This window comes from Pipistrellus hanaki (assembly GCF_964339955.1).
Source record: "Pipistrellus hanaki genome assembly, chromosome: 14".
NCBI lineage: Eukaryota > Metazoa > Chordata > Mammalia > Chiroptera > Vespertilionidae > Pipistrellus > Pipistrellus hanaki.
The window spans coordinates 54,275,595-54,347,683 of NC_140516.1; the positions used below are offsets into that span (position 1 = coordinate 54,275,595).

At 43.0% G+C, this 72,089-nt stretch overlaps 1 protein-coding gene across 3 annotated transcripts; it reads right to left on the reverse strand.

Annotated features, from left to right (window-relative positions):
• Positions 1-20,071: 20,071 nt before the first annotated feature.
• Positions 20,072-55,545, reverse strand: SEC23IP (SEC23 interacting protein). 3 transcript variants are annotated; one of them, XM_084904828.1, is made up of 19 exons: positions 55,292-55,545; positions 49,453-49,985; positions 48,470-48,692; positions 47,159-47,352; positions 45,465-45,554; positions 43,469-43,589; positions 42,259-42,348; positions 40,970-41,111; positions 38,303-38,511; positions 37,835-37,953; positions 37,372-37,524; positions 36,195-36,290; positions 32,457-32,654; positions 29,302-29,457; positions 28,278-28,380; positions 26,875-27,060; positions 26,041-26,203; positions 25,468-25,569; positions 20,072-20,580 (listed from the first exon to the last, which is right to left on the reverse strand). In XM_084904828.1, the coding sequence occupies exons 1-18, from the start codon at positions 55,452-55,454 to the stop codon at positions 25,488-25,490; spliced, it is 3,021 nt and encodes a 1,006-aa protein (XP_084760954.1). In that variant the 5' UTR covers positions 55,455-55,545; the 3' UTR covers positions 20,072-20,580; positions 25,468-25,487. The 3 variants fall into 3 exon arrangements, with proteins under 3 accessions (XP_084760954.1, XP_084760952.1, XP_084760953.1); XM_084904826.1 differs by having other exon boundaries at positions 26,041-26,200; positions 55,292-55,543; XM_084904827.1 differs by lacking the exon at positions 55,292-55,545 and adding an exon at positions 54,130-54,280.
• Between the last annotated feature and the right edge of the window lie 16,544 nt (positions 55,546-72,089).

Consider the following 72,089-nt stretch of genomic DNA (forward strand, 5'->3'; position numbering starts at 1 on the left):
CACGGGTGCCCTGGCACATGGGCACACACTTTATATGACGTCTTTAGAATGCTTTTGCACACCTCATTTGTTTATTTGTTCTCAAGTACAGGGAGCACAGAATCACTCCTGCAACCGACTTTCAGGTCTATTTCTCCATTGCACTGTCCTTCAACCTTGTCAGGGACTGGGATCATTTCCATCTCCATGACATCTTTAAATCCATTCAGATTGTTTCTGGATTATGTATCATCTCATAGATATGTTGGCTTTTTGCTGTTTTATCCTGTCATTTTTTTCTGGTTTGGCTTGTTTTATTTAAACAAAAACCTTACCACTAAAGAAATGAAGCTGCCCTAGACTTTAGGACTTCCATATTAAATTCAGAAAGTGTCAGTAATCACCCAAGTGATTCAAGTTGTACTGAAGATGCTTCCGAGGTCATCTGTCCCCTGCCTGGGGTTCTGGGAGGAAAGTGAACTGGGATGGAGCTGTGACTCCCACGCAGTCAGAGATGCGAGAGGAGAGGGGCTCTGCTGGTTTGCCCGCCACGCGCCAGATGAAGCCTTGCAGATGAGTGATGACCAACGTGCACTGACCCTGCGTGAGCGCCAAGTCTGGGCCATATGCTTTTACAACTCAGTTCCAGCCAAAAATCAAAATGAGAACTGAATCCCAGTCTGCTGAGCCCCAAGGCCATGAGTCACCCCACTTAATCCTCCTGCAGAGGGAAGTCAGAGGACACCATGAAGTCCTTCCAGCCTCGAGGGGACCACACTGTCTGACCACTGAACTGATTCCAGGTCTATTAGGATCATTTCTGCTCTTGAGAAAGAACCTGTCAGAGGCGCAAACTGCTCTTCAAGTTAGACTGAGCTGTAGAGATCCTGAGTGCTGGGAGCAGAGACCCGCCCAGGGAATGGAGAACAGCTCCTCACCAGCCTCATCCCTGCCCACCACTAATTGTGAATGCTGAACTGGCAGCGAGTATCTCAGGGCCGCTGCAGGCAAGAACCAGGGTATCCACCAGGCCTGGAAGCAAGTGGCTTGTCATTAGTCTGATGTACGATTTATGTGGGCAGAAGCGTTCAGTTTTTCCTCTGGCATAACTGGCACACACTGCTGTTTATTACACACATAGCTCCGTCTCCCCTTCTCGAGACCAGTTTCCTGACTTCCCAGGACAGCCCCGGAGATGAAGGACAGTTCCTTCTCCTTGAGCATCATTTTACTGCCTGCATTTCAACTTTCCCACTCCAACCAGGCAAGACTGATGACAATGTGGCAAAACCCACTCAACTCTTTCTGGAAAACAATCTGACAACAGACGTCAGAGACCCTTCTAAATGCCAATTCCGGCAATTTCTCCCAAGGAAGTCATTCTAAAAGCACTGGAACTATCTAAATGCCCTATGTAGGCAAATAGTAAGATAATGATCCCTAACCACTATTTGAAATGGTCACAAAAATAACAACATGAGGAACTCATAATACATATATTATATAATTATAATAAAAATGGGGCGAGATAAAATTGTGTGCACAGCATGTCTAAACTAGACTTGCTTTTAACCCTGTGTATAAAGAAGAAGAAAAAAAGGGTAAGGAAAGGAACCAAAATGCTTAACAGATTATATCAGAATTGGCATATGTAAAGTTTTCTTATCTTATATAATTTCATAATGAAAATAAGGTTGCTTCATAATCCTGTGGACTCCCTGTCTCAACTCAGAGAACTCATGCTTCTAAATGATGGGAAAGCAGCTGGCTCCTTAGGGAGGGGCTCTATGAGTATAAACATAAAATATCACAGTGAGTTTCTTTTGGAAGCTCTTTTAGCAAAATCATCTGTTTACAAATAGCAATATTCCAGGGGGGAGAGAGGGAGACATCAATCCAGTTAAACATTTTCATCTCCAAAATCACACTGCACATTCTATCTAGCTTTGCTCTGTGACTGGCCTCCATTCAGTGATTCCTGATCACACAATCACAGAGTCAGCACCCTCCTGGCCATCTGCTGCCTGCTCTCCCAGAGTTGGGAATCAAAATGACTCAACAAGATGAACACAAAGCTGCCAGGAATTGCCAGGGGTGCACACTACTGTAATAACAATCTGGCAGCAGCCATTGAGCCAAGGAACCAGGAGTTTTTCCTAGTCAGGGTGTACCAGCTACCGGACCAGAACTGGTAGGTCAAGGACAAAGGAGAGGATGAAAGTGTAATTAACAGTCGGTGGTGGGCACCTTACAACTTGGTAAGTATTTACAGTTGAGGTGGTCCAGTCATAGGCTAAATGCCTAAAGGTCACTGTTGAGAAAGAATTCTGTGTAAGTCCAGTTCCTGTTGGACTTTACACCAGGGGCTTTAGCGGAACAGCTGTATGATTTAAGGGAGGAGCCACGTGCAGTAAGGTAATTCCACAAGCTCCTGCTAGCAGTCCTACATCGAATGCACGAGACCAGAAACAGAGCTAACCTTGGGGTGCTGAGCACAAAAAGCCCCAGCTTTAGAAAGATTTGAGTTTAAACCCATACTCAGCAAATCCTGTCTCACTGGCAAGATGCTTAGCCTCTTAGACTCAGTTTTACCACCACTAAAATGGAAATAATAATCCCTGCTTTACAGGATTCTTAGGAGGATCAAGAATAGCTGAGTAAGGATAAGAGTTACCACACAACCCAGCAATCCACTTCTAGGCATCTGCCCAACAGAAATCAAAACATAGGTCCACACAGAGGCCTATGTGAATGTTTGCAGCAGCATTAGTTGCAATAGATAAAAAGTAGAAACAACCCAAATGCCCATCAACTGATGAACAGATAAACAAAATGTGGTATTTAAGTACCATTAAATATTATTTGGCAATAAAAAGGAATAAAATACAGATACAAGCTACAACATGGACAGACCTTGAAAACATTCGCTGAGTGAAGACACAAAAGGCCATATATATAATGTTTCCATTTATATGAAAAGCCCAGAATAGGCAGTTCTATAGAGATAGAATGGAGATGTGGTTGCTTAGGGTGGAAAGAATGAGAGTTGGGGAGATGGTAGCTTCAGGGTATGAGATGATGGGAATATTCTAAAGCTGGCCATGGTGATGGCTGTATATATGTGTGAATCTACTGAAAACTGTGGACTCATACAATCTAAGTGGATGAATTGTGCGCCGTATCAGCATTGAGACTTCCCACCGGAGAGCTCTGGGAGGGGCGAGGCTCGTCCCTAGAGAACTCCAGCACAGCAGGAGAGAAAAGCCAAGAGCAGGAGCTGGTCAGGGGCCAGGACCAGGGTGGTTTATTAAAATGCTGCATCAGATCACAGCTAGTCAGCACTTGCCTGGAGCTGCAGAGGGAGGTAGGGATTGATTTGAGAGAGGCTCAGGGGAACTTCTGAGATACTTAAATATTCCATGTCTTGATTGGAATGGTAGTTACAGGCTAAATAGACTTAAAATGGGTGCTTTTTAATTATATGCAAACTATACCTTGTGTGTAAAGAAACAAAAAACATCCAACTGAAAAAAACAAGGGCTATTTATTCAGGGCTTGCTATAGTAAAGGAGTCAGCCACCATCACTTGCATTTGGCAATCTCAAAGATGGGCAAATGCATGAGAGCGTCTTATAATAGGGAAATAAAAAGAGAAGGATTTTGTGCAATAACTGGAGGCTGCTGTCAGGAAAATAAGACAGTGTCTTATATTAATTTTTGCTCCCTAAGATGCGCTAGGTCTTATTTTCAGGGGATGTCTTATTTTTCTATGCGCTAGGTTTTATTTTCAGAGGATGTCTTGTTTTCGGGAAAACACAGTAGAATCAGGGCACCTATGAGACTGGCTAGGGGAGCATATTTGGCTTTCTCTGGTTGGTCCTAAGTTAGAAGCAGGGGCAAAATTAAGGAAGCTGTACGTTATGGATCTAGTCCTGGCCATTTGGAGCCAATTATTGTAGAAATTATTGTCTGGCTTCCTGGATTGTCACTAGCGAAAACAACCTGGATTCCTGCAAGTCCGATGGAGAGCAGGTTACTTCCTGGGCTGGTTATTGTAGGCAAGGGGTTGGTTTCCTGGGCAGATGGCTGCAGATTGTGGGTCAAAGTTCTACTCTCATCTATATGGTCTGCTACTGTCTATTTTTATATTCATTCTCTCACTTAGTAAAGTTGAATTTTTTAAAGAGATCTATTAAGTATTTGAAAGGTGTGGATCTTTTTGGGTCCAATTCAAACAGTTTAGGGGGAAAATGGAACTTATAGGACAAGTTGGAAAATATGAACATTATCTGGGTATTTTATGCTGTAAGTCATTCTTCCTAATTTGGGGTGCTGGTGATGAAGGTATTGTACATTTATAAGGGGGGGGGTCCTCATCTCTTAGATTTTGACTAAAATGTTTAAAACTGAAATTATATAATGTCTAGGGATTCAAAATAATTTAGGCGATAGGTATATTGAAAGGGGATATGAAGGAAATAAGATTGGCCACAACAACTGGGCAGAGATATAGGGGTTCATGAAGGACTAACTCCACCCTCTCTCCTCCAGGAACCTCCCTGACTCTTCCCACCAAAGGTTTGCTTCCCCAACTCAGCACCTGTGAGAGTACCACTTTTTCTCATTAGCCGTTGGCACATGTTATCTTTGGTGATTTGTTTTATATATATTTATTGCATTTGGGAGGTGCCCCAAGACTATACTTAGGTTTAATTTTTCACTTGAAGGATAGAATTCAGAAAAGTCATTACAGTTACAGTGTATTACCGTGAAAGGGTTCGGATTAAAATCAGCCAGTGAAAAAGCCTCAGGAGAATCCAGGACAGACAGCATGAGCCTCCAGTTCTCCTCCCCCAGGGGACCCACGTTGGACAGAGCTTCCCTCTCCCAGCAGCACACACTGGGGAAGCTCTCTCCAGCCTCAGTGCCCAGGGTGTTTACTGGGACCTGGTCAGGTCAGCATGACTGACCACCTGTGTGCCTAACCTCAGTCTCCAGTCTCAGCCGCTCCAGGTGTCAAGGCCCCCACCACGAATCACACTATGAGAATCACACTACCTGGCGTGACCCCAACTAAACAAGACCCTCTTACCTGGCAAGAATTTCCAAGCCGGAGAGGTTACCTCCCAGCTGCCCGTGAGAGCAGAGCCTTTCTTTGGGCAAGGTTAACCCTTTCCTGGAAAATTTTATTCCTGTCTAGAGCTTCAAGTGTCTGAGAGCAGAAATACAACAAACTTCCCAATATTTCTCTTTTTGGGCATATGCCTTGCACAGGAAAGAAAATGCTTGCCATTGAGGCCCCTACCCAGACACCTGCTGGGAGAGGACCGATTAAGAGTGCAGTGGAATTAAAGGGCCCGCTGAGAGAGCTTCCTCAGGGAGAAACGTTTTGGTGATGACAGAACCTGTGAGATGAGGAGGGAAAAGCTCAGGGCACTGAATGAACGGGATTTGGGATAAGAATTCAAAGGGCAGGTGAGTAGTACTATTCAGTGTGAGGTCCTGGGAGGGGGCAGAGGCAGGGTGGTGGGGTCAAGGGGGGAAGGGGCATCTATAGTACTTTCAATAATAAAGATAAATTTAAAAAAGGAAGAAAGAGGCCGAAGCCGGTTTGGCTCAGTGGTAGAGCGTCGGTCTGTGGACTGAAAGGTCCCGGGTTCGATTCCGGTCAAGGGCATATACATTGGTTGCGGGCACATCCCCGTTGGGGGGTGTGCAGGAGGCAGCTGGTCGATGTTTCTCTCTCATCGACGTTTCTAGCTCTCTATCTCTCTCCCTTCCTCTCTGTAAAAAATCAATAAAATATTTTTTTTTTTTTTTTTAAAGGAAAAAAGAAAAGTAAAAAGTATTGTGTGTCCTGGTTTGTGTCCTGTAGCTGGTTTTTGAGATAAGAACCAGCATCACCTGGGAGCTCATTAAAAACACAAATTCTAGGGCTCCGGCCTAGACCTACTGACCAGAGCCTGTGGGTAAGGCCAGGTATGTGTGATTTAGCATGCTCTGGTGTTTCTTATTCACTGAAACTTGAGAAGTTCTGGTGCAGAGAACAGTCAGGTTTGCCTCACATACTCCATGGGAGGGAGCAGGACACGCTTATGGAACAGGACTGAGGAAGGTCCAAGAGGAGCCCATTAGGAGACAGATGATCGTGTGGTTGGACACTTGGACACTGAAGCAAAGAGAAGTCCATGAAGTCATGGCTCCAATGGCTCATCGTCACTGAGGTCCTTGGATCCTGTATAGTCAACCAAGCTGATGATAATCAGGAACCTGATAGCAGAGCCTCATCTCACAGGTTCTGTCATTCCATGAAAGACCAGGGTGTCGAGACTTATTAGTAAGAAGAAAGGATGTATGAAGGTCGTTTAGCTTCCAGAATGCTCTCTGATCTCATAAACCAGCTACCGATACAAACCAAGAACCTAGGTCGGTGGTTGGCAAATTGCAGCTTGCGGGCCAAATGCGGCTCTTTGGCCCCTTGAGTGTGGCTCTTCCACAAAATACCACAGCCTGGGCAAGTCTATTTTGAAGAAGTGGTGTTAGAAGAAGTTTAAGTTTAGAAAATGTGGCTCTCAGAGGAAATTTCAATTGTTGTACTGTTGATATTTGGCTCTGTTGAAAAATGAGTTTGCCAACCACCGGTCCTAGGTGACACATCAACGTAACAGTATTTACAAAATATTAAAATACAATGTTTTATAAATGCTAAACCACTATTTAACAGCTCACTTTTCTCTCTCAAGCTCAAGTTCTGATTTCTGCCCAGATTATTAGGAAAAAGAGAGATAGTAGCATGGAAATTTGCATAACAATGATCTCTCCAGCTGAAGACATTTAATGAATGAACTGACAGCTTAATGGACTGCTCAGTAGATTCCTTGGAGAATAATAAGTCCCAGCCAACTGATGGGCTCTGCCTGAGCCTGAAATCAGAAACCACAAGTGAAGATGTGAACAAGCACAGGCTGCAGCGGACCTGTGTATAAAGGAATTGTCTGGGTGATGTACTTGGCATTTTGCAGATTACCATCAATTTTACAAGCATAATCAGCTTCCTTTAGGATTCTTTTACACAAAGAAAAATGAATAATGACTTTGGTATTTTAATTTGGTAGCCTAAAAACACATAAATTCAAATCATATAAATGATTTTTGTTTTAAAGAGGCATCAGTATATTATTGCTGGGTAAACAAACCATCCCAAACTTCTGTGGCTTAAATAGCAATCAGTTTCTGTCTGCGTCTGGGGGTTAGGAGGGGATGGTCCTAGTCTGCACTGGTTCTCATGTTCTGGACTAGTGTGCTGCCCAGCCATGTTTTCTCAGGGTGGTAGCCAAGGCATAATAGAGCAAGGGGAAACTCATAAGGTCACTTGGCCTAGGCTCAGACCTGGCTCTTCCACCTCATTCTATTGGTCAAACCAACATGTACAGCTAATTCCAAACTCAAGGGACAGGGAAATGTGTTCTGCCTCTACCAAAGAAATCCAAGGTCACATGACAGAGAGGGTGGGTACAAGGTGGAGCAAACGTTGGGGTCAATGCAATCTGATCCTATAATCCCATAATGCAATATTCCTAGGGGCAAACACATTTTTCCCATAATGCATATTAACAGAAATTTCCCATTATGATTGGACAAGGTACTTTTTTTTTTCAATTATGAAACTTTATTTCAAGGTGACAGGAATGCATGTGGCTCTAAACAACCCTTTCAGCCTCAGCTCCACAAATGCCCCAATTTACACAAATATTCCACTGGAACCCAAATGGCCAAATTACTGGTTTCCCAATATAGCCCAAGTTTATACTTCCTGCCTTTGCTGAGAGCAGTGATTCATCAGCATCACCTGGAAAGAGTAAGAACTGCAGTTTCCAAGTTCTTATACAAGCCATACTGGATGAGAATGTCTGGGGTTGGGGCCCAGTAACCTGTGCTCCAATGAACCCTCCAGGTGACTCTGACACATGATAAATATGAGAGAACACTGGCTTAGAGTATCCCTCCCGACCTCCAGCCCCTGAAGAGGATACTCAGCTCTGCTCCGTGATTACGACGAGTGCAGATACCCCCTGTAGAATGCTCTCTGCACCCCCACCTCCGGTCAAGACTATCCATCCACTTCTGAATTCTCATGACATTTATCAAATATTCTGCAAATTGTCACTTTTCCATATGACTGTGTCTTAACTCCCCAGCTCACTTAGATACTGATGAGCAAACCATTTACCATGGAAATTAGACTCAGATGGACCTGGGTTCCAATCCCAGTTATGCCCCTTAATCACTACATGGCCTTCAACATGTGACTCAGGTTGAGTCTTGTCATAACAGTGCCCATAAATCTGACCCCGTAGTCCTACGTGTAATGCCTTCCCGTGACTTCCCTTCACCTGTGGATGGAGTCCACACCCTGCACAGCAGCCCCTCTCACTTTGCCCATTTCCTCCGTCGCCTCCCCAGCCTCCTCTTTACGCACCAGCAATACCAAATGCTCGAGGTTCTCCAACTCAAACAATGGACCCCACATGTTCCTGCAGTCAGCGTCCAGTCCATCTCCCTCCTCCATGATGAGGGTTTGGTTTTCCTTTTTTTTTTTAATCACTTTGTTGTTTTCCTTCATGTTCCTCTATCAATCAACCTTGCCTCCTTAGACCTTGCTTTTATTAATGCTCTTTTGGCTGCAACTAACAAAAATTGCCGGAGCTCTCTTCAGCAGAGAATTCACTGGAAGGATACCACCCCCACTCGTTCACGAGCTTCATTCCTTCAACATTCAGCTCGTGGATACCCCACCCCAGGAAGCCTTTGGGGCCCTGTTGAGTACTCTGTGCTCCCACTGTATTCTGCGGAGTTAGATCACCAGCTTCTGGAAGTCAGGGATCTGTCCTGGAATTAGTACTGTGTGTGGCTGGTCCTGGAAATTCTATGAATGTCTGTTGTACACATATAAGAATTATCAAGATAAATTCTTGCTCTTGACCTATGTGATGGATATTAATCATTGTCAACCCCAATGTTCTTGCCTATGGAATCCCATTTCTCAGCAGCCAATTTCAGTCCATTTCACACACATTTATCCTGCGCTGGAGTCTCTGGCACATTTTCCTCCAGCAAAGCAAATTTTCCATTTGAACTTGATATTGCTTCATTTACCAATATTATGGTGTTCTGGAATATAAGGCACTCTCATTTTTGTGGACTCAATATTATCTGGTGTGATGAACACTAAATTAGAAACCATTTCATGTGCTTCAGATCTCAGGATGTTTTTCTCAAATGACCGAAGCTGAATGACATGCCTGGCATTTACTTAAAAAACAAGCACCTTTTAGTGCACCCTTCCTTAAGGAGCTGGGCCTGGGCTAAGAATTTCACGAGTATGATCTTAGTTAATCCTCACATTAACCCAAGGGATTAGAGAAGATTGAGATTTACAGATGTAAAGCAACTTGCTCAGTATGATGCCGATGGTAAACGGCAGAGCCCAGAACCAAGGATCAGCTTCTAAACCACCTGTAGCTCCTATTTCTGGGGCTTAAGAAAAAGATGAACTGAGAATCAGTGTGAGGGGAACCCAAAGGGGTCGTGAGAAGACAACTGAACACAAGTGACCCCATTTCACTATGTTCCCCTGTGATGTTTTTATTGCTCCAAGAACCTTTGTTCCCTTCGTTATTCTCTTGTTACCTGTCACAAACCAGAAACTGGCACGTTTCGGTCAACGACGAGCTGCGCGGTCCACGGTGGTTCCATAGACTGTCCTGGAGCTGAGACGTTTCTTATCGCTAAGGCGTAGCCTCCGGCGTGACGACTAGCCGCCAGAATGTCCACATAGCTGCCGGCCTGACGACGTAGAGAAGCCGCCAGCGTGAGGACGTAGCCGCCAGCGTGAGGACGTAGCCTCTGGCGTGACGACGTAGCCGCCAGAATGCCCACATAGCTGCCGGCCTGACGTCGTAGAGAAGCCGCCAGCGTGAGGACGTAGCGGCCAGCGTGAGGACGTAGCCTCTGGCGTGACGACGTAGCCGCCAGAATGCCCACATAGCTGCCGGCCTGACGTCGTAGAGAAGCCGCCAACGTGAGGACGTAGCCGTCAGCGTGACGACGTAGCTCACGTTATGTCGTCGCCAAGGTAACATCATAGATCAAGGCGTTACTCCCGTGTTTGTGGTGATGCTGGTGTAAACCTCCTGCGCTGCCAGTCGTATAAAAGCTGAGTCCTACAATTAGGCACAGTACATAACTACTTGATAATGATAATGAAAAGCATGTTGCCGGTCTGTGTGTTTACTGTACTAGTTATTGTTTTAGAGTGTACTCTTTTTATAAAACATGTTTGCTGGCGGCAGCCTCATCCATCTTACGTTCACAGCGACTGATGATTGCATCCCTTTCTCTCGTGCTTGACTGCATCTCGTGTTTGCCTATACAACTAACAAGCTGCACAGGCTTGTGGCCTAGAAGCAATGGCCTCCACCACATAGCCTCCGTCCGCAAAGGCGACACCGTCTGCTGGTGGACGTGCACCTCGTGATGCTCACTCGACAAAATCACCTCGGAATGTATTTCTCAGAACGAACCCACACAGGTCAATGTGACTTTGTCTGTTCTCTTAATAGCTCTTGGAGACCTGCTGTTAGGACACTTAGATCAGACTTTCCTTCATAACAGCAGGAGGTGCTCATAAGCAACCTTGGCTTTTAGAAGGAAACTAGTTTCCTACTAAAGACCCTCGGAATGTGGTATTTACTGAGATTTCTAATTAGTTTCAGCTTCTGAGGTTCACAGACAATTAGCCACCAGGTGAAAGGCTGCCAAGGCAGAAGCTTCCCTGAGTGAAAACCCTAATTCCTTTTTTCCTCCCTAGGCAGCACTAAGGACAAGAGTCCCACCAGGTGAGTTCGGCACGACTTTCCTTAAATATATAGGAAAGAGCAGAGATTATAAACTCCCCCGACCTGGACTAAATCTCTGAAGAGCCTGAGTTCACCTTGCCTCCTCCCCTCCCAGCACCCAGCAAGCCTCCCTTGCCTTCTGAATTGACAAAAGCACCCCCATGCGCCATAATTCCTTCCTCTCCGAGACCTCCACTCCTTCTTCACCTGTAAATAGATAAATTTCTCTTTCTTAATGTAGATATCAGCTTGTTGTTGGGAGAAAAATGAGCTAAGCATTTCCTTTGAATAAATGAGTGGCTGATACTTCCACTTTTAGAAATGTTCCAACGGGTGGCTGGTTTTAATCCAAAGTCTCTATTTGGTGAACGTGGGGGGTGGGGGGGACGACACGCGAGAATGCTGGGACATAGATGACACCCAAATACTTAATCTTCCTTATCATTATTAGGAGACAGATTAGCTCATCAGTTTTTATGTTGCACCTGACAAGTTGGAACCAGGATGGTGCAGCATGGGGCAGAACATAAATTACTGGCTCAGCATCTCGACTACTTTCCAACCAGTAAGAAGGTGAAGCAGTTAAGAGAGGGCAAGTCCCTGGCTACTGGGCTGTGGGAAGGGAGGCAGTCACTATTCACCAGAAAATAGTGTCTGGTATATAGTAAATAGTTAACAAAAATCACCTATTATTGTTTTTATTACTAAAGAAAAGGAGAACATATAGTGAAAGAAGATTAGCCATCCCAAGTGATGACATCTTAGAAAATCCATTCGAAATGATGTTCTGTGCATACAGACAGTTTTTCATCCAATACATGTGCATGAAATGCCACTATATGTCACTGAGCTAATCATTGGGAAGCCGATGCAACGCCTTTACACACAATGGGTGAATGTTTGAGTGTGCCCTTTTATGGAATATCAATCTGGGTAAGGTCATGAAAATTTCATGAGAGCAAATAATTTAAAAAATGATACAAGTAATTCTTTCCATAGAAGGTCTTAGATAAAACACAGACATGTTTAAAGCAGAATTTTTTGTAGCTTGCTGAAAAATATGAAAAATAAGTTATAAAGAAAGTAACCCACCTTATTTATTGGGTTACATAGTCACTAGCAAAATGTTATAGTCCCAATGCTGAATTGTTACTTTAATGACTTTTTCTGCATTTTACTCTGAAACACGTTTTTATTTTTTCTATATACAAAAAAAAAAAAAAATTGTCACTGCATTTAGATAAATATACAGGTCTAAAATTGAATTCTTTCTGACTCTTGTGTCAGATAAACATTCAAGGGATTTGATCTGGGAGAGGAGCCAAGAGTCCAACTTCAGTTTATTATTATTTCTAAATTACATATAAAGCACCCCATAAAGCCTGTAATAACAAGCCAGCTCAGCTGCCACTGGAACGCATTATTGTGGCAGCCATGGATGTCACCAGCTCAGCTTTCCTCATGCCCCAAATTCCATTAGCATGGGACTTCCCAAATGGTGCCATCACCACTGCTTCAAACTTTCCCACCATAACAGGTGAAACAAATGATTTGCACTTACCATCTCAACTAAAATACCAATAATTATCCATAATAAAAATTTCATATTATAAACATAAATTTAAAATACCAACATTTATATGACACAAACTGTAATATTAAAGAGTGACTATTTTAAAATCAAATGTAAGAGATTTATGAGAGCTTTGCCCTGAATTAAAATGAAATTGCATCCAATTAGGGCATTTTTCTGAACTTAGGCTTCAGATTTCTGAGAGCAGATGAGCCCTAGTAATCCACATCCCGCCCCACGTGCTGTTAGCCTGTGGAGCTTCTCTGTGAGGCCTGCTCCTGAGGATCTGGCAGTTCTCTCGTCCGGCCCACACCCGGTGCCTGCCTCTGGGATGGCAGCACCATGCCCATCACCGCTTCCCCCCACCCACTGTTCCAGGCACCAAACAAGACTTCCTAACTAAGGGAGGCAGAGCACTGACTGTGGAATTTTGCAATTCCTGTTTTATGTAACTGAATCGCACGCTCATTTTCCCAGCTGCTGTAGTAAAGTACTGCAGTGTGTCTGGCAAATAGTCGTGATTTGTTTGGGACTTGCTATACTTTAGATACAATTCTCAGTCCTCGGAGGAATACTGAGGCTCCTTTATTCATTAAAACTACTATGGATCATTAACTACAGGCGTGCGCCTATCCAGTAGGTGTGAATGAACGTATTTACTCAGCATACACTGATGGAGAAACTACGTGGGCCTAGCATGACGTTGCAGACATCATGCTAGGCCCACAAAAGCAGACACAGTCCCTACCTTCATGGACTTTAGAGGCTAGTAGGGATGGCAGACAACCATGTAATTGTACAAGTAAACACAAAACCAATTATCGAATGGGTAAGTGTTGCAACCATTGTAAAGCTTGGGTACTAGTGGTTCCGTTTCCTAGCATTGTCACAAAGACAACCCAACAAACAGGAGTAAATTTGGCATAGCCCAGACTGCTGTTTGGGGGATGAAAGACAAAGACAGACTGAGCCACCAGAGATCTGATAACTAAATGCAGTGTGGTTCCCCCCAGCAACAGAAAGAGGCTCATCATGGAAAATCGGAGTTTGGTTAACACGATGCATCATCAGTTTCGTAGTTTTGACAAACATACAATGTTGATGTAAGATGTAACAATTGTGGAAAGTGCGTGAGAGCTGCTTAGAAACCCTCTCCACTGCCTTTGCAACTTGCATGTAAATCTAAAATGATTCAAAAATAAAAAGCTTATAAAAAAAATAGCTTATATCTGTACTTGAATTCTCAAAAACTTGTGATATCTAAATACAGTGATTGCTAACAGTTATGAAAGTCTCAATTTGTGCTTTTTCCTCTTATATTAATTATCTGTTGCTGCATAGAAAGTCAACCCCAAACTAAGCAGCTTTAAACAACAAACAGTATGATCTGACACAGAGCTGCGGATCTCAGCAAATCTGTCTCTGGGTCTCTGACAAGGTTGCCATCAAGCTTTAGGCTGAGGCTATAGTCATCACAAGGCTTGATCAGGACTGGAGAATCCAATCAAAGCTCACAAAGCAATTGTTCTTTTTTTTGTGTGTGTGTGTTTTTAAATATATTTTTATTGATTTCAAAGAGGAAGGGAGAGGAAGAGAACGATAGAAACATCAATGATGAGAGGAATCATTGACTGGCTGCCTCCTGCTCATTGGATGGAGCCCACAACCCAGGCATATGCCCTAGAAGGGAATCGAACCTGGGACCCTTCAGTCCACAAGCTGATGCTCTAACCACTGAGCAAAACCGGCTAGGGCTAAGTGGTTGCTTTTAAGCATCAGTTTCTTGCTGACTGTTGGCTGAAGAGTCAATTCTGGTCTAGCCACTTTCTGGAGAGTGCCAGCAACCACCTGGGTCACCCAGGGCAATGTGAGGGAGAGGAAAACCCCAAGGAAAACCCAGCCCTGGTCCATCCTGGCTCTGGTTTCCTGCACTGCCCAACTGTAGTCCTCAGACCTTGGACCCAAAGCTCTCCTTTCTACAAAGAGTTCAGGACCAGTTGCAGAGGGAGGCTCTGAGCACCATTCCTCCCCTCCCCTCTTCTCAGGCATTTCCAAAATTGGAATCAGAACAAGTTGTTGGTTTCCTAGACCACAGATAAATTCTAAGTAGCCTGTAACCGATTTTTCTTACAAATTGTACAACTGTTTATTGCCTATAAATCAACCTAATTTAGATGTCAAGCCTCTCTGCTGGTCTAGCTGGTGGGAAAATATAAGCCCTTTCATTTTAGTATAGTAGATGATATAGTCTCATGGCTCAAAAAAAAAAATCTACACCAATAAAAGAGAAACATGCAAAATGACCCTCACTCCACTATACCCACCAGCCAATCAGAGCGAGTATGCAAAATAGTTCAACAAAGATGGTGGTTAATTTGCATACACAGATGTGGAGTAAGGACTGAAGACAGCATAGAAGGAAGAAGGAGGGGAAGTGGAAAGCAGGGTGGTGATAGCAGGGGGAGGTAAAGCATGGGGCAGCAGCAGCTGCAGGAGGGAAACAGCAGCGATGGAAGGGAAGCCCTGTTCTTGCAGGAATCTTCTTGCAATGGGCCTCTAGTGCATATATAAAGTCATACTGTGACAATCCTTGTCATACTGTGACAATCCTCTTTCCACGCCTATATATAACCACTGATACTGGTTTCTTATGCATCTTTCCAGTTTCATTATATTTACACAAGTAAGCTTAAGAGTGTATTATATGTATGTTCTCCCTTCTCTCTCTCTCCCTATCTCCTCTCTTTCATTTCTCTCTCTCTTTCTCTCTCTCTCTCTCTCTCTCTCTCTCTCTCTCTCTCTTTCTCTCTCTCTCTCCTTTTTTCTCTCTCCCTCTCTCCCTCTCTCTCTCTCGTTTGCTCCACTGTCCCACAAAGGACAGCATACTCTCCAATCTATGCAGCAATTTGCCTTTGCTATTTCTCTTTAAATGTCTGGTAGCTCCTTCTCTGCAGAGGTTGATTGCTCCTTTTCACAGTGTCCCATGGTGTGGAAGAGTGTGATTTATCGAACCACCTCCCTCTGGCAGACCAGTTTGTCAGCAGTCTCCCACCACCAACAATGCATTGAACACACAGAGTTTAAACAGTCAGGGGAAACGTAAAAAACAGCCATGGCATTTCCTTCTGAGTGTTTCCCAGTAATTTCTTTCTCCTGCTGCTGTTTCTTCCTTCTGATTTTTATTTTCCTAGAAGCCAAGTATTGATGCTTTATTGCAGTCTGTGCACTGTTCAGGGTCATTCTGGCGACTGGAATTACACAATAAAATAGACAAATGTACGTTTGTGGAAGTCCTGAACGCAGCAGCAGCAAACCAATCGTTCATCTCCCCGCTCCTGCAGCCTCGAGTGCTGCGACAGCAGGCTGGTAGGACTTTGCAAGCTCAACATGCGGTGACACCATCAGAGGCAGGAAGCTAAGAAGCAGAGGCTGCGACAGTGAGGCCAGTCTGGCCAGGGCTACTGACACCGTGGAAGGCACTTGGGAGTTTCTTCCTCAATGCTCTACAGCTTTCAAATACCCATTGGCATATATATTTTAAGGAATTGAAAGCCAGGACTCCAAGTGACAAGCTCTCCCATGTTTGAGGCAGTATTATTCACAAAAGCCAAAAGGGCAAGTACCCCCAGTGTTCATCAACTGTGGTCTATAAATACAATGGAATGTTATTCAGCCTTAAGAAGGAAGTAAGTTCTGGTAAATTCTACACTATGGGCATGGACCCTGAGGGCATGGTGCTAAATGAAACAAGCCAGCCATGGAACAAATACCCACAACTTGCAAACATCTAGGCCACTGAAGCAGACATTCAGCCTCTCTTTTTTGTCTCAGCTACAAAACACTTGGCCAAAACCCAAGCCAGGAGGACAGGAAGTGGCAGAGACCTGGCCCAGAAGGCCTGGGTCTTCCTGAACCCAGTGCTCAGGGTGAAGGAAGAGCAACAGCGCTGGTAACCAGCTGATGTTTGGAGTCCTTCCTATAGCCCAGCACTGTCACATGCACGGTGCTCTTACTTTGGCTCAAGTCTCACAGCCACTGTATGCGATGGAGGAATTTCATGACAGCGGAAACTGACCAACAACAAACAACACTTCGCCTGCTGAGAGTTGGGGAGTGCGGAGCAGGGGGGTAGCAGGGAGTGGTTTTCACAAGAACCCACAGCTAGAGCTGGACACAAACACAACCAGGTGTGCACCAGAGCTCGTGACTATGCAATCCGGTTTTGGTGGGCTCAGTGCAGTCCAGAGCCTGAAGAGGTGAAATGCCAGGACAAGACTGATAACCTGTTACGAGTACAGAAATACCAAGGAGACGAGCAGCTGACAGTCCGCCAGGGAAACAGGCAACAGTGTGATTGATCACCATGACGGCACTCTGCTCTCCTTTCCAGGACCCCGTCCTAGGGCCCCGACTCACGCACAGCCCGAATGCCAGCTACTAGGTTACAATGAGAACTGCAACTGGAAAGAAAACCAACATTCAGTGCCTGCAGTTCAATCACCCCCCTCTCAGGTGGCAAATCTGCCTGGGAAGCCACCGGAATGCTGCTGGTAAACCTATGGTTCAGCGCTAAGGTATCAAGTCATCAACACCTAAAACAGTGGTAATCTAATAAATGGTGATGGGGGAAATTTTAGTGTTTTGTTTTTGTTTTTGTTTTTTTAAAGGAAGAAAAAGAGGTATACACAGAGGTCTGTCAGACTCAGAAAGCAGTTTCCCCTCATTCCACACCATGGTAACAAACGTGACCCAGGTCACCGTCCTCATCTGCTTAGGATGACTTCCTGACAAGTTTAGTGTTTGTCCCAAACCGTTCCTATGAAATCAGAGTAACTGCAGACTTGATTTCCTCCTGAGAAAAAAGGTACTTGTTCCTGGGAAAAAGGGGAGGGTGTCAAGCTTTACTCAGCAGCTTATACGCTCATCTAGTTTATATGAGAAATTTGATGAGTTTTCATTTGAAAAAAGGTTTTCCTGTCTTTTAAAAGTTGGCAAACCACTGATCTAGATGGTCTTGCAAGGTCTTGTCCAAGTGTTAAAATTATGTATTTTATTTTTAAAATTCTTTTATTCAACGAACATCTGGAAAGCGAGTGACTAGGTGACAAGACCCTGATAGGCTTGGTGATGACAACAGTGAACAATATGATAGTAATGGAGACTGCCCTCTGGAAACAGTTTATTTGGTTTTTGTAAGAAGCTGAAGAGTGATATAAATAGCACAGGCATTCAGCCAGCGTGGCTCAGTGGTAGACATCAACCTAAGAACCAGGAGTCAGTCTCTTTCAGGTCAGGGGCATGCTGGGGCTGGGGCTTGATCCACAGCAGGGGGGCGTGAGAAACTGATCAGTTTCTCAACATTGATGTTTCTCTCTTTCTCTCCCTCACCCTTCCTCTCTGAAATCAATAAGAATGTATTAAATATCACAGTCAGAGCACGTTTCTTAGAGTTAAAATAAAATCACAGGGTTTCCTGAACCTGGGCGGACAAATTTCTCCCAGAACTGCGCTCAGTAATCCTCCTCCTCTGCCCAATATTTAGAAGACACAGGCTGAATAATGCAGACAAAACCAGTTGTAAATTGTAAAATCACATTAGAATTTATTACAATATACATAAATAACCCTCATTTCTCTGAATTTCATCCGACGGGACCTCAAGGGAGAACAAGTGGAAAGCAGCAGCACTGGCCAGGAGAGGTGGAGACAGGAGCAGGAAGCTGTGCTCCAGCCCAGGCCTGTGCTCGCCATCTGCGTGCCCTCAGCTGCACACAAGGTGCTTGGAATATATGTTGTCTGGGGTCCACTGCAGCTCTACGATCTACTGTCCTAATTCTATTATTAGGAGCAAATGCTATGTACTAATAATATATAGCACATACTCACAATGAAAAGCAAATAAATGCCAAACTTTTAAGGAAGATAAGAGAAATACAGACAATTGATACTTTAAAAAGATACACTGATATTACTGTTTTATTCACACTAATTAGAATATATACACAAAAATGTGTATCATGTTGCTTCTAAAAAATTCTAAGTTCCATGAGAACTATGTAAACAGTATAAAATGTCTCTATTACATAACAAAAGAAGAAAAATCAGTATTCCCATGTAGTATTAGGAAAAGAGTTAAGAAAATCTAATGTTATAGTAAAACAAAATAAAATAAAATATTACAGAACAGTCTTTCATTGAAATTGATTTATGGTCTAAAAACAATACATTTCATACTTTCAAATACTTTGGTATAAATGAAATTGATACAAAGTAAATAAAAAATCGGAAGTCCTCTAGTCTGGTTCTCACATTACCTGGAACTTCAGGATAGGGCGACTGCACAGCACCCTGCACCCCCCTCCCCGAGTCGACACGCAGGGAGGGCCTCGGAGGACTGCCGTGCAGTCCGTCAGGCGCTGCACTTCCTCCCACAGCAGTGCTCTCCACAGCAACTCAAAAGGCTTTATCCAAACCTCAGATTCAACTCGGAATATAAGTGACTGAGGCTAGTGCCTCTTAACAAATACAGTGACGCTGCATTAAAGCAGTTCAGAACAATTCACATTTAAAGTAGAACATAAGAATTTTTAACTCATACTGCTAAAGTCTCAATCAGTCCATACTTGAATAAAAGAACGTACTACATTTAAAAAACGCAAGTCTAACAGCCCACTGCAACAGATTTTTAAGAAACAGAAACAACCGTCTGCATGCTGTATTTGTTCATAGACATCACACACTACTCTAACAACTGAACTGAGGCGACTTTAATTGCATTTAATTACATAACTGAGGCGTCTTTGATTACATTTTTCATCTACACTGCCCAAATGTGGTACTGTTTCAGTTGTCTTTTTGTTCTGTATGTTTTCTTCTAAATGAATCCCTACATCTGAGAATTGTATCTAAGCAAATGTCAATGTATCTAAGCAACTGTATCTAATCACTTTGTCTGTCAATCCATCACAGGAATAAATGGGAATGTCCTCTGAGAATTTTCTCAGCAATGTAATTTATATGGTGATTTTCTGTAAAGACAAGAGTCTTCAAAGAAAAAGGAATCCTGCTGAACCTCACAAACTTAGTGTAATAGAGTGATGCACTGCTGTTCCTTTCTGGACTTGCGTTTTTTAAAGAACACACTGTGAGTGGCCTGCAGAAAGCAAGCCTGTGAGCACGTTCTCAGACGGACAGGCCACCGGAGGGAAGGGACAGGAGTCAGCCAGGAGCATTCGGTGAGGTTCATAGCAGGTGACCTTCATGTCATAGAGGGTATGGAGAATAAAAGGAAGTTTATTCCTTTCTAGAATTGTTCTGAGGCTTAAGAACAATTCTAGAAAGGAATAAATAAAAAGAATCCAGCAAAATTGATCTCTGCTTGAATGAACCTGTATGCAAGAATTGTTAATATTTTAAATTAATTACTTCATAGTATTAGTACAGTTTTTGGAGCTTAAGTTCTTGCCTAAATTTTACAATCAAGTAGAAGAAGAAATAAAACAATGAATAATGAACAAATTAAGTGTGAAATGAAAGGGTCTTACTTTTTCAAATTAGGTGATATTAAAATCCTAGGACTATATTGTTTGAGTTTTGTTCATTCAGTGAAGAGAGACTAATGGGGAACTTAAAAAATTTCAAAATTTATTTGGAATCATTGCCAACACTATGGCATACTAATAACCTGCACTGTCAGACAGTAAAAACCAAAAGGTTATAATAAAACACCATATTTCAATGAATCTAATACACCATTATTTTACACACCATGCAAATAAAAGACGCCCAGGATACGAAGCTAAAAGGAGACAGAGACTTGCACAAACAGCAAGTGCGCCAAATGGCTACAGCCTCGGGGAAGGGTCTGCACACCTCCTCCTTGACAATGGGAAGGGAGTGAGGGCATACCTCGATGGCTGAACTAGTGCACACACCCTGTCCTGCCTGCAAATTTTGTGTCTGAATTCACAATACCAGCTTAGTCCAAGGAACTCTCAGAGAAATTAGCTTAAGAAGATGCAGGGTGGTAGTGCCCCCAATGAATGGCCAGAACATGCAAACATGTCCAGAAGAACTCAACTTCCCGCCAGGCAACAGCTGTTTTTAAGATGCATTCCAAATTTAAAGTTGCTGAAATGTGAAAAATATAATAATTTGAAGTCAGTGAAATATGGTAAATAGACAAATAAATCAATAAAAGAGACACAGAAAGCCTAGAAAACAAATGTTGGCCACATTAAAAAAAAAAATACACACACACATATATTTAAATAAGAATCTTAAAAGATTGGCCTACATATTTTAAAACCATGCTCTCCACCCCCAAAATACCCAAAGCATAGCAAAAATAAATTACAAATGTGCACTGGGGGAAAAAAATATTTGCAATGGCAAAGGGTTATTACTGTTAAATATCACAATCATTAATCAAAAAGAAATAAAAATACCCTACCCCGCACCTCCAGAACAATAAGTAAAGGTCAAGAATTGACAAAAGAATAAATACAAGCAGCCAAATAAATACACCAAAAAAGCTCAATTTCACTAGTAATAAAAATGTAAGGTAAAGTAATGTAATGACATAACACTTTCTAACTATCAAATTGGCAAAAATTTTAAAAACAATTCTACCCAGTTTTGGCAAGGATGCAGGAAAATCAGCACATGCATTGGTGGTAGATATGAAAATTTAGGCAACCTCTCTGAAATGTAATTTAGCAATAATCATAGATCTAAAACCTTTTAAAATGTGCAACATACTTAGATCTAACAATGCTGTTTCTTATGGAATTTATTCCAAGCAAACAGTCAGAAATGTACAAACAGGATGTACAACTACATGTCAGAATCCTATCTAATAAAAGAGTAATATGCAAATTGACTGTGACTTCAACACACAAGGTGGCTGCCCCTATGTGGTCAAAGATGGCTGCCTCCATGTGGACACAAGATGGCCACCACAAGATGGCCAGCATTGGAAGGCAGTTGGGAGGGACAAGGCCTGCAGGGTATGGCAGTTGAGGAGGGGATCAGGACAGTAGTGGAGGGCAGTTAGGGGTGACCAGGCCTGTAGGGGAGGGCAGTTAGGGGCAATAAGTCATCCGTAGCTTCTCCTTCCCTCATACTCCACCATGAATTTGTCAGTAAGTCCTAAACAACTCACCTCCAAAACAGATGGGAGTTCAATCTTCTTTGACCATCCCCACTACCCCTAGTTAAATCTCCCTTCCTTTGCTCAATAGCCAAACCTTCAACCAGTACTCACAGCATCTCTCTAAAGTAGGGGTGTCGAACGCAATCAGAGAAGGGGCCAAAATCTAAAATCCAGCCTAAATCGCGGGCCGAATGGTTTACTGAACAGTCATAAACTGACAATGTCATAAACTGACAGCGGAGTGCAGTGATGACATCGCGGTGCGGGCCACATTGCAAGGCCTGGCGGGCTGGATTTGGCCCGAGGGCCTTGTGTTTGACACATGTGCTCTAAAGGATAAACCAAATCATGTCCCTCAATGTCTCATTGGAGTCAAACACAAGTCCTTACAGGTCCCTCATAGTTAGGCCCACAACTTCTCTGACTCACCTGCCTGCACTCTCCCCTTCACTCAGCACCCTCTGGCTAGCCTGGCCTGCTTTCTGTCCTTCAAACCTGACCTATCTGTTCCCATCTCATGACCTTTGCAGCTGCCTTTCTTTCTGCTTAAATTGTCTTCCCTTATCTTCATGTGTCCAACTTCTTGTCATCATTCAATTTTCAACTCAAATGTCATTGGGTCAGCAAAGTCTGCCCTACAAGTAACCACGGTTACTCTCCACATCTTCCTATTTTATCTTTTCCACAGAAGCTGTCAATTTCTGAAATGCACTTTTGGATTAGAATATAGTACTATTGTCAACCTCCTTCCAGTGGAAGATACTCCTCCCAGTGGAGTGACTCCTCACTTAACCTTCATGGATAGGTTCTTGGAAGTGTGTCAAAGCAACATATAGCAAAACCTCTTCTTATCAGAAGCTCATAAATATAAAGTTCCTAAAGCATCTCATCAATGTTGTAATGAAAGACCTGCTGTAATTTCTTTAAGATGAAAATGCTGTCTTTTTTACCACTTATCCCCAGCATGAAAACTGATGCCTGACACACAGTAGGTACTAAAATATTTGTTGACCAGTTGGAAGACTATTTCATAATTTAAAATCTGGACTGTGATAACCTTGACATTACAGTTATTTTATCATTATACTATCAGAAATGTTAAGAACTGCCGAAACTGGTTTGGCTCAGTGGTAGAGCGTCAGTCTGCGGACTGAAAGGTCCCAGGTTCGATTCCGGTCAAGGGCATGTATTGTACCTTGGTTGCGGGCACATCCCTGGTAGAGGGTGTGCAGGAGGCAGCTGGTCGATGTTTCTCTCTCATCGACGTTTCTAGTTCTCTATCTCTCTCCCTTCCTCTCTGTAAAATATCAATAAAATATATATATTTTTTTTAAATGGTAAGAACTGATATAACTATCAAGAATCTGATTATAGAATGACTTTTTAGATCTCTTTCCTACTCTATTGACTATGACTCCTTAATACTAGTATATATTAGAAAATGATTTAAATGTCTACTAACAGGAAACTGGCTAAATAGATGAAATATAGCCATCCAATGGACTACTATGTATTAAAGAGAACAAAATTTCATGTACAAAGCTAACGTGGAAAGCTGTGCTAGCAATATGGCTAATGGAAAAGATCAAGGTACAGATCTATATAGACTAGAGGCCTGGTGTACAAAATTCATGCAAGAGGGTGTGTATCCCTCAGCTCAGCCTGCACCCTCTCCAATCTGAGATCCCTCTCATAATCCAGGACTGCTGGCTCCCAACTGTTTGCCTGTCTGCCTTCCCGATTGCCCCTAACCACTTCTGCCTACTAGCCTCATCACCCCCTAACCATTCCCCTGCCAACCTGATTGATGCCTAACTGATCCCCTGCCAACCCGATTGCCCCTAATTGCCCTCCCCTGCCAGCCTGGTCACGCCTAACTGCCCTCCCCTGCCAGCCTGGTCCCCCACAACTACCCCTCTGCAGGCCTGGTCAGCCCCAACTGCCCTCCCCTGCTGATCCAGTCACCCCTAACTGCCCTTCCTTGCCAGCCTCATTGCCCCTAACTGCTCTCCCCTGCAGGCCTGGTGCCCCCCAACTGCCCACCCCTACAGGCCCGTTCGCCCCAAACTTCCCTCCTCTGCCTGCCTGTTCACCCCTAACTGCCCTCCCCTGCAGGCCTGATTGCTCCCACCTGCCCTCCCTTGCAGGCCTGGTCCCCTCCCCAACTGCCCTACCCTGCTGGCCATCTTGTGTGTTGGAGTGACAGTCAATTTGCATATGACTCTTTTATTAGATAGGATAGAGGCCTGGTGCATGGGTGGGAGCCAGCTGGTTTTGCCCTGAAGGGTGTCCCAGATCAGGGTGGGGGTTCCCTTGGAGTATGGAGCGGCCTGGGTGAGGGGCCTGGAGTGGTTTGCAAGCTAGCCACACATCCCCAGCAACCCAAGCATAGGCCAGGGCGGCTGGAAGCAGGTATCTGGGAATTATTTATTTTCTATAATTGAAACTTTGTAGCCTTGAGCAGAGGCCAGGGCTGGCCAGGGTGGGTGGGAAGCTTGGCTTCCTCCATTGCTAAGGGCAACCCAAGCCTCCTGCTCGCTCCAGCTCCATGGCAGCCACCATCTTAGTTGGGTTCGCTCAGCCAGAAGATGGGCTCATGGCTGGTGAGCGCAGCTGCCACAGGCTGGGATAAGAACACGCGGTGCCCGGTGCGATTCGGGCTCCTTCCTAGCCGCCTTGGCACACTGCGCCATCCCGCAATGGATCCTGGACTGCGAGAGGGATTCCACAGGGATCAGGCCTAGGCCAGCAGGTGGATATCCCCCAAGGGGTTCCAGATTGCAAGAGGGCACAGGCCAGGCTGAGGGATAGCCACCCCTCCCCCCAGTGCACGAATTTCATGCACCAGGCCTCTAGTATTCAATGAGGGTCCTGTTGACTGGCTATGCACAGGAATATTTCTAAGTAAATTCTATTAAAAGTGTCTCTCTCCAAAATAAGGCAGAAGTTGAACTTATCATTTATTATTAGAAAACCAAAAATTGGCAGAAACTACTTTTGACTTTAGTAATTCAGAGCTCAGCTGTTTGTATTTTCCTCTTTAAAGGCTTTAAAACTTCTAACTTGTAAAAAATACACCACCTATTTTTTAAAGTGATGCATTATCTAGTAAGGAAAAAGAGGTATGTGTCAGGCGTCTCAGGACAGTCAGGAATACAGTATTGTTGACTTGTAGGTTGGCTCACCATTTTGAATCCCTTTCTCTAGTCCTATCCTCTATAAGACTGGAAATGCTTCACACATTATATGTACAATCTTCCGTGCAGCTTGGCATTGTGGGGAGACATGGGATATGTGACACAGGTTCCGTCAGTACATATGATTAAATCTTGGACATGATTTTGCTTTCCTAATTAAAAGGGAAAGATACAACCAATACCACCCTTTCACCATCAGTCATGCCTTGAATATAGATGTGATGTTCGCAACTACAGCAGCCATCTTCTAACATGCCAACATGCAGGCAAAAATATGCAAACAATCTGGGCATCTGTTGGCATCACTCAATAAACGAACCTTCCCTGTTACATAATAAAAGTAAACCTCCATTTGTCTGAGTAAACCTCTTAGTTCTGTTACCTACAACCAAAGAAATTCGTAGCTGATGTTCCTGAGAATCTATTTTTAAAAGACACTTAAAGAACTCAAATTCTATGCAGAATTAGAAGACTTTTGTAAGTCAGAAGTATAAACTGTACAATAATTCCCTTCCTTTGCAGTCTCTATTCTGAACTTTTAAATAAAAATAAAAAACACTCAAAGAAAACAGAAAAATGGGAAAATTGTTGGTCAACATCAATGCCATAAAAAACATTTCAGAATGAAACATTCAGAAATTATACACACAATAAAGATAAACTCACAGAGTGAAGCTGAAGTCCTATCAATGCTGGGGCTGTTCTGGACTAATGTTCATTGTTCGATAAATTTCCTTAAGTAATAACAGGGCAGTATCTTCAGATTCCCTATAAAAAAAAAAGTCCACATGTTCTTAAGAGACAATTAGAAGTAATCTCTATGCATAAAGGTGGGAAATGCAGCTTTTATTCTATCAACTCTCCTGAAGAAGGACAAATGAAAAACAAGTAGTGCAATCTCACAGCTGTCCTTAAAAACTGGATGGACACCACTCAGCTGCAAACCATCCCACTGCAGCTCTCCCTGCTGAGCGAGTACAGAAAGGGACGCTCTTCTAAGTCCTTCCTACCACGCCCCTCCTGTGAAAGGAATCCCTGCAGACACAGTCCGTGCTACCACCAAAGGCCTCTAGTCAAAGGCAGAAGACCTACTGCCACCTTGTGGGTAACTGAACTAAAGGGAGGAAACATTAACTTCAAATGAATGTTCCTTAACGAATGATAAATCAGTAAGTCTCACTAGTACTACAACTGTTTCCTAAAGGCCACCTGAATGTTAGCAAAGAAGAAAATACTTACCAATAGCACAAGTGACTCTGAAGAGCGAAAAGATATTCATTAAAACTCTCTATTGGCTTTTCTTGAAGAACGTAGTCAATTCGACGGCCTCCGTTTAGCATTCCAACCTTTCCTAAGTAGTCCTCTTCCTTGGAAAAATCTGGGCTTTCAACAACCTTTTCTGCTAGAATTTAAACCATTTCAATATCAAAGTCAATCACTTTATCATTATTCTTTGACTTTAGCTGACTTTCTGGGCTCAGTGTGAATATTGCTTGACACACGTAGCAACCTGGGGAGCTACCGGGCTCACTTCCCATTCCTCCAAAGAGCCCGGGGAAGCGGGGCTGGTTACCAGAGAGAGGAGAAAGAGCCCACGAGCTGACAGAACTTTTGAAGAAAAGGGGTGAGAGAGCATTGCAGAAAGAAAGGAAATAGAATTAGAATCTGAAAAATTCAAAAACATCACGGCACAATGACCTGACATTGCGGTCAAGTCCATAACAACACAGGTAAACAACAGCATCAGGAAAGGTCGTTTCTCCAAGTGTGTCTTTCAAGTGCCTGAACATAAACTTGGTTCTCAACTCTGACCTTCCACTCTGGCCTTTGGAATCTCAATGAAACTTAACATTGCAGAGTAAAAAGTTCAGCAACTATCAGGTAAAAACCTCGTTAGAAAGGATGACATGCATTTTCAAGTATATAGTTTAGTACAAAATATTCTTTTATAGGAGAAGTCTTTACATCTTAACAAAGACGACTAGAATAAAAAGCATCATTAATGATTTATGGGTTACATTTGGGAAAACAACATTTTGAACAACTGGAAAAGGCCTTAAATATAAAATTTACCTTCAACTACTTGCTTTTCTTCTTCTTCTTTGATTTGATTGGCTACCTTCTCCAATTCTTCTTGCAGCTGAGTTGAAGAGGTATGAGCACGGGCAAACTCATTTAAAGTTTGCCAGGCACTTTTCAGAGAGCTAATAAAACCCTGCTTCAAATCCGATCCCATGCGAGAGAGACTGTCTTTCAACTCTAAAGAGATGAAGATAACACATCAGGTTATTAGTCAGTGGGTAAAATTCTGCACCACAAAAATTAAAAATAAAGTTAACATTATTCACAGGCAGGGTGAAAGCACCTAGTCATCTCTTAAATGTCATATAGATGGAGTATCTAATCCAAAAACCTCCGACGTGTTAAAATGTTTTGAGGAGCCAAAACCGGTTTGGCTCAGTGGATAGAGCGTCTGCCTGTGGACTGAGAGGTCCCGGGTTCGATTCTGGTCAAGGGCATGTACCTTGGTTGCGGGCATATCCCCAGTAGGGGGTGTGCAGGAGGCAGATGCTCGATGCTTCTCTCTCATCGATGTTTCTGACTCTCTATCCCTCTCTCTTCCTCTCTGTAAAAATCAATAAAATATATTTTTTTAAAAATTTCTCATTTTAACTCTAAAAGAGTTAAATTTATTTTAAAAGCATGATGAAAGAAAAGAAAAAGAAAGAAACTGTCAAATAAGAGGTCATGATCACTTTTTCTTCTTTTAAGCCTGTGGGTAAGTAATATACACCATTAACAGACATAAGAGACACTTAAACCCCACTTAGGAGAATCAATGGATGTTTTCAACATGAAAAGTCAGTCTTGTTAGTAAGGAAAAAAACACCCACTTGAGACCATCAAACTTCTTTCTTTCTTTTTCTTTTTTTTTTTTAAAATATATTTTATTGATTTTTTTACAGAGAGGAAGAGAGAGGGATAGAGAGTCAGAAACATCTGTGAGAGAGAAGCATCGATCAGCTGCCTCTTGCACACCTCCTACCGGGGTACATGCCCTTGACCAGAATTGAATCCGGGACCTTTCAGTCCACAGGCTGATGCCCTATCCACTGAGTCAAACCTGTTTCGGCCAAACTTATTTCTTGATGATTTGGTCGTTAGTTCAAATGCTACTCTGCTTCTCAATTTCAAAGATTATAATCAAATTCTATCAACGTGTAGGCATCATATCACTTTATTACCACCTTCCCTGATTCCTACGTGTCTCAGCAGTTAGAATGTCATCAAGGGATAAAGTCATCAAGGAGAAGAAACTCATCATAACTTTCCTTATAGCACTATCAAATATTTAGTAAACAAGTTATCAACATAGTAGGCACTGAACATTAATTCTGTAAGAAAGGACTTAGTGTCAATATTTTAATATTTAGGGGAAAGAAACAAGTTTTACCAGTATAATATGTACTTTTTACCTAAATGAAGTCTTTTTCTGCCTTTGTGATGTGGAATGAGAACTGCTTTTAGGTCCAAATCAGGAACAATCATAGGTTCCAGTCTATATGCCACTGGATCAAGCTGTAAATAGAAAAATGGAAATTTATTTAAAAAATCTATTTTATTTTGAGTTATATACCTTAGCTGGGTTAAAAAAAAAAAAAAAAAAAAACAGTCGAAACCGGTTTGGTTCAGTGGTAGAGCGTCGGTCTGCGGACTGAAAGGTCCCAGGTTCGATTCCAGTCAGGGGCATGTACATTGGTTGAGGGCACATCCCCAGCAGGGGGTGTGCAGGAGGCAGCTGGTCAATGTTTCTCTCTCATCGACATTTCTAGCTCTCTCTCTTCCTTCCTCTCTGTAAAAAATCAATAAAATATATGGAAAAAAAACAAAAAACAAACAAACACATACACACAAATACACACAAAACTGGCAAACCAGACTTATTTATTTTTTTCACACCTATTCAAATACTGGTAATTGTAAGAAAAAATCCAAGTTTTTAGGTAAAATTACTTTGCCACAAAGCAATATAATTATCTAAACTGATAAAAGGGTGATATGCTAATTAGACCGCATAGACTGGATGTCTTCTGGACAAAGCCACAGTGGTGGGGGCCAAGGCAGATAGGTTGGTTAAGGGTGATTAGGCCAGCAGGGGAGCAGTTAGGGGCGATCAGGCAGGTAGGCAGGTGAGCAGTTAGGAGCCAGCAATTCAGATTGCTAGAGCGATCCTGGATTATAGAGGGTGCAGGCTGGGCTGAGGGAACCCCCACCCTCTATGAACAAATTTGGTGCAAGCCTCTAGTTTCCTTGAAGAAAGGCTTCTTGGTTGAAAAGTTTATTGGAGAGTATTGGACTGTATCTATAAGAACATAGTACTTGAGTTGTACAAAATTCAAATCAGTTCTTAATTCCTAAGAAATAAGACTCTGAGAATCTATTAGGATAAAGAGTACAACTTCTTCAGCTTCAAAATAGAAGTTAATTCAATTCACTCACTGGATGATAAATATTGAAGAATCCTTTACAGGTAGGAAGCCTGAAGTTCTCATCTATCCGATCCACTCCTCGAATAGTCAGAAACATACCAACTGGAGATCCCAAGGCAAAGAAAATCTCTGGTTCAAAGTCTAATGAGCTATAAACAACAGAAACCTAGAAAGAAAAAAAGAGCAATAAAAAAATGGTGAAATCATAAGGTGAAATATATTAAGTGAAAACTGCATGTAATATAGAACATCGTGGCTGAGCCTTGGCTACTATAAACGTTAAAAAAAACTTAATTAGCCTATAGTTAGGCAAAGTCATCTAACACAAAGCTATTTTGTAATAAACTGTTGACTATCTCATGCAAGTTATGTGAAAACACAAAACCTACAATACAATACACATTGAACTGTGGGCCCTCGTGGTGGCCTGGCTACCTGGCAGCCGTGTTCCCCACCACCACCCAGCATCGCAGGACAGTGTGCTACCACATACACTAGCCTGAGAACAGACCAAAATTCTAAATCCAAAGTTCAGTTCCTACTAAATGTATTATATATCACTTCTGAACCAGCATAAAGTTGAAAAATCATACGTGGAAACATCATCAGTTGGAGACGGTGTGTACTAATGAGGGTGATGGGGAGAGAGGCAATCCTCTGTGTTGTTTAACTAAGCTAGAGAAAAGAAAATATTTTCCTTTTCGAAAGAAACCATAAGGAAGAGAATACACATGTACAGGTTTGAAAAAAATCTGTAAGGAATGGGCCCACGCTGTGGGAATGCCAACAGCCACAGCCGTTCAAGCTGCGAGTAGCAACAACCACCAACGTTTTCTTTTATGCATCCTTTGGCCCAGCTAACCTTCTAGTCACTTAACTGAAAGAAAGAATAAAGAATGCGCACAGAAAGTTTGGTTTAAAACTGTTCATCACTGGATCACTTACAAGATTAAAACACTGGGAAGATCCTTTATGTTCAATTTTATGGGCTGTCCTCCCAAAAAAGACCTTATTTGGCAATAGTCTTAAACTGATAATTAAGCTAAAGTAAGGTCTTTGGGTAGGCCCTGATCCAATATAACTGGTGTTACTATAAAAGGGTAAATTTGGACGCAGACAGAAATGCACAAAGGAAAGATGATGTGAAGACAGGAGAATGGCTTGTGAAAAGTGATGCATCTATGAGCCAAGGAACATGTGACCAATCAACAGAAACTCAAACGAGGCAAGGAAGAGCTCCTTTCCATGGCCCTGCCGACACCTCCACCTTGGACTTCCAGCCTCCAGAAACATGAGAGTAAATCTATGTTGTTTTAAGCCACTCAGTCTGTGGTACTTTCCTAAGGCAGCTATAGGAAACGGAAACATCCAATGAATAAATGTCAGAATAAAGGACCATTTTTCAAAACAGTGAAATACAATGGTCATTAAAAATAAAGCTTTATAACAAAGTTTACTGACACAGAATTTATTCCTAATATACACAGTTGACCTCTGAACAGCTCCAATGTGAACTGTTGTGAAAGGGTCAACGGTATATTGTTTGAAAACAGCAGTATAAGGTTTTAGTAAAGCATTACATGTAGTACTTTACCATATTTGTTAAAGTATATGCACAAATAAAAGTCCAAAAGGTCTTCTTCAAGCAGCTAATGGCAGTTAGTTCGGGTTAAGGAAATTCCAAAGTTACATTTTAATCTTCATTTGTTTAATCAGTATTTCTTGGCTTTCCGATCACGAATGATGCATGCTGTTGCTGTGGTTGGACTGCTCAGGAACTTTTTGAGTAACAAATCCAACCTGCCCACCTCAGCCCACCCACCATGGAGATGGCATGTGACTTGGGCTGGGGCAATCAACCTGTGCCCCCTTCTCCAGGCAACAAGAATTGGTACCCAATGGACTTGTGATTTAAACTACATCAAATAAAATCCCTTCTTGAAATTTTCCTAACAGGACATACTATCAGGGCAGATTCCTTTTCCTGGTGACCATAAATAAAGCTGTAGGGAGATGAGGTCAAAGCTACTGAGAACCGTGATTCCAGTTTTGTGAAGAAGGCCAAGTCCCAGGGAGAGGCAGACAGTGTGTGCCTGTGTGTCCTGGTGGAGTGGAGCTCACGGCTCCACACATCTCCCACCCATGATCCTTCCCTCACAGGGAGGGGAGAGAATATCTGCCTTTATTTGCTAGTCTGCTCAAATTTGCTCATGTTTTAAAAAAGAGAGACATTTTTAAAAGTCAATCTTTATGAATGAATTTGGCTTGAAAGCTTGGACAAGCTCTAGCAAACATCCAGTTTCATTTTCTGCCATCTTGATATCAGTCATGACCTTACTTATGATAATGGAACCTTATTTATAACTTAAATATGCTGAAAGTAACATCCAAAAGAAATTTCAGACTTCAAAGCCAGTGATACAAGAATATCAAAGTATATTATTAAATGTTCCATTTTCTATTACTTGATCGATTTTTAAAGGAATGTTTCCCCAAGGAATGAATGTTATTCCACAATGAATACTAAAAACACATAATTTAAGTGAATACAGCAAGTTTCTCTCACAGAAACTGAAATATATTCTGAGCAGAACTTTCTAAGTACTGCCAATTCTGTTATTGGTTATGATAGAAAAATGCTATAAAAATTGATAGAAAGCTGAAATAAAGAGAATTTCAAAAGTTATATGATGTATTCAGTACACACTCAATCCCTTATTTTGAACATTATAAAGGAAGAATACAATTTTTATTAGAATCCGTTTTCTCTACCCCTCCCATAACTGAGGAGTAAACGGTTAAATAATAGACAGATATGTGATGATGATGATAAAGATACGTGACTTCAGCTGAAACCGGTTTGACTCAGTGGTAGAGCGTCGGTCCCACAGGTCCCAATGCACAGAGGTCCCAAAGTACAAGAGGGCCCTCTGCAAAATTGGTTCGATTCCAGTCAGGGGCATGTACATTGGTTGCGGGCACATCCCCAGTGGGGGGTGTGCAGGAGGCGGCTCGTCAATGTTTCTCTCTCATTGACGTTTCTAGCTCTCTATCTCTCTCCCTTCCTCTCTGCAAAATATCGATAAAATATATTTAAGAAAAAAAAAAAAAAAGATACGTGACTTCAACGTAACAGATGCAGCCCTCATCACTGTGTGGACTTACCTGCCCAGTGCCAACGTCAAAAGACTCATAATCCACATGCACAGAAGACACACAAGCACCGACTGGAAGTCTCCTCTTAGACTCGCTGGATTCTGAGGGGAGAGAAGCCATTTCTTTGGCTTTCTGAGCACTTCCTTCTTGTCCTTTTGTCAAAGCCGCCATCGCTGCCTTCTTCTCTGAGGCTGCTTTTTTCTGTTCCTGTAAAACACCAAGATTTCATTACATAACCTTGAGCAAAGGTTCAGTTATGAGCTCTCACCTCGACACATGCTACCACAATATTAGGCAGTGATTAGTAATTTCTGAGGCACAATGACATTGTGTGTCAATAGAGCAATGTGCCTTTCAGAGACACATACTAAATATTTAGGAATGAAGTGTATGTCTAAAATTTACTTTAAAATTCTTTAGAGAAAGAGATTAAGAGGCAATGAAAAAATAAACAAAACAGCTACAATTAAGTCTAAATATAAATATTACTAGAGGCCCGCTGCACATTGTAAGGAAATTAATTAGAAGGTGGCTGATGGGGCAAGACACATGCCCTGGAGCCAACCTCCCACAGTCCCTCCCTGGCCACACCTGGGGCAGCGCTGGGGCTCAAAGAGCATCTGCAGAGTGAGTGGTGTCCCCCCAGCAGGTGGGGTCCCTAGGCCTGGCCTGCGGGGATCAGGCCAAAACTGGCAGTACAACAACCCCCGAGAGGTCCCAAAGTACAAGAGGGCCCTGTGCAAAATTGCTGTCACTCAGCAGCTCCTGCATTGAGCATCTGCCCCCTGGTGGTCAGTGCACATCACACCTACTGGCTAGCTGGCTGGTCACTTAGCCTTTTCTATATATAGATCATTCTGTTAGTAATATTTTATAGTAAAAAGTTTAAAACTGCCAATTTCTTCCTTTTAGATCCAAACTTTAGATAGTTTAGAAATATTATAGAATTTTAAAATACATACTTCCATAAAGGTGTGTAACCTAGGAGAAATTCATTTAACATTATGTCTGCATGGAGCCACTAACAAATTTTCCTCAAAAGCATTTTGGAAGGAAATAAGCACACTGTGATTTAGTCATACAGTGGAATAAAAATGAATGATTTTGAGTGAAAAAGTCACATACCAATGAGTACAATACATATTGTTCTCTCCCTTCATACCCAACAGACAAAACTCTCAAAAGTGGCAGAAATAAGAATGGTTAGTTGTACGGCGGAAGAGCTGGCTACAAAGAAGCATACATGACAGAAATGTTCTATTTCTGTCTTAGGCTGTGACTACACAGATGTAAGAATTGTCAAAGCCTATTGCCCCAAATACTTATGATCAATCTGTTCCCAAAAATAAATGTGGACAAAAGCTTTAGGAGCACTATGGAGCAGGTGTATCCAGTACAATGGAGCCACTCACTCTGTTTGCCATCAGAGCCTGAGGCAGCTGCAGTGATGCCAGGGAAGTGAACAGCTGCCCTGGGTGGACTTGTCCCTCCCCACAGGCACATGCTCAGTGACCTGCATTCCCCAGACTGAGAATGACCATGAAAGTCTGTTTAAGAACTTGTGGACAACACTTACACAAAACATCTGGCTCAACAGGTCTCATCTACTAAGGAATTCCAAATACTAGGAAATCAGGAAGAGTCCAGTTGGTTAATTCAACATGCAGAATAGAAAGAAAAAAAAAGCTCTCTGCCAGCCAGCTGGGAACAGATCCCACCATGATTTTATGGAAGGTTTGGTTATCTCTTCCCTTTGAAGGCAGCACAAGATTAAATCTCAAACCCAAAATGAAGAACATGTTCAGTATTCTTTAGTTTAAATTTGCTCTATCACTCTGAAGAACCTCCAATTATATTAATGGAACTCATTCCAAATTGCTAAGAGAGCTAAGTAGGTCATAAACTGTCATATGCCAGACTATTGTCATTTCTCCTAGATACATGCGATAATTGTAAAAACAAAGTGAACCGACACACATTACGTGATTACCAATATTCCCAACACTAAAATCCATTCCTTATCAAATGGGAATCACTAAGACAGTTTACAAAGGGTAAAGAAACACTCAAACTACAAATACCTGATGTCCTTATTATAAAGTATTTAGCTAATTTTGGTCCCATTATTTCAGATGCATTAAATAAACAGGGTATATCATATTATCTTATTATTCATCTGGCAGCACCTTATTACCTATGAAACATGAAGAGCGACCAATGGCGACATGGCCAAGAAAATGTCACTGTTCATCCAGAGGCAAATACATCTGATTTTAAAGAATAAGGTCACTTTACCCATTTTCACTCCTTTCAAAATATTCTTATAATGCCATAATTTACATATCAGCGTATATACCAGGCTCCTTCTAAAAATTTTCAAAGAACAATGGAATACTTTTCCTTTTATTACAGAATACAGTCAAGGACAAGCTGCAGGGCCTGAAGGCAGCCTTTCATTTGCACCAACACCTTGGGGAAATCCTCTGTTATCAACCCATCCCTTCTTCTGGGGCCAGGAAGCATGGGCAGTACTGTTCCAGGACTGATGTGTCATCATTTGTGCTCAAATATCTCCCTCTAAATAGACACAATATCCTCAGTTGTCCTCCAAATCCCAAGAATTGAGTAACATGCCTGACCCAAAAGAGATTATTTATAAAATGTTGACTAACTCAATTGCTTCTCGACAAATCAGTCCTATGACTAGTCATTTTACATATACTGGCATATGTTACATTCCAAAGAAATAACACAAATAATAGAACCACAGAAGTTCAAAGATAGATCAACAAAGACCATGTTAATAAAAATAAAGTAGGCACCCGAAGTGCTAATTTCATAATTAAGTATTTAAAAAGCAACTCTGTAAAATTAATTTAATGAAAATTAAATAAACAAGTGAGGCTTTTCCCAGTTTTTGTTTTTCTTTTTAAGTGCTTTTTATTTGTTGTTGTTGTTGTTTTATTTGTATTGTTAAGAATTTTTTCTTTCTGGCCCTGGCCAGCTAGCTGTGCTCGTTAGAGCACTGTCCCAATATGCCAAGGTTGTAAGTTTGATCGGGGTCAGGGTACATACAAGAAACAACAAATAAGTGGAACAACAAATAGATGTTTCTCTGTCTCTCTCTAAAAGCAATCAATATATTAATTCTTTTTTAATTTTTGCTTTCCGGGTATTAGTAATGAGATCTGTGTGTGTGTGTGTGTGTGTGTGTGTGTGTGTGTGTGTGTGTGTGATCTTTAGAAGGTCAGAGAGATTGGGAAGAGAAAATGAACAAACATCTATTGGGTATTCACCTTCACATGATTACTTCATCCTCATTCGAACCTTGTAAGGAAGGTGTCATTCCCATTTGGGAGATGGAGCAAACCAAGGATCAGAAAGAATAAGCAAACTGCTCATGAACATGTAGGGAATAAGTGGCTATACTGGGAATCAGGGTAACCAACTCATCTGTTTATCCAGGACTTATCCGGTTTTTGCCCTGGGAAATTCCCATTTTAAAACAGAAAAGTACTTTGTCCAGGGAATTCTCTGTTCCAAGGAAACTGGATGGTCAGTTACCCTACTTGGAACTTAAAATCTAGCCTGGCTGACTCCAAAGTCTGAGCTTCCATCAGCTCCATCACCGTGTCCTGGAGCAGGGAGCACGCGAGCTGGCCTACTCAGGGGGCTGTTCATGAAAACTTTCAAACCCCACGCTAGTCACAGGGGAGCCTTGTTTCCTTTGGCGGGAGATGACTTTACCAGTCTGGCTGCCTTGTGCTTCACGAAGTTGGCTATCTTCTTCCTGGGCCCCAGGGGTATTCCCATTTCCTTCAGGTCATCCACTGTACACATCAGCTGGAAAGAACACAGACAAGCACGGTAAGTAGTCTAGGAACAGACTTGAAATTGAAAAAGGAAATTAAAAAAAGAAACTACACATCTAAAGCAACCTAAGACCCAATCAATTTTTCTTTTTTTTGGTAAGTTATTTGTTTTGTTTTGTTTTTAAATATATTTTATTGATTTTTAACAGAGAGAAAGGGAGAGAGATAGAGAGCTAGAAATGTCGATGAGAGAGAAACATCGACCAGCTGCCTCTTGCACACCCCCTACCAGGGGATGTGCCAGCAACCAAGGTACATGCCCTTGACCGGAATCGAACCTGGGACCTTTCAGTCCACAGACCAACGCTCTACCACTGAGCCAAATCGGCTTCGGCGGTAAGTTATTTGTTTGTAAATCATGGGTTAATTTAGGCTGTACAATCTTAGCCCCCCACATACAAATCATTCCATCATTTTTTTTTTAACAGAAAACTCAGGCAAGTTGTACAAAATTCAAAAGCTACAGTCAAGCTGAAGGTTTGAGGTCTCTCCCCTCCAGTCCTGCTCCATCCACCCAACCCATCTTTCTCAGCTGCAACTGATGGCACATGCCTGGATCGCTTGATTCCCAGAAGGGGTATGCAGGAGGCAGCAGATCAGTGATTCTCTCTTATCATTGATGCTTCTATCTCTCTCTCCCTTCCTTTCTGAAATCAATTTTCAAAAAAAACAATTGTGGGGTTTTCAATTTCTTAAACACTTAAATTTCTTCCTTATCTGGAATGTATTATGGTGTATGAGTGTTCAAATCATTCTTAACTTTCAATTTATACACAGGAAAAAAAATTCAAACAAAAATGAATGAGCCGAAACCGGTTTGGCTCAGTGGTAGAGCGTCGATCTGCGGACTGAAAGGTCCCGGGTTCGATTCCGGTCAAGGGCATATACTTTGGTTGCGGGCACATCCCCTGTAGGGGGTGTGGAAGAGGCAACTGGTCGATGTTTCTCTGTCATCGACGTTTCCAGCTCTCTCTCTTTCTCCTATCCTCTCTGTAAAAAATCAATAAAATATATTAAAAAAAAAAAAAAATGAATGAAACTATCATCAGTACCAGAGATTCCATATCAATCTTTTCCTTTTCAAAAGTGCTAACATATTCAGAGAGACTAAGTGCTGCCAGAGTTTCCTGCAAAGTTAGGACTTCTTCATTTTCAACATCAAGGTCACAAGACTCATCCAAGGTCAGCTTTGGATCTTCAGGCATCTGCAAAATAAAGTTGGGGAAACATTACAAAGCTCAGAAAAACTCCCATAAAATGTCTCCCTATCTACAGAAAATCTTAACCCATTCTGCTCTAAAAACACATCTTAATTTTTATAGTTTGTCATCCGAATTTATAAATATTCTGAAAAAGCATATAAATTAATCACTCATGCTCTCATTTCTTACAATAACAACAAGCTACATGGTTCCATTACACTTGTAAAGCTCAGGATATTTTCATATGCAGACAGTTCTGATTTTAGAAAAACGTTCAGCTCAAACTCCAAATCTAAATGTTAACTGGGCGTACCTGCTTCTCCTGGACACGTGGCTGCTTCACAGTTCCATTAGCAGCAGCAAAAGGCCCTGAAGCCTTCGATAAAGTCAAATCTTTCTGATTAGACAGGATGTCAAACAATATTAAAGAACCTGAAAAAAAAAAAAGCAGCATTTGCTTTATAATGTTCTAGGTGCTTTTTATATCACTAAATACATTCTCCTACTTTTTCTCAAAGTCCTTTATCAGAAGTTATATAAAAGTTAGGTGTTAATCAAGGTCTGATAATCAGTGTTCTTGTTTTACCAAACAGCAGAATAAATTAAAATATAAAACATTCGTAGGTATTCATGAGAGGTGTATAGCAAAGGTAGAATCTAAATTGAAAGCATTCATCTCTACCCATTTATAAAACCTGAAATCTACAATTCTAAATCTTGCACCAACAGTGTCACCCACACTGAAAGCAGTGCTGACTCAATAAATATTTGACAGTTTTACCTAAACTGTGACCAGCAACAGAGATCCCTCCTTTGAAGTCCGGATTCCGACTCAGAAAAAGTGCGTGCAGACGGTTTATCTCCATTCCCACTTTCTCCACAATCTTCTGACAGTAGGTGGGGCTATTATAAAACAGAATATCTAGCAGGGTTTCATTGGTAAAGTGACGAAATCGACCAATACTTGGTAAAGTGATTTTCTTAATATTCCTATTTAGAGAGAAAAAAGTATGTTTTTTTTGTGAGAAAGTATCTAAAATCTATGGATTTTTTTAAGCTTAGATTCTGAATCCTGAAAGTACAGTGAGTAAATAAATCCACAAACTAATTATGAGTTGATTTTGTAGACAGTTATAAAGACATTAACATTAGCAAAGAAGTTGCTATTTGTGCCTTTAACTGAACTATAAATGTTGGGATTTTCTAAAGTTATCAAATAAAATAAAGCTTATGAAAAGACTTTTAATTTTAAAGAAGAAAGCCTACTCTTTCATTGTTTTCCAATTTATTAGAAATCAGGACACCTGACAGCAAATGTGAGTGGAAAAAACAATAGAGAAAGCAGGACTAAGAAAGGAGATTAATGGAATAAAGCTCTTTCCTGACTTGAGAACATCCATAGCAAAATTCAAGAACATCCACAGAGAAAGAAAACACCCTCATGACAGGGCCCAGCATGGGTATATGCTGTGTGCAGGATCAATTTTATTAAATCACTAGAGAACCAGTGAACAAAATTCCTGCACGGGGGGGGGTGTGTCCCTCAGCCCAGCCTGCACCCTCTCCAATCTGGGATCCCTCTCACAATCCATGAGTTCTGTCTACCAACTGCTCGCCTGCCTGCCCCAACTGTTTTTTCCTGCCAGCCTGATCACCCCCTAACCACTCCCCTGCCAGCTTGATTGCCCCTAACTGCATTCCCCTGCTTCCCTGGTCACCCCTAACTGCCCTCCCCTGCCAGCCTCTTCACCCCTAACTGTCCTCCCCTGCTGGCCATCTTGTGGCAGCCATCTTTGACCACATGGGGGCAGCCATTTTGTGTGTTGGAGTGGTGGCCAATTTGCATATTACTTCATTATTATATAGGTTGTGCCTGTCACTAATTTCAGATGTTATTAGCCTGTGTGCTAGCATAAATATTTCCTAAAAATTAAAAAAAAATATTTAAATCTCTGATTCTCAATTAAAAGCTTTCAAAATTGAGTGGGGCCCAACTGGCACAGCTCAGTGGTCGATCATCAACCCATAAACCAGGAGGTCAGCTTTCGATTCCCGGTCAGGGCACATGCCCGGGTTTTGGGCTTAATTCCCAGTGTTGGGTGTGCAGGAGGCAGCTGATCTATGATATTCTTTCATCACTGATGTTTCTATCTTTCCCTCCATCACCCTTCCTTCGTGAAAAAAAAAAAAAAAAAAAAGTACATGTAAAAAATTTTTTTTTAGTAGGGGCATTTTTAATTGTCACAGTGCCTGATGAGTGCTGTGGGCATTTGGTAGCATTTAGACAAAGGATACTACCGTGTCTCCCCGAAAATAAGACATCCTCTGAAAATAAGACCTACTTACAGGTTTCCTTCTGAGTGAAATATAAGGCATCCCCCCGAAAATAGGCCCCCCCCGCCCCCTGGCTCTGTCTCAGAAACTTTGTGAAACCTAAACTGCAAGAAGTTGTGACTTGGGTGAAGAATTCATGGGAGAAAAATCACTGACAGTTGCATTACAAATGCACTGCGAGCAGGCTACCTTGACAAGAAGTACTCATTTAAAGACAGTGCTATTGCTAAACATGAGAGATTTGTTCCACTGATTCTGAAAGAAATGGAGTCACAAGAAATTCTCCAGGAAATTCAGGAATTGGATTGTTATGATGATGTTCCATAAGATGATGACATGATTGTCATTGAATAAATGAGTAAATTCTTGATACTGTAGGATTCACAGTTTGTCTGGTTTGTATTGACAACTACCGTACTACCGTACCCGTATACAGGTAATTTCCTTTATTTTCATTTAACAATAAATGTGTACCGTATTCTTCTTCATGGAAAAATAAGACATCCCCTGAAAATAAGACGTAGCGCATCTTTTGGAGCAAAAATTAATATAAGACACTGTCTTATTTTCAGGGAAACAGGGTAAGTGGCCGACAGTACACATGCAGCAATCGGACAGGATAATGACCTGTCCTGCCCAAAGAGCTTCCACTGAGGAACAATCACCTAATCAATGGTTCTCAACCTGGGGCTTAAGCTCCAGGGGACATCTGGCAACGACTCCTGACAGTTTAGGTTGTCACATCACACTTTGGGAAGGACTGTGCTGCTATTATCTACTGGATAGAGGCCAGGGATGCTGCTAACACCCTACAGCTATGTATAATCAGCCCCTGTCTAAACTACTATGCATTAGTATTCTAAAACCCGCCTAAACTTCCTAGACGGTCTTAAATATTTATAAGAATAAATGCATACACAGAAGAGTAGCAAGTAAATTTAACAACCAGTATTTAATTATATGTCAGAGCAAGTATAAACTTAAAATAAAAAATACATCTCTTAAAATATCTATGCCTATATGTTGAAGTGATAATAAACTACTTTATATTATGGATTAAATTTTTAATCTACAAGTGAACTATATGAAAAGCAAGCTCTCAAAATCCACGAACCTGTCGACACCTGTTGCATCCCCACCCAAGGAGCTGTGCCAGTGAACGGGAAGAAACTCCACTCTGCTTATTTTCCGATCATCTAAAGCTTTCTTGAAATGAGTCTGCAGCAATTTGAGAGAAACCACCCTGAAATCATCCACTTAAAAAAGAAAATCAGGGAAAACAACAAATTAAATTAATATAATTTTCTTAGCTTGATTAGTAGTTAGCAATTACCCCACCTATGCCAATATTTTGCAAGGATTCAACCCCCATAACAATAAACCTAATATTTAGAAAAATCTTTCAAGTGTTTCATTATTTTAGAGGTATGTATAACTGACTGAATAACTTTATTTTATTTTGTCTTTTAAAATATATTTTATTGATTTTTTACAGAGAGGAAGGGAGAGAAATAGAGAGCTAGAAACCTCGATGAGAGAGAGACATCGATCAGCTGCCTCCTGCACACCCCCTACTGGGTTATGTGCCCACAACCAAGATACATGCCCTTAACAGGAATCGAATCTGGGACCTTTAAATCCGCAGACCGACACTCTATCCACTGAGCCACACTGGTTTTGGCTGACTGAATAACTTTAACTATCACATATCAACAGCATGGAACTGTGGGTACAAACTCGGAAATCAAACTACCTGCTCCAGAACTTACAGACTGTGGTCACCTGTTCCCCAAGGATTCATTGTGAGAGTTAAATGATACAATACATGCAAGATACTTGACACATAACAAGTATTCTAAAAAAAAAATGAACTATTATACAGACATAAAAATAAAACTTCAAAAATTTCTGTAGCCCTGGCCGGGTAGCTCAGTTGGTTATATTATAGTATCATCCCAATACACTCAAGTATCAGGTTTGATCAACCAATTTATGAATAAATAAGTCAAATAACAAATAGATACTTCTCCCTCCCCCACAAAAAAAAAATCAATAAAAAATAAAATATTTCAGTAAACCAGGTAGATTCATACTTCCTTTAAACAACTTCTCACAACTAATTTTCCATAAATCAGTTAGATACACAGTTGTTCCTACTTGCTGGAATTGCTCAGGCAGAGGTTGTCAGAAATACTAAATTATTTCCATGATCCCATGTAATTTTTCAGTCTAAAATTGTATAAGTTATACATGTCATAACAACAAATCAGGTACAAATTAATATTATCAATGATCATTTAAATCCTCTTTTGTAGTCCCTCAGCTGGAAGCCATTTTAAAAATGAACATTTAAAAGTCCTTCCATTAGTTCTCAAATCATAGCATGAAATGACTAACACTTACCACATTCAATAATACTTCTAAATCGCAAGTCACATACCGGTCCAATGCCATGTACCATGAACACCAAATGGTCAACCGGAGGCATTTCCCCTACAAAAGAAAGACAAGCATACACACAAGCTGGAAACTTTTTGGGTTTTCTTAACTGAATGGCAATAACCTAGATATCCCTTTTGTCATCGCAAACTTACCAAAGAAATCCACGACCCTTCCACCTTAATTAGCCTCATTCTCCTCTACCAAATTAGAAGAACAAAACTCAAAGTCAGTCTTGGTAAATAACAGTGAACTGAACCAAGGAGTGGAGGTAGCCCACTACCTGTGGTCCCAGAAGTTATCAGCATATGATGACCAGCAGTTGTGTACCTACAAAGGCTCCATAACCTTGTGATTTCTTCAGAACGCCACAGGGCACTAAATCCCATATGGAGAAGCAATTTGTCAATGTAAAATTTTAAAATCTTTTCCCCAAATCCTTCTCTTTGATTTGTCAGATTCATATATATTATATAAAGGACATCTCCTAGTTAAATCTACTATTTTACTCTAGTTATTTCATTCAGATCCAGATAAGTATATTCATTTTGTAATTTCATAAGACAATAAAACAAATATAAAGTACATCAAAATAAAATCCATATTTTAAATGATATAATAGGAGAACCAAAACACAAACACTGAGGTAGGGGTTAGCGAACTATAGATCACAAGCCAAATCCTTCTTCCTGCTTGTTCTTTATAAATAAAGTTTATTGAAACATTGTTATGCCCATTTGTTTATATACCGTCTGTAGATGTTTTCACACTACAATTAGAGTTGAATGCATGCAACAGAGTCTGTATGGCCTGCAAAGCCTAAAATATTTACTATTTTGCCTTCACAGGAAATGTGTGCTACTCCAGCACTAGAATAAGGCAAACTAATTGAAGTATGACAAAACAATCCCAAAAACACAGCCAAAAGCCTACTTTCAGTCAGTGTTTCCTTTACAACAATACATATTTTAAGAGTCCACATTACATGGTTTGTATACCTTCACAGGATCATAAATTTAAAAACGAAGATGGTAATAAAAATTTTTTAAAGATGTGTGCCAACCTGTTATGGCAGGAAATCCTAATAACTGTCTCTTTGTGTCATCATTATAAAGGATGATGGTAAGACTGAGAAGTCTAGAAATGACATGGGCCCTAAACCAATTTTACACACCCTCGGGAATTTCATCAAGGTTCTCGTCAACTCCACGCTTTACAACTCTGGGTCTTGTCTGTCCATCTTGTGTGGTCCCCCATTCATCTGGCACTGATGACGGCTGGAACTGAACAATAACCTTCAAGACACAACAAGAGGATTACGACAGCTCACTAGCAAATTCACTTCCACTACAGACAAAATCATGTTATTTCAATACATGACAAACTACTTCATAGTATGGATAATTTATACATCAAGTACTACCACTGTTCCCCCAAATCCAATCTGTAATGGTCCTACTAGTGATCATTAACCATTAAAAGTAAGCAAATCAATACCATTATTTCCAATGTTATTAGAAAATGACACAATTAAAATATCAGAATATACCTCAATTTAGAAATGTAATATAAACACTCAAGTTTACTCATAAGAAATTAAGGAAAAGTTGCCTGCAATAGAGGAGTCATTTACAAATGCATTTTCAATGCCAATCATGGATTTACCTACCAATTTTTAGGAAGACCTATATTGTATAATCCAACTATATTAAATTAAACCTGATGTCATGAAAATACTTCTTTAAAAAAATGCATGCAAGATGTTTTGCCAAATTTTTCTGTTTGTATACAAAACAAAAAGTTAAAAATGTAAAACACAAAGGATAAGCCTGGTCACGATCAAGAGGAGAAACTAGGAGGATACAGAAGAGTAAGGGGCTTTTATTTTTCACTTCACACCTTTATATACTGTTTAAATTTTGTTGACATATAAATGTGCTTTTACTTTTATTTATTTTAATATCAATAAGGATTGTAGATGGGGGAAGCGGGCAGTTTGAAGGTCAATGGGGGAAAAAAGGGTACATCTGTGTTACTTTCAACAATAAAGATAAATTTTAAAAAATTAAAGACTATAGATGTGGTTAGAATATAAGTTACTTTATACTTTCCTATAATAAGCAATTGTCCTGTTGTGAACAACTACTGTGCCAAGCACTATGCTAGATGTTTTTGCATAAATGACCTCGACTTCATCTAGAATATGCCCCGGGAAGGAAAATCTTTTTTGTAGCTTGTAATCCTCACCCAAGGATATTTTTCCACTGATTTTTAGAGAGAGTAGAAAGGAGAGGGAGAGAGACACATTGGCTGGTTGCCCCCACATGCACCCTGACCAGAGCTGGGGATCCAGCCTGCAAGTGAGGTATGTTCCCTTGACTAGTTATGGGCAGAGAGGAAAATCTTAGTGCAAATGAGGAACCTGTAGCTCAGAGATAGATTAAGGGTTGTCAATGAAAGGAAGCGAATACCATTAATAACTTAAGGGGGGGAAAATACACAAGAAGTTTATAAAGACGGTACAAATGAAGAGAGGAAGAATATGTTTTCCGTCTCAAAGGTTGAAACAAACCTTCATTAAGGGCAGGGAGACAAAGTTTGCTTAAAAACAGCCATCCTCAATGTCGGTAGCTGCTTTCAGGCTATAAGGGCAGGGTTGATAGCTGTCCCAAAGACCATGTGCCACAAAAAGCCTTAAAATCTTTCTCTCTAGCCCTTTGCAGAAAAAGTCAGCTGACCCCTGATCAAGTGCAAAAATTTATCAAGCAACATCTATGCTGCATATTAAGCTTCAGCTAGTATGTTGCCATAAACAGAAATTTCATGAAACAAATTTTAATTTTATTTTATTTTTCTTATTAATCCTCACATGAAGATAAATTTTCCACTGCTTTTCAGAGAGTAGAAGGGAGAGGTGTAGAGAGAGAAACATCCATGTGAGAGAAACACATCAACTGGTTGCCTCCCACACCTGCTCGCAGGGAGGGGGCAGTGCTCAGGCTCATGCTGTGCCACAGATCACTGTGAACTACAGTAAACTTAAGAGCCAAGGGCTTGTCATACATATATCCCCACTGCAGACATTAGTAAAAATAAGCATTTAGCAAATACAATTGTCAAAATTACTTAAATGAACCTAAAAACTTTAATATTTTTTAAAAAATCACTACCTTTGGATTGTGCATAACAATCGTCTCTCCACTTGGAAACTCTAATCGGCGGTGCCACTGATTTGTGGTTACAGCTTTTTTATATTCTACCTACAATAATGAAAACAACATACATACATTAATACAAATCTATCTCACATTGAGAGAAAGTGGGAGGAAATTAAAACTATGATGGTAATAAAATTACTCTTTCATTCCTAAATAACATTATCCACATTAGACAGAGGCAAATACAAGATTTAGATGACTAGTTTCTCAGAGCTTCCAAAACAAGTACCATAAACTGAGTGGCTTAAAACAACAGAAATGTATTCTCTTGGTTCTGTAGGCCAGAAGTCTGAAATCAAGGTGTCAGAAGAGCAAATGTTGTAAAATGTTGTAAAAATGTTCCCTCTGAAACCTGTAGGGAACTTCTTCATTGCCTCCCTAGCTCCTGGTGCTTTCTCACCAATCTTTTTTTTCTTCTTTTTAAAAAAAATATATTTTATTGATTTTTTACAGAGAGGAAGAGAGAGGAATAGAGAGTTAGAAACATCAATGAGAGAGAATCATCAATCAGCTTCCTCTTGCACACCCCCTACTGGGGATATGCCTGCAACCAAGGTACATGCCCTTGACCAGAATCGAACCCGGGACCTTTCAGTCTGCAGGCCGACGCTCTATCCACTGAGCCAAATTGGTTTCGGCTGTCACCAATCTTTAGTGTCCCTTGGCTTACCGGTGTATCACTCCAATCCTCTATTCTCACAGAGCACTCACCTTCTGTCTGTCCTCTTATAAGGACACCAGTCATATGGGAACAGGCCCCACCCTACTTCACTATGATCTCATCTTAATAACATGTGCAACGACCTACTCACAAAGTTACATACTGACCTGCTAGAGCACATGTGTCAAACACAAGGCCCGCGGGCCAAATCCAGCCCGCCAGGCCTTGCAATGTGGCCCGCACCGCGCTGTCATCACTGCACTCCGCTGTCAGTTTATGACATTGTCAGTTTATGACTGTTCAGTAAACCATTCGGCCCGCGATTTAGGCTGGATTTTAGATTTTGGCCCCTTCTCTGATTGAGTTTGACACCCCTATGCTAGAGCCTAGGACACAATTCAACCCCGAACAGACTTTTTTTTTTTTTTTTAAATAAAATTGGTTTATTTTATTACCATTGACCTGGTGCACAGATTCATGCACATTGAAGGGAAATTCATGAGAAGGTGACCAGCTGGGTGAAACGGGTCAGACACGGCCTGGAGCCAACCACCAGCAGTCCCTCCCCTGCGTCTGTGGAGTGAGCGAGCGGAATCCCTCCGGGAGGTGGGGTCCCTTGGCCTGGCCTGCGGGATTGGGTGAAACCGGTGGTCCCTGGCCACAGTGTGGCGTGTGTGGGAGGCAACCAATCGATGTGTGTCTCTTTCACACTGATGTTTCTCTAGCTCTCCGTCTCTCTCCCTCACTTGCACTCTCTCTAAAAATCAATGGAAAAACCAACTAATGAATGCATAAATAAGTGGAACAACAAATCGATGTTCCTCTCTCTGAAATCAATCAATACGTTAAAAAATTTTATTAAAAAAGACAGACAGGCTCTCTTGTAAACAAAGTCTGCTCCCTGTGGGTGGTATTTCATGAGGCTCCAATGTACACAGGGCCGACATTTTTTAAAGAAAAGCATAAAGGAATAAACCCCACGTACCTCTAGTTTTTCACTGAATTCCTCTGTATAGGGAATAAATCTGCTATCTGAGTCTCCTTTGTAAAACCAAGTACAGCGTCTCACTTCAGCGGGCTCCTCTTCCCAGTACACAGCTTTCCTCACGCGGTCGTAGAGGTAAACGTCATAGCGCCCTCCATCCGTGCCTAGAACCACACTCTCAGGATCTGGCTGGACTGGAGCACAAAGTCCACAGTTTAATCCAACAGTTACAAGGCATATATGAAGTAATAAGCAATGAATGCAGTGATCAGTTGTTCCTTTAAGACAAAGAACTATGCTCTTTGAATTATTTAAAAATACCTTAAGCCTGGCATGAGTGGCTCAGCTGGCTGTGCACTGTCCCATGGATGGGAGGGTTGCCAGCTCGATTACCAGTCTGCACATATCTGGGTTGTGGGTTTGATCCCCAGTGGGTCCAAATACAGAGGGCAACCAATCGATGTTTCTCTCTCACGTTGCTGTTTCTCTCTCTCTCTCTCTTTCCCCCCTTTCCTCTCTCTAAGCATGTCCTCAGTTGAGGAGTTAAATAAATAAATAAATAATTTTAATTTTTTAAAAAAGAATAATTTTTAAAACATTAAAAATAAATAAAAAGAGCTAAAGATTAATCTGTGTTGATCAAAATTATAATCTTAAATGAAGAAATAAAGAAATAACTAGGGCAAAATTTTAAAACATGAACATAATTCAAGCAACTGGTAATTTTTTTTGAATCAAAGCAGCAATATTTATGAAGTATATTTCTGAAGAATATTATTAATTAACATGGTGAAACATCAAGATAAACAAAGACATCTTCTCCCCCTGTCCCGCACACAGGACTTCTCACAGCCTTAACACACTCCTGTGCACTGTCTGTCTCAAAAGGCAGCACTTCCAAACTCACGTGACCATGGGATACTTTTTTCACAGCGTCGTAAGAAATAACATTTCCATAGAAAATGCTCTATATACTCTATACATACAAATCTATCAGGGAAATAAGAAAATTGACACCCACCCCCCAAAAAAGGATAAAAAAAATTGACACCTGGATTATATGAACTATTCTGTTTTTCTGATTTAAAATCAGAAAAATCCTTTAAACAAATAAGAAAATTACTAAAACACTTCTTCAGATACCTTTCTCCAATATCTCAGAACTTCTATTAAAATCACCATCATAAGGTACTGAGTCTTGTGGAGTCTACGATTAAGGAATGTGACATTCACAAAAAGTAAGCCATGGATAAATCCCCTCCATGTCTTCTCTCCCTAAAGTCAGATACAGTGATGCATAAACAGTCTTACCTGAATTATAGACTTCTTCAAGATTCAGAGAGTCCAGCACACTGAAAGGCATCCAGAGTTGTTTGTTCTCTACCTCCTTGCAGTGAAACCAGTGGGGCTGAACAGGCTCGTACTGGTTTTGAAGCATAAAAGGAGGAGGCACTGGCACAGAGGGACCCACAGGTCTAGCAAGTGCCTGCTGCTGTGCTGGAGGAGACAACCCTGACTGCACGGAAGGATGAACCTGGAGGGGACGACAAAGGTAGGACTGTCATGCCAGTTCCAAGGACAGTTTTGTAGGTGCTTCAGACCCATTATCAGAGTCTGTGCATCAGTATGATTTTAACTAAGTAAAATGAAGCCCATTCTCTGTTCCCAAGAGTAAAGTTAGGTTACACTTTTATAATAGTACTATCTTTTAATGGTTTCCTTTTTGTTGTTTTAGTAGATTTCCCTTTGGAAGTCAATTGAGTATCAGTTGGTTGGAAAAAATAAGGGAATTTCATAGCCCAATGTAAATGTTATTCCATTACCCTCCTGAGACTGAGATTAACTTTCTAGATCCAAACTCCATAAATTTAAATAAAAGAAATTACTAGAGTAATCAACTTTAGTACCTATAATTTAGTATCTTGATGGAGTAGTATAATTAAAAATGAGTCGCTGGCAGGCTAAGATAATAACTGCTTCAACTCTCACTGGTTCTTAGATCACATTTATCATTGATATCTTACACTAAAATCTAAAAATACTGGCACAGATTATCTCATTAAAATCAATTACTACTTCAATCCAGATAATAAGAACCAAAATGTAAATCTTCAATGAGCTACCTATAAAAGAACATTTGCTTCAAAGCATACATCTTACAAAGAATATCCTCTGAAAATAATTTGTCATCATATTGATTATAAAAAGCACTATGCTTTTAAAAGCATAGGCTAAGTGAGAGAGATATTGAAAGCTAAAGTGAGTAATTAGGATACAAAAACATGTCTCCATACCGGTGGCAGAGATCCTGGAGGCGTCTGGTACATGTGGACAGGAGGTCCAGAGGGTGGCAGATGGGTAGGATGGGCTGGTGTTTGGCACTGCTGCAGCTGTGGTGGTGTAATGTAAGGGTTAGCTCTGCTGCTTACGGGAGTATGGCGATAGGGATTGTATCCTTGTTGGGATATTCCTTGGGGTGGGCTCCCAACATTTGAAGGAGGGAGATTACTTGGCTGAGCAGGCAAATAAGCATTTGTTCCCATCTGTGAAGAAGCTGGAGCAACATACTGAGCCTTCGAAAAGGATGGTGGAAATGTATTCAACACATCTTGGGATCCAGTTGTAAAAGGGAGAGCAGCTTGGGGCTTGGAGAATGTTGACTGTCCAGGTGATGTTGCTGCCGTTGTTAATGGTGACTGTCCAATATTCCCAAATGGATCACCACTGCTTGATACCTGAGAGAAGTAACTAAATGTCTGTGGGGTAGATGTGTGAGCAGAAGTTTGACCAAGAAAGCTGTCCTCCTCACCAACATCTGTGGAATCCTCTGAAAGGGACAGAAGAGCAAATGGTTTAAAAGGTATGCTATCATTCTACAGTCCTAGTTCTTGTGCCTCTTATTGTGTTGTTCCAAATTACTGCATTTCTGCATTGACAGGGGGGAAAAATGGAAAACTTTTTTTTTTTATTTGAAAACTTCTCTTTGTAATAAAAAACTGGAAAATATGAATCAGAAACAACAAAAGAAAAATTATAATTCATTCCTAAGCCTACCACCCAGATATAATCACCTTCAACAATATTTCGGTACATACCTTTCCATACTTTTTAAATAATATAGTTACACATTATTTATTTTGCAAATATATAGAAATTATACAACCCTGACCTGTTTGGCTCAGTAGATAAGAATGTCGGCCTGCGTACTGAAGGGTCCCAGGTTCGATTCTGGTTAAGGGCATGTACCATGGTTGCAGGCACATCCCCAGTAGGGGGTGTGCAGAAGGCAGCTGATCAATGTTTCTCTCTCATCGATGTTTCTAACTCTATCCCTCTCCCTTCCTCTCTGTAAAAAATCAATGAAATTTTTTTTTAAAAGAAATTATACCTATTTGTGTATAGACATTTTAAAAAATAGAAATAAAATCTGTATTTACTATTTTACATGTCCTTCTGCATGCTCCCTTTTTTCCTGGTAAAAAATCAAATACACATAATTTTATTTCCAGTCATGACAAGAACCTAAAGTGCAGATAGTCACTCTGTTGACAAAAAGGGTGTGTCGAGGTTCTTACCCACAAAGCACTCACTATAGAAATGAACATGTGGTATTTGTATTCACAAGGCAAAATGTGCCAACAAGGAACTGCCATCCCTAACATCAGAGTACCACAACCAGTTAAAGCATCGTGACTGAGCACCACACCACTAGAAAAGTCATTTTCTAGCCAGATTAAGTCCCCTCGCTTCTCTTTGCCCAACTTGATCTTCACTGTGGGTATTATCAACATCAAATTATTTATCTTCTCTCCACCCCAACTTGTAAAATCAAAGCATTTTTTTCTCTACTAGTAGATGGCCTCAAAAGATCAGCCTTACTAAACTCTCATGAGCCCTTAGCTTGTCATAACTTCCATTGTCCTCTTAAGCTTCTCATTCTCTTTATCTCCTACCTCTGAACGCATGGAGCACATCAGAGGTGGACCCATGCCCGGCACCCGGTCACAGAGCTCCCTGCCCTTGAGACCTGACATAGGAAGCCCCCTCTTGCAAGCTCCGGGCTTCATACTGACCTGCTAGAGCAGGGCCCTGGGCTTGCTGAGATTCTTGCTGAAGCCTCTAGGTTGCCCCACCAATTTAACTGAAATAATCCACTATTTCCAAATATTCTTCTACCATTTTCCCCCCAAAAATAAGATATCCTCCGAAAATAAGACCTACTTACAGGTTTCCTTCTGAGTGAAATATAAGGCATCCCCTGAAAATAAGGCCCCCCGTAGGCTAAGCATGAGAGAATTGGTCCACTGATTCTGAAAGAAATGAGTCACAATAAATTCTCCAGGAAATTCAGGAATTGGTTTGTTATGATATGTTCCATAAGATGATATGATTGTCATTGAATAAATGAGTAAATTCTTGATACTGTAGGTATCAAGAATTTACTCATTTTTTGGTTTGTCTGGTTTGTGTTGACAACTACCGTACTACAGTACCGTATACAGGTAATAAATTTCCTTTATCTTCATTTAACAGTATATGTGTACCGTATTCTTCTTCATGGAAAAATAAGACATCCCCTGAAAATAAGACCTAGCGCATCTTTTGGAGCAAAAATTACACTGTCTTATTTTTGGGGAAACGGTAGGTTGTTCCTTTGTAACTAAAAATAAAATATCGCAGCCTGCCTGAGGGCCCTTGTCTGCTTTTTATCATTCTACTTTCCTTATGTATTTCCGGTTCCCACTCTTTTCAGTCATGTAATCCTCACGTGGATTCATCTGTATTTCTTCGTCCATCTCTCAACCACTGAAAACATGCGTTTCATCCATTAAGACAACTTAAGGATCTATCTGATTCAAGAAGCCTTTTTCTAATTAGCATCAATTACCGAGGAAGTACTGGTCTCATCCTGATGCCAGCCTCACCTCAGGGGCACATGATGATTACATGTGGATACATCTGACCTCAAGACACACAACTTGCCCTGACTGGTTTGGCTCAGTGGATAGAGCGTAGGCCTGCAAACTCAAGGGTCCCAAGTTCTATTCCGGCCAAGGATATGTGCCTTGGTTGCAGACACATTCCCAGTAGGGGGTGTGCAGGAAGCAGCTGATCGATGTTTCTCTCATCGATGTTTCTCTCTATCCCTCTCCCTTTCTCTCTGTAAAAATAATCAATAAAATATATTTTTTTAAAAAGACACACCACTTTAGTGAGCACCTACCAGTATCCTTGTGACACTCCCAACTCCGTGTCAAATGAGACTGTGCTCACTGTTCCTGAACTATTTTCCTACTGCTTCCTCAATACTTGGGCAGGCACAGCCACATCTACTCAAAGTGAGGACACCAAGAACGGCCTCCATCATCCTCCCTGTCCCCCTCCACATGCTCCTGCACCACCTCTCACCAACCCGTCTACCCATCCTCTCCAGCCAGACACCACAGCTCACAGACTCCTCTCCTCTCATACTCTCCAATCAGACACTCATTCAAGACATATGTACAAAATATTTAGGTGCCAGGCACCGGAGCTAGGTCTTGGGGCTAAAACTGAATGAGAAGCCTTTGTGCTCAACGAGGAGACAGTCTGGTCACCAGTGAGTCACTAAGTCCCAACAATGTTAGGTTCTGAAAACCTCTCATATCCATTTCCTGCTCTTCACACCCCATGTGGCTGATTATGGCTGCAGTGCCATCCACTCCTGCCTGGTTCACAATGGCCTCCAGGCTGGTGCCTCTTGCTACACCAGGCTTCATTCCAGTGCAAGCTCACAACACTCGCCTTTCTGAAACACACCTCTAATTTCGCTGCCTTGTGCAAATCCTCCAAAGGCCCCTCCACTCCCCACAGGATGACAAAAAGTCCTCAGTATGTTATAGGAGGCTTTGTGTGATCTGATCCCTATTGACCACTAAAGCCACTCCCCTACACACACTACAGTCACACTGATCTCCTGGGAGAGGGGATAAGGGACAGGGACAGAGACTAAGAGCGGGAGGATAGGGAATGTGAGCAGCTACCACCAAATCCTAACAAATCTGCAGGTTTTCCCACACTCCAGACTTTTCCATCTGCCTATCTCTCCCAATGCCCTAATTTCTTCCATCACCTCAATGTGAGGCCCTAAGCCTAAGGGATGTTCTCTCCCAAGTCAGCCAGCCTGAAAGCCATAGCTTTCACACAGACAATCAACCCCTCTCTCTGGCCACTATAAACCTGCATCAAGCTGTTTACACAGCTTGGTAGTGTGTATACGTACACTGCAGTCACTGGGGGCGATGCTGTGTGCTGTCTCCCAGACATCTGGAACACAGCCTGGCCCACAGAAGCTGCTCAGTCCATGTTTGCTAAAGGAAAGAAATTGCTTCCTTTGTGTTTCTTTCCCTGAGATATTAACTGCTGCTTCCAATGAGACATGTTCTTCCTTTGTCTCTGTAAATTCTCTGAATAGAGTTCTAATAAGCAAATCTTTTATTTAAAAAGTATGTTTAATTTTTTTTTTGTTTTGTTTTAGAGACAGAGAAAAAGAAGATAGAGTCATCAATGACAGAGAAGCATTGATTGCCTACCCCCCACTATCCAAGCAAATGCCCTGACTGGGAATCGAACCAGCAACCTCCTGGTGATGGAAGGGTGCTCAATCCACTGAGCTATGGTGGCCACAATCAAATCCTTTTCATAGATGGAAAAATAATTGTTACAGAATTAGCCGCATGCATGGCCTTATTTATCCCTTCAACCTCCCACAGCCAGGCTAGTCCTTTACAATGGCAATGCCTAACCTTCGCACCAGTTGTCAAAACAAGATGCCTGACGCCCATCCTTTCATTCATTCAACAAATATCTATTGAAAAACTGGTCTATTGGTTACCATGTCCTTCCTTATCCTCAAATTTCTGTTCTAGGTATAAGTTCCTGCTCTCATGCAACTTACACTCTAGTGGGATAAGATAAACAAATACATGTACCTGTCAGTGGTGATAAGCACCAAGAAGAAATAGAACACAAGTGAAAGGGATCTGCATGCACAAGTACCTCCAGTTCGCCCTCTCCATTAGACTGTCTTTCTTGGAATAAAGTATTCTGTGAGAAAATATTTAGCATTGACTAAGAATCTGTGAGATAGTCACTAAAGATCCTAAAAATAACAAAGTAAATAAGTCACCCTGCAAAGTTCAAAAAGCCCACAGTCCAAATAGACATGTATGCTTATTTCACAAACATTTACATAGAACTATGTGCCAGGCACTATACTCCGTGCCTTATAAAAATCAATTCATTGCCCTAGCTAGTTTGGCTCATTGGCTAGCGCATTGGCGTGTGGTCTGAATGCTCCCTGGTTGGAATCCGGGGCGTGCAGGAGGCAGTCCATCCATGATTCTCTCTCATCGTTGATGTTTCCGCCTCTCTCCTTCTCCCTCCATCTTTGAAATCAATAAAAATGATTTTTTAAAAATCAATTCATTTCACATTACAGCTTTATGAGGCTATACATAAATGGACACTGAAGTTCAGAAAGGTAAATTAACACAGTAAGTATTGCCAGGACTGGAGCTGGAACAGTCTATGCTTCTAAACACCACCCTCTGGGTTGTGCCACACAATCGTTAAACGCAATCTCTCCACAGCAATAAAGATACGAACAAGGAGCTAAGGTGCACGGAGGAGTGGGAACCCGGAGAACAGGAGGACATGATGCGTGGCCATGCAGTGTCTGCACAGAAGAGAGGTCCAGGCTGCAACCCTCCTCTTCCCCAAGGGTGCCTCCCAGGAGACACCCCGCCATAACCTAGGGATCTCCTACGTGTCCTGAGAGAGGGGGAGCTGGTCCATTTGCATTTCCTGCAAGTGCCTGGCACACCTGTGAGTGTTCCACAGAAACTTGCGGAACGCCAGCCCGGAGTGCCCGGCCGCCAACGGGGTCCTTCACGAGCGCAAAGGAGGCCTGGTGAACGGACCCGCCCCCGAGGTCCCAAAGCTCCCAAGCCCCTCACCCTGGCCCGCCAACGGCCCCGGGCACCGCCCACCAGGGGGGTGGCGACCGAAGGAAAACTCCGGTCCGACCCCCGTCACCGAGGCCCCCGCCGCCTCCCCGCACAGACCGCCCCACCGGAGCCCTCTCCGGACTACCTCCGGGCAGTAGCAGGGGGGCGGAGGCCGCGGCGGCCTGGGTGACCGGAATGAAGGGCACGTTGAAGGTGAACTCCGTGGCCGAGGAGGAGAAGAGTAAGTTAGTGCCGGACGCGGAGGTGGAGGCGGCGCCGCCCCCACCGTTCGGTTTCCTATCAGCCATGGCTGCGGCCCACCACCCGTTACACGTCTCGGGAAGCCGGAGCGGCACCACCGGCCGGAAACCAGTCACACTCGGGGCCAGCACACTTCCGCACTTGCGCACAAGGGCCGGAAATTCGGGCAGCTGGTCCGCAGCCGCGTTCCAGCCCCTACGTAGCGCCGCCCTAAACCAACATGGTGGCGCGGGATTCACGCCCGGAGTCTTAACACGTGACTCCCTCCACGGCTACGGAAGCGGGGCTGGAGGCGGGAGAGGCGAGGCTGGAGTCAGGGCGGGGCTGGAGGCTGGGCTTGAGGCGGGGCGGGGCTGGAGGCTGGGCGGGGAGAGGAGTGGCTGGAGGCGGGTTGGGGCAGGAAGTGGCTGGAGGCGGGGGCGCGGCTGCAGGCGGGGCGGGGCGAATCTGGAAACAGAGGAGCGGTTAGAGGAGGTCTAAGCCTCAGACTCCAAGGCTGTGTTTACCAAAGTGTGGTACGGGAAGAGTCTGGTGGAGGTACGCATTGCGCCAGCACCAGAGTTTGGTGGGGATATGCACTGCACCGTGCTTAGCTGCGCCTAATTCTTTTTTTTTTTTTAAAATATATTTTATTGATTTTTTACAGAGAGGAAGGGAGAGAGATAGAGAGCTAGAAACATCGATGAGAGAGAAACATCGACCAGCTGCCTCTTGCACACCCCCTACCAGGGATGTGCCCGCAGCCAATGTACATGCCCCTGACCGGAATCGAACCTGGAACCTTTCAGTCCGCAGACCGACGCTCTACCGCTGAGCCAAACCGGTTTCGGCTTAGCTGCGCCTAATTCTACGTACTCATGAGTACGAGGGGTACTCAGCGTTATGAAAATTATAGAAGGGGTACACATATATCAAAAGTTTGGGAAACACTGCTCTAAGGAGTTAACCCACCGGCCCCGCCCAGACTGGTTGGAGGACCCTGGGTTGCAGGCAGGACCTGGTGGAACAGGGAAGGGCTGGGGCCCGGGCTCAGCAGGTCCCTGGAGCTGCAGGGGAGCGCTGAGGGTGCGGTGCGCTGAATGGGGGCTCCAGAGGATAGGAGAGGCTGCCACGTGGGTGTGTGGCATCAGGGCCTTGGGCCGGTGCCTGAACAGACCTGTGTCTCAGGGAGGGAATGCAGGATCCTGGCCAGTGGGCTTGCAGGCCCCGAATCAATTTCTTTTCGAGGTAAAACAAAATCTGCCTGGGGAGGCAGGCGGCAAAGGCGCACCCAGGAAAAATAATGGTGCTTGGCACAGGCTCCCTGGACCACTTGCATGGGCTCTGGACCGGCCCCTGCTCTCCTGTCTCCTGCTGTCACGGTCACAGCAGAAAAGAGATGGCAAATGCAAATGATTTTCTGGGAGGACTTTGGCAAAGGCACTGTTGATAGGTGTGAGATTAAGGACAGACAGCCAACCAGGGAGGTGGCACCCCAGAAACACCATCCAAGGTCTCAAGGGGGCGGGACCACGTGAACACGCCAGCATAGGCACCATGAACGAGCATGCAGGGCCACGTGATCAACCAGAATGGGCACATGAACAAGGGGCGGGGCCACGTGAAGATTGAAGGCATGAGGCCAGGAGCCCCAGAAGCTGAAAAGGCAGGAAGGACCCTCCCCGGAGCCCCGACACCCTGATTTGAGATTCTGGCCCCAGAAGGGGGAGAGCACATCTTCCTGTTGGTTGAGGCCAGTCTGTAGTCATCGGAGCAGCATTCCCAGGAAATAGACCTTCCTTGCCCCTCCTTTGGGGGCTTTGACCTGGTTCTGGCAGCAGCTGAGCCCTGTACCCTGGCAGGGTCCCCCCTAGACCTCTTACTGCAGGGTTCACAGGGAGACCCATCCTGTGTCTGTGCCTCGGCCTTGCCTCCTGCTCCCCCGGGCTCCTGGGCAGTGACAGTGCAGTGGGCACACCAGGGCAGGCTGCTTGTTGGCAAGCACAGGCCACATGACTGAGGGACTCCTTGCCGCCTGGCCCAGCCCCCAGCTGCAGGATGATGCAGCCTCCCCTCACCCCTCCATCCCTGCCCTCACCCCCAGGCCTTCCCCCTCATGAGTTCAGCTTGGGCCTCTGCTTCCTGGAGCACCTGGTTTGACAAGAGCCAGCAACTGGGTTGTCATACCCATTTTCTAGATGCCAACACTGAGGCTCAGAGAGGGTAGCAGAGAGCCCCTACCCCCAGCTCACCTCCCCTTCAACTCAGCCCAGCTCACAGGCAGCTCCACCAGCTGCCACTTGGTTGCCATAGTGTCAAAGGAGGAGGAGGAAGAGGAAGTGGAGGAGGAGGAGGAGGAAGAGGAGGAGAGGCATTTTTTGAGAATCCAAAAATACACACTAGCTGGCCCCTCCCTCCTCACTCCCTCTCTCCAGCTTCAAAGCCTCCTTTTGTGCAGGTAATCTGGGGCCTCTTCCTGTCCAGGCAGCCTAGAGCAAAGGAGGTCCAGGAGGCAAAGGGCCCAGGTAGTGGGTCCTGGGACCCCAGCCTCACCCAGCAGGTCTCCTGGACCTGGGCTCTATCACCCTCCCACAGTTCCCAGACCAGGCGGGCTGTTTCCTGCCTCCCTGCCTTCACACATGCAGTTCTCTCCACCTGGAATGCCCTTCCTCATCCTTCAGGTCCCAGCTTGGCTCTGAGGCCCCTGGAGAACCTTCCCCGAGTCACTTGGGGCTCCGCCTACATTCTGCATTCACCCCAGTCACAGCCGTTTTCTAGAAGATGCTCTCAGGGGGCAGTGAGGTGTTGGGGTGCGAGCTTTGCCTTTGTGCCCCAGCCCCTGGCACAGACAGGTGCTCAGTAAATCTGGAAGGAAGGGAAGGAGGGAGGGAGCAAACACCTCTCATAGGATTGGAGCGGATCTGGACCATGATCAACTGGCACAGGGCTGGGCAGGGAGCCAAGCCCACTCTCTTCCGCTGCCTCCCCTGCGCCTGTCCTCCAGCACCTTCTGCCTCCTCCCATTCAAGCCGCCTTAGGGGTTGTCTCCACACCCGCAGGCCCGTGTCTGTTTCTCATTTGGATGCGAGGTAATGACACCAGGGGGCTGACATGCACTTGGCTTTATAAGGAGCTTGTGTGTTTGGAAGAGAAGCCTTCATTCTCAGAATCCTGAAATCCTGTGCAAACCTGCAATAGCCTGAGGACTGATCTTGAGCAGGGGTTTTAAAACTGTATACTTATGAACATTTTCAGCAAACATAGCCTTACCTGAGGCCATTATATAAAACTAGAGGCCCGATGCACAAAATACAAGAGTGGGGAAAGCAGGAGGCAGCCGATGGAAGGTGTTCTGTAATCATTGGTGTTTCTCTCTCTCTCCGTCTCCCTTCCCTTCCGAGATCCCTAACATATTAAAAAAAAAAAAAAAAAAACACTGCCGAAACCGGTTTGGCTCAATGGATAGAGCATCGGCTTGGGGACTGAAGGGTCCCAGGTTCGATTCCAGGCAAGGGCATGTACCTTGGTTGCGGGCACATCACCAGTAGGGGGTGTGCAAGAGGCAGCTGATCAATGACTCTCTCATTGATGTTTCTAGCTCTCTATCTCTCTCCCTTCCTCTCTGTACAAAGTCAATAAAATATATTTTAAAAAAAACTTTCTTAAAGGCCGGTAAGCAAAATGGCAAGTGCACATATTTGCACTTTGATACATATGCGTATATGCGATTTAATACTTATGCGATTTGATACGTATGGTATTTTGAATAAACATTCATGTCATATTTTCTGAAGGCGTTAACATCATAGATATTTTAACACCTAAAAATGTCGAGTGCAATGCCAAAAAGAAGAGCATTTGCGGGAAGTTTTAGTTCATGACTAATATCCCATCTATGCAAAGAAAAAGCCCAGTATTAATCGATATACCTGGTAACACCACTTTTCTGTTCTTAGATCGCCACCTTGTGGACATATCTGGAATTGCGTCGTTTGTTTTATTTATTTTTATTTTTTATTTTTAAAATATATTTTATTGATTTTTTACAGAGAGGAAGGGAGAGAGATAGAGAGCTAGAAACGTCGATGAGACAGAAACATCGACCAGTTGCCTCTTGCACACCCTCTACCGGGGATGTGCCCGCAACCAAGGTACATGCCCTTGACCGGAATCGAACCTGGGACCTTTCAGTCCGCAGACCGACGCTCTACCATTGAGCCAAACCGGCTTCGGCTGCGTCGTTTGTTTTAAACTTTTTTTTTTTAAGCCATGTCAAAGCAAAACTACAGTCAAGTGACAAGTATAGCACAGAGAGCTCTCTTCATGAGCAACCTGAAATTACACATGTGATACCCTGTGACCCCCAAATACTTTATTTATTTATTTTTTCTCCCCAATACTTCAGGGGCAATTTCCTATGTACAACCATCAGCATCTGGATGTGCACGCAGATGCGTGTCTGCCGTCCAGTCCTCTTATGGGGTTTCAATGTGGCCTGCTGTCCCAGGAATGCCCTCGGCAGGCGGCCAGAGACCCCGCTGCCACCCCCTTCCCTGAGAGGTGCCCTTTGCATTGAGTCTTCACCTCTCCAGTCTTCCTCCTGGAACCTGTCTCAGACTCAAGCGCTTTCACACTTTGCTGAACCAGCGAATATAAATGTCTGGAATCGGGGACCCTGCAGGCTGCAGAGACGCCCCCAGAACGCAATCAGAAGCGGGGACGGAGCCAAGGCGCCCCGGACCTCGGAACCGCAAGAGATGGGGGGCCATTGATAGTGGTTACTAATCCTTGTGTAAGTCCTCATCAAGGAGATGTATGTGTGTATTGAGAGCTGCCACATACATGTCCTTCATCTTTCTGGCACCGCTCGGATGTTTTTTGGTTTTGTGTTTGATCCCCTACGAGTATGGGAGTGAGGCAAGGAATTGTGGGTGCCTGTCCCTGATGTGGATGTTTGTATGTGCGTCCTCATGCCTGTCCTGCGGTGTGTGTTTTAGATGAAATTTGAAAATGTGTTTGTGTGAGTATGAAGCAGACACACCTCCAAGAGGGTCCGGTGTGTGAATTTGACAATTTGTAGAAGTGAGAGTGGGAGAAGTGTTGTTGCGCAGCCACTAGGCTGTGGATGTTGTAGGCAGGCTTTGTGAATGTGAGGGAGGGCCGTGAAGGTGAGGAGCGCCCTATGTGTTCATTGCTGTGATTGCGCCTGATGGAACTTTTTATTTTGTGTTTTTGTATTATGGAGAGTTTTTGTTGTGCTTGTACCGCGAAGAGAGTGCGGTTGGCTCATGAAAGCTGCAATGGGTGTCCGTTTTTTGGTGAGGGAAGCGATCCTCTGGTGCGTGTTGTGGGGCCTCCAGGAACCAGCCATTTTGCCTCTGTACTTGGTGCTGAAACCTGAGGTCCGCCAAGGTGTGTTTGGAAAAAAAAGGCGTGAAAGGAAGGTAGGTAATCGTGGATGCTGTGGAGGGGTGCATTGATTCGTGTGGTGAATGGACTGAAATGGCAGGTGTGTATTTGTGAGCCGTTTTGGGGCCAGCCCCGCCAAGGGCCGCTTTTGGGATTGGTGCGCCGGCATGGCTTTTTGTTGCGTTGAGGAAGTGAGCTGTTCCTCCAAAGGCAGGCATCGGTGAGGCCATGAGTTCCCAGTGGCCTCCATTGCGGAGCAGGCAGTGGATGGAGTGGTAGTGGTGTTGTGAGAAGACGTTATGGATGGAGTGGTAGTGCTGTTGCGAGAAGATGTTGTTGTAGAGATGGTCCTGGAGAGGCATTGATTTTTGAGGGAGGCATGGATTGCCTTGGAGGGTGGTGTGGTTGAGGCAGGCAGTCCATTGTAGCTGTTTTTGAGCCAATCAGGCAGGCAGCCATGAATTTGGAGGCCGTGATTGTGGAGGCTTTTTTTTTTTTTTCTGTATGCATTTATTTATTTTGTATCAGGAAGGCAATGCTGTCCTTGTTGAGGCCATATGTACGTTGTAGACAGCCAATCTAGGGTTAGCATGTTATTTATGAGTGTTGTTCATGGTAGACACATGCCTTTTTCTTTTAATCCACATGTGTTCTAAAAAGATTGTGGCGAGTAGTTTGTTCTTGCAACGTATTGTTTTAAAAATTTATTGTAAAGTAATTTTCTTATTTGGTAAAGGAAGAGAGAGGAGTGAGAAATCTCCATGGATGCTGCTATTTTATCCTTGATGAGAGAGAATTGGAATTCGTGATCGTTCTTGTTGTGCACCCCTTCTCTCCGATGGCAGGTAAGGGGTTTTTCGTAGGGTGTTGTGTGAGATGACTGAATGGCACCTTGAATGAGATGCCCCGCCCCCCCCCCCCCCCCCCGAGTCCTTTTCGAAGTGAAGTGCAGAGTGTTGAGCTGTGTAAGTTGTAAGTTGATGGTGTGATGAGTGAGCAGCAGTGGGATGGTGGTGCTGTTGAGTGTTAAAGATGTGTCATCACAAGCCTTGCCTGTGAGGCGCCTTTAGTGTGAGTGAAGGTGTTGTCCTGTGGTGTTAGCAGCATGTGTGATGCCTAGTCCTTTAAGTTGAATGTGTGATTTTTTGACTTGGGCTTGATGTGTCCGTTTCCGTCTGTGAAATATGGCAATGTAATCATTGGTGAATTTTGTGAATTGTGTGACATTGTAAGTCTAAAATGAGTAATTTTTTTAAATGAAGTGCTGCAGCCAGAGAAGTGAAGGTTTTTATTTTCGTTTATTTTGTTGCACTCCGTTCTTTTTTAAAAATAAGAATTTTTAAAGGAACTCTATCCTGGCATTGAAGTTATGTTTGTTTGAATTGAATGATGTAGGAGATGGGAGGGAGGGAGAGATAGAGAGAGAGAGAGAGATTTCTCTTTTCAACTTGCTCCCAGGGACCTCTGTGCGAGCCATGTCGTCTGTGTCCATGGTGCTGAGAGGTGTCTTATTCTCAATGCATTTCCCGCGTTGGTCAGCAGGTGTCGCCAAGTCCTCGCCGATGACATTGTGCTGAGCTGCTTCTCGCTTTGAAGGCGTTTCCTCCGTTTGTCAGTAGATGTCGCCAAGTCCTCAGCGATGGTACTTCTTTGTGTGCCTGTCCATGGTGCTGATAGGTGTCTGGTTGTGAAGGCGTTTCTTGCGTTGGTCATCAGGTGTCGCCAATTCGTCGCCGATGAGACAAGTTTGTGTGTTGTTTTGCTGGGGAGTTTTCCTTGTGATGTGACGGGGCGATGTGGGCCTTTATAGCGGATGCTGTCAAGGGGTTATCCTTTGAGCGCTCCCCAGGTGAGGTGACGTTCATGGCCAAGATGTGTTGTTATTTGTGACGTCCCTTGAGGCGCGTGGTGACTCTGTGCGTTTTCTTTTTTTTTAATTTAATTTTATTTTTTGTGGAAGTTGAGGTTGTGTGTAGGCAAGTGTTTTGGAATGGAGCTGAGTGTTCCTAAATGTTGTTCAGAGGCTGTTGTGAGGAGGTTTAATTTTTTATTTTAAATTTAAATGAAAGAGTGTGACGTTGATTGTGATTCGTTGATAAGAAGATTGCATTATGTGAGGATGTTCCTTTTTTTTCTGTGGAGTGAGTGTTGTGGTTGGGAGGCGATGTCCCTGAGGCATGTGAGGAGGCCCCGTTCCACTGTCCGAGGCCTTGTGTACCCGTGTCCCCTCTTCCCCCCATATTTGCCATTTTGAAGGCAGCCATTGGCAGGTGTTTGAGCCCCCTATGAGGAGTTTATGTTCCGGGGTATGTGTTGCCTGTAAGGTTTTCATGATGGCGTGCATTGGGCTTTCCGGCATCCCCCATGGGCAAACCCCTCTCCCCCAGGATCTGGTTTGATGGTTTGAGTTTGCCTGATTCCTTGATGCCCTGGAAGTGCAGTTTGTTGTGAGAAATCAGCTGTTTGTTGTGAAAAATCAGCTGTGTTGTTAATTGTTTGTTGAATTGTGGTTGTGTTTCCCGTGTGGTTTGCAGGCCGTTTTCTCTGGCCTTAGTGAGGGCAGTGGTGCTTGGCACGGTCGCAAATTGAAGCGAATTCTAGCCCCCTTCCCCCCCCCCCCCCCCCCAAGGCTGCGGGTGAATTCAAAGGTTGAAATACAAAGGAGTTACTAGATGTCTAAGTGGGGGGGGGGGGAGAGGGGGGGGCAATTTGTTCCCTGAGGACGAGCCATTTGCATCTTGATCGGGCCATTGTTGTTTTGCATGTGGGAGGACCTAGTTGTGAAAGGTGGTATTGAGTTTGAAGTTCTGTTTTTGGTCCCCTGCGGGTGCATCCCTCCCCTGCCCTCTCGTGGGATCTGAAGTGTTTTCTTTGTTGTTGTGAATGGTTAGTGTTGTTAATGAAAAAAAACATTGAAACCTGTAAAGAATTTTTTTTTTTATGAGTTTATTTGAGCCAAAACTGTGAACATATTCCAGGAAGCAGCACCTCAACGAATTGAGATAATGCTCCGAAGAATAGCGGGTTACATTTCTCAATTTATACACCGAAATCAAAGGAGGGACATAGGTGGGTTACATGAAATTCATTGGTGATGGAGTAAGGAGGCGGGAGAAAGCAAAGCGGTGGGAAACTCCTGGGATTGGATAAAAAGTAAAATGATGGAGGTGTACTCAGGTGAGTGCAGGAACAATTAACATGATAATGAAGGAATTTGAGGCATTTGTCCTGGCGCCCACCACACTTGGTTGTTCCCCAGGGGCTCCAGAAAAAGGGAAGTTACAAGTTACCCAGACATCTCAGATATGTTATCTTAGAGTCAGAAAGGCAAATGGGCTCAGTAAAAAGATCAAAGTTGATCTTTGTCTGGGAGAATATCTGGGACATGACTACCTACTATAACCTGTTAGATATTTAATTTTCAAACCATCTTTTGTGGTTATCTTAGGTCTCTGGGTTTGCAAGACTGCCATGCAGGCCTTCCCTGAGCTTGTCAGGTCAGCATGTGGCTTTTTTTCTTTCACAGTGTTAAGTCATCTGCAGCCATCTGAATGTTTTTTGTTTTTTTTGTTTTTGCAAAATAGCGCAGTCACCCCACCGCCCAGAATTGTGTGTTTGGGTTGGGTTTCTTTCACGTCCTGCACGTCTGTGTCCTTATTTGAATGAAATTGGTGAAACCAGGTGTTGCAAAGTGTTATTTTGTAGAGCACTGTGTCCACGCGTGGATATTGTTGCTCATCGTGTTTGCTGTGTGTTTGTTAAGGTTGTGTCAAAGCTCCTTGTTAGCTAGGAGGTGTGAGGGGAGACATTTATTGGGGCAGTAGGTTCGCTGTGTGAGGGGATTTTTCTATTTTTCTATTGAAGAAACGATGGCATGAGATTGTCTTATGTGTATGTTGGTAGTTTTGGGCAATTTGTAGTTCCCATGTGTTGTTGGTGGTCCTTACAGTTCCTGTGTCTCTGCCATCTTCCCAGTGGGTCCATGGCTGTTTTTAAGGGGGGCATTTGGATCATTTCCTTGTTTGTGTGTGTCCTTTTCTAACTTTTGGTTCATGTTTAAATGCTGGTTCACCAGGAAAGTAGGTGTTGCCCCTTGAGGATGTTCTGAAAATGCAGTGAGTTCCAGAAAGTGTCCCCAGAATGTCGATGAGTCTCCTGAATATCAGAGTGTGTGTGGGTTTTCCTCTATTTATGATTTTTCCTATGGACTCCTCCAAAGTATTAGAAATTGTGCAAACCGGTTTTGCTGATTGTGTGGCTAGAGCGTCTGGCTGCAGAATGAAAGGTTTCAGGTTCTTCCCCTGTCAAGGGCATGTACGTTTGTTGTGATCACTTTTTACGGTGGGTGGGGGGCTTGCATGAGCAGCTGATTGATGTTTGTTTGTCATCCATGTTTCTAACTCTTTATCCCTGTCCCTTCCTTTTGGAATGAAAAAAATAAGAAGTCACCAACATATTCATTAAGAAACAGTGTGAGAAATCGTTTCAAGATTTTGGTTTGATTGTTTTTCATGAGTGTAAGCATCAGTGAATGCGGAAGAAGCTTGAGGCATTTTTCCTGATAATAGGAGTGTTGCATGGTCATCATGGCACTCCCAAGTTGTTTAGATTTGGAAGTTGTTTTTATTTGAAAAGGTAGGAAGCGGTGTTGGTTTGTTGTGAGGAAAATGATGTTTTTGGTGTAGAGGGTGTGTGTTTGTGGCGTGATTGTGTGTTTCTGATGTTAATTGTTGTGTTTGACATTTTCCTGAGGTGACTTTTTGTGGAATCCAGTTTTGTTTGATTGTGCGTGTTCCCTGTGGAGGTGATTGAGATGTTTTGTTCTTTTATTTGTGTATCTCCTTTTTTTTTTGTCAAATGATTGTGTTTTTAGTGGGTATTATGGTTTTTGGTAAGATTGTGTTTTAATAGAGGTTGCCGTGTGCATGCCTTTTTTTTTGTTGTTGGTAAAGTGCTGCTATGTACGGATTATTTGAATTTAAAAAAAGACATAAGAGGTATTTATTTATTTATTTATTTATTTATTTATTTTGTCGTCTTGAGTGCAGAAGCGTTGTGGGGTTGTAGGTGAGAGGCTGGTATGGGACAAAGGAGTGGGGCGGTGTCCTCCCACAGGCAAGAGGAGCTGTGAGATGAATCAGGAAGGTGATTGAGTGAAGTATGGTTGTTGTAAAGTTCCAGCTGAGAGGTTTGAGACGCAGAAGCAAGACATGGAGTCTAGGCGATTAAAAAGGGGAGAGGCTTTCATCTGTGCTATCAGGCGAAGTCCGCTGGTTTGATGGTGGGCCAGGGAAGTTGGCGCCAAAAAGCGGTGTAAGTAATTGTGTTTTACAACTGTGAAAGAAAAGAGCCATATGCTAACCTGACAATCTCAGGGAAGGCCTGGGTGGCAGTCTTGCAAACCCAGAGACCTAAGATAACCACAAAAGATGGTTTGAAAATTAAATATCTAACAGGTTATAGTAGGTAGTCATGTCTTTAGAATTTTGTCTTTAGGATTTATAATTTGGAACAAAGTTAATTTCCTGTGGTTTGAACCTTTAAAAGGTACTGCCTACCACTGAAACGGTGCAGTCGTGTGGAGACCACCTGCTTGTGGTGCTCTCCCGGCTGTGCTGGCCAGATATTTCAATAAATCCTTGCCTGCTTTTTAAATTAATTATCAGTCTCCGGTGGTCTTATTTTGAACCCAGGGTTCGACCCCACAACACAGAGTCCGAGGACATTGATTGGCATTGAGTCAGTAGGTGCAGGAGTTCTTAGTGTAGATGAAGTCTGTTCCTTTGTGCTTGTGATGTAAGTTGTTTATCCAGGTAGGTGCCTAATTTATGTCCATCAGTGTTTTCTGTGTAAAGGACCCTTCATCTGGAAGGGCTCGGTGTGAGGGTGGAGCCACACGTGCGTGTGGTGGTGTGTTGTAAGTGCAAGTTCGCAAGCGTTGTGTTGTTGTGAGAAGTGAGGTGAGGCACGGGACCCGGTGGGACCCAGTGATGTGCCTCTGAGGTGAGGTTGTTTGTTGATGAGGTGGAGGCATTTTTGAGTCTTGAGACAGTGGTATGTGTTGTGTCAAGTTTTAATTTGTAAGTGTTGTCCATGTCCTTTGAAGTGTTATTCATTATTTGGTGTCTCAGTTGGCCTGTATGGTAGACAGCGGATGCATTTCTAATGTTAGATTGTCATGTGTGTGAGATTCTTGTTGTTGTGGTAATATGTGGATTTTTTATTTCAAATTTTCATGGTCTATGTTATTTATTGTCTGTTCATGCAATGAATTCCTTAGGTTTTGATGCCTTTGCTTGTATTGTGGAGTCAGTGTGGTTTCTAGTTGAGGACGATGCAGTGGCTTTGAAAGGAGAATCAAAAATTGTCCTTTTTTTGGCAGGGCAGGGTAGTTTGTATATTTTAGCCAAAAGTGTCTGTGGAGGCTGTTATTGATATGCAGATGCTGTTTCCTTCCTCAGGGCAAGCCGGAAAGGGAGCCTTGATGGGCCAGCATGAGGAAAGCTTGGTGGATGCTTAATGCAAAAGGACTGGGGATGTTGAAGAGGCTGTAAGTTGTTGATGTTTGCATGATAATAGGGCTTTTGAAATGGGGAGGAAGTTTCCTGCTAGGCCTTGTGGGTGTGGATTGATCCGTCTGTCCTGCTGGCCCTCGTTTTCCAGGAGGTGTGTGTGTGTGTGTGTGTGTGTGTGTGTGTGGCCAGTGTGTTTCATTGGGTTGTATTGTTGGTCATGAAGGAGCGTAGACGATGGTTTGCGTTGTGTGTGTTGTGGTAGGACATGTGTTTGTGGTTGAGTCATGAGCTTAGGCAGGAGTAGGAGGAGGCAAGCAAGGTGTGATTGTTTTTTGCAGATTTTTGAAGGAAGCCTAATGTTGAGTGGTGGCATCGGTGCAGTAGTTTTTGATGCTATTGCTTGTGTAAGTGAGGTGGGATGGGTGCGAATGTGAGTGAGTCTCTCTGTGGACGAGTTTGGTGGGAATTGTGAGTATTTGGTTTGACCACAAAAGGTAAATTTCAGGAACCTATTTAGTGTCAGGCAATGTGCTTGTGTCAATCTTGTAGGGGATCCGGGAGTGTAGGTTGTGATTTTAGGTTTTTTTCCCCTCCATGTTGGAGAGTTTGTATTGCTGTATATTTTTGTCGTGCACCGAGGAATGCAAGATCACATGGAGGTTGTGAGGTGATTTTGCTGAATGTGTTTGTGTTTTAATTTTTCAGGAGGTAAGCTTGCAGGGAGGCAGGCAGGCAGGCAGGCAGGCAGGATTTGTGGTAAGGTTTCCTGTGCCAAAGTTTCAGAAAGCAGACATTGTCCCTGGTAATAATATGTAAAAAGAGCTGGGCAACCTTGATGGCTGTGAATAGTCGTAGCCATTAAGTCATTGTGTAGTTGAGATAGTGGTCTTTGAGGCCACTTGAATTTGTTAATGCTATGTAAATTGTTCTTATTTCCTGTTTCTGGAATTTGCCACCTAAGAGATATCTTTGTGTGAGAATGTCGCGGAAAGGAATGGTAAAAGGACACAACAGACGGTCGTGCTCCCTTAGGGGTGGAGTGCTGCGTGGCCCCCATTTTCCCAAAGAAGTCTTTGAAGTGTATTAATTTTATTGTGTGTCCTTGTCTAGAAAGCGTACTGTGAGTGGGCCCTGAACCAGGCGTGTCGTGTAATGGGATCGTGCATCAAAGTGTCTACGTGAGAAGATCTAGTAGGGTGTGTAAGATTTGTGGCGCTTTGCTTGTGTTTGCTTGCTGAGTTTGCTTGTGTTCATCTTCAGAGAGAGCATGTAAGAGCATGTTAGGTAGCGTGTGGAGTCTCTTATTGAAATGTTTTTTTTCATGTTGCATGTGTTTTATTGTTTAGGTGAGGTTGTTCTTGATGTGGTATGTAATTTTTGTGCTCCCCTTGCCTGTGTTTTGATTTGTTTTTGTTTGTATTTCAAGTAGGGACACGTTAGCATTGTGTTTTTAGATTTTTTGGTCCCTGTGTGAGCACGTGTGGCTATTTTTTCCATTGCTTCGTAGGGAGCGTGTAAAAAATGAGTGTGTTCGGGAGGTATGGGGAGGGAGGGAGGGAGAGAGAGAGAGAGAGAGAGAGAGAGAGATATGAAATGTTGATGTGAGAGATAAATGAGTTTAGTTTAGTTTTTTATCTGTATAGATATAATTGTAGGCTGTTATTTTTACAATTGTAAGGTTTTTTTTTTTTTTTGTTTTTTTTTTTAAAAGAAGGAGAGAGCCTGTCCTCGAACCCCTGGAAAAGGGGCTGCGTCCGCCGCCATCCACCCCCGGCTTTCCCCGGTCCCGGCGGGGTTCGCAGAGAGGAGGCAACGGTCGCCGGGCCGGGCGCGAGCGGGGTTCTCCCTCCTCCTTCCTTCACTCACATTTGTAAGGGTTTAATGTGGGATCCTGCCATTCCCCCGTCCCAGGACATTTATGTTTGTGTTGTTGTTGTCGTATTGTGTGGTGTTTTCCTCATGAAATGGTGGTTGTGTAGATGCTCAGCAGCTGCCTATGTGAAGTGTTCTTTGTGCAATTGCTCTTTGTAGAATTGTGAGTGTGTGTGTGTGAGTGTGTGTGTGTGTGTTAAATGTTTAGGATTGTTTAGTTAGGTTTTATTTGGGCCAAGACGTTTTTCCCCTCTCTCCGGGGAGTGGCCTTTTCAGTGATTTCATAGTGACTACTCCCTTTGATCAAGAGTTCTTGTCCTCTGCGGTGAATCCATTGCATTGTCTCCGCCGGTACCGGAAATGGATGAAGAAGTCTCCACCCTAAAGTTCCCGCCAAAAGTTCTTTATGAAGCCATTGACTCCCGGCTTTGGCTGCCAGAGCCACTCAAGCTGAGCTGTGCGCTGTGTGGCTGGGGGAATCCATGCTTAAGCCTTGATGTCTTTGGCCCTGTGCATTCCTCGTTTTTCCACGTAAGATTCTCCTCCTCATGTTATTCATTGAAATGGGCTATGTGCATGTGTTTTAAGGAGCCGTTGCGGATTTTTTTTCCCCAGTGTGTGAATGGAGGCGGTTGCGGGCAGGGAGATCCAGCCCCGTGGTGTTTATTTTGTGCAGGTAGGTGAGGAAGGGTCTGTTTGTGTCTTTTGTTCGCTGTGTGTTGAATGTTTGTGTCATGTGTGGTGAAGTGTCCTCTGTTAGGTATTGTGGTTTGGTATTTGCATCCTAGTGAGGTACTTGTAAGTGAATTTACTGTCGGGTAATGTGAGCGTGTCCTTGTTTGTGGCTTCCCCACGTGCGGACCCATTGTGAGCCCGTGCCCATTTTGTCCTGTTTTCCACATGTAAGCAAGCTTGGTGGTTAGAGAGTGTTCCTGACGGCGTTAAAGTCATGTAATGAGTGGAGTTGATGAGTCCTTGCTCAGCTGGCATTGCCCTGTCGAGAGAAGTGTGTAGTGTGCCGATGTTTGTGCCAGCCAGAACAGCCCCGAACGCTGAGAAACAGTGGAAGGGGATCCCATGCTGATGTGTTTAGATTGTGTTCAGCAAAAGGGTGTTTTAGTGAACATGTTTGTTGAGTTCAATGCCATTTTTGTTTTTGTGGACGTGTATGTTTGCAAGGGAGAATCTCCCAGTTGTGTCCTTCCGTGCTTTGGTGTGTGTGAGAAGAATGAAGAAGGTCCGTGTCGAATTTGTACGGCGGAGAGGAAGAGGTTTGGCCAGTCGTTTGTGTAGAGCGTGTTTATTTCGTTGGCGTTGTGGGCGTCAGTTTTCGGCATGAGGTGGGACGCGTGTGTCAGTTTAGAGAGCTTGTTGATTATTCCCCCACTAGGTATTTGCCCCGTAATTTTTTTAATACGTCTTGCAGCCTAGGCAGAAGAATGCATCCATAGTGACATTGCATTTGTTCTTTTCTTAATTCTGAAAGATGTTATTTTTGCAATTGTTTTAGGGTTGTTATGTGGTGTCCCTGTTGTTGTATGAGATGGCCAGGATGGTTTGAATTTTGAAAGATGATGCCATTTCGTTGTACTTTGATAGGTTTTTCATTAGTTGTGAGGCACAGGAGAGTGACCACCAAAATATGTTAAAGTAAAGTGTATTTACCAGTGAGGAGCCCTGCTCATTGAATAGGTAGAGAAATTGGAATTGAAGGATTGGGTAGAGGAGAAAGGAGCCAACCAGGCTATCTCCCCCAATGGAGGTGGAGAGAATGGACACCTTACGTGTGGTGTGTTTTTGAGGGGAGAAAGAGGAAAGGGTTGGACTTAGGGTTGAACAGGAAGTGATGGGTGTGTTTCAGGGCATTTCAGCATATGCTGACTGATGGTTGAATGTATTTGGGATGTGTCTGGGCGATGCCAGTCATGTCCTAAATGCCAGTCACGTCCTAACTGCGGCCCCCCATTTGCGGGGGGGATTATGTCACATTTTGTTGCCCATGTGGTTCCTGTTCCCCCCGGATGGTTAGCTTTTTTTTTTGTATATTTTGAATTGTGTGTCTCACAGTACCCTAGGGTCTCATTGACGTCTTGTATGGTCGTGGATTGTGCTTGAAATGTGTCTTGTGTGCCGCTTTCTTGTTTACTTATTGTAGCCATAGGTGTTATTTCTAGTCCTTTATTCACAGTGTCACGTTAGTTATAGAAAACGTGTTTTGTTTGTCGTTTAAATAAAAATTGATTTCGTTGTTGTTGTCCTGAAATCTGCCAGAAGTTCCTTATTGGGTGTTTTTTAGAGTTTTTCCCATGAATGAACCACATGTGATAAACGGTGTAATAGTTTAGCAGCTATTGGTGTAGCCGTTAGCATTATTTTTTAGCAACAGGTCAGTCTGAAATGTTGTGTGTCGGTGACTGCTATTTCATTGCGGATTTTTTTTTTTTAAATCTAGGAAAGGTAACCAAGCAGAATGTCCTTTTCCTTGTTTGTTGTAGTCTCCCGAGTTCTCAAAGTGGTTTGGTATGGTTTCTTTGTGTTAGGAGCGCGATAGGGGGAAGTGGATATTGTGGTGTGTGTGCACATAGTCACCGTGCACGGTGGAGGATGTGGAATGTTTTTTTTCTGTTGAAGTAGTGAGCGATGTCCACGGGTGTATGAAAGTAAGGTGTCTTGATTTGATTAGTTTTTTGTCATGGAGTGTGTTTGTGTGTCCTGGGTGTTGTGTTCTGGAAGTGTGAAGATGTTACCTTTTGAGCAGATGCATGTGATAAAGCGAGTGCCACCTGTTGATTGTTTTATCTTGTGTGCACGTGATCCATAGTTTGGATTTCAGGACATGTTCTTTGCCCGTTTTGGAAATGTATTTTAGGCCATGTTTTTTGCCCGTGTTGGCAATGTATTTTTTCT

Excerpts from the sequence above, each read along its gene's own strand:
- SEC23IP (XM_084904828.1), bottom strand. The coding sequence starts at position 55,454 with ATGGCTGATAGGAAACCGAACGGTGGGGGCGGCGCCGCCTCCACCTCC. Across the intron at positions 48,693-49,452 it reads CTCCAGGATCTCTGCCACCG|GTTCATCCTTCCGTGCAGTC; the intron begins GTATGGAGACAT and ends CGTCCCCTCCAG. Across the intron at positions 38,512-40,969 it reads GATGCAACAGGTGTCGACAG|GAATATTAAGAAAATCACTT; the intron begins GTTCGTGGATTT and ends CTCTCTAAATAG.